Raw genomic sequence first — 62,260 nt, 5'->3', positions numbered from 1 at the left:
CCAACAGCGAGTTGCAGTAATCCAGATGGGAGATGACAAGTGCCTGGATTAGGACCTGCGCCGCTTCCTGTGTGAGGCAGGGTCGTACTCTGCGGATGTTGTAGAGCATGAACCTACAGGAACGGGCCACCGCCTTGATGTTAGTTGAGAACGACAGGGTGTTGTCCAGGATCACGCCAAGGTTCTTAGCGCTCTGGGAGGAGGACACAATGGAGTTGTCAACCGTGATGGCGAGATCATGGAACGGGCAGTCCTTCCCCGGGAGGAAGAGCAGCTCCGTCTTGCCGAAGTTCAGCTTGAGGTGGTGATCCGTCATCCACACTGATATGTCTGCCAGACATGCAGAGATGCGATTCGCCACCTGGTCATCAGAAGGGGGAAAGGAGAAGATTAATTGTGTGTCGTCTGCATAGCAATGATAGGAGAGACCATGTGAGGTTATGACAGAGCCAAGTGACTTGGTGTATAGCGAGAATAGGAGAGGGCCTAGAACAGAGCCCTGGGGGACACCAGTGGTGAGAGCGCGTGGTGAGGAGACAGATTCTCGCCACGCCACCTGGTAGGAGCGACCTGTCAGGTAGGACGCAATCCAAGCGTGGGCCGCGCCGGAGATGCCCAACTCGGAGAGGGTGGAGAGGAGGATCTGATGGTTCACAGTATCGAAGGCAGCCGATAGGTCTAGAAGGATGAGAGCAGAGGAGAGAGAGTTAGCTTTAGCGGTGCGGAGCGCCTCCGTGATACAGAGAAGAGCAGTCTCAGTTGAATGACTAGTCTTGAAACCTGACTGATTTGGATCAAGAAGGTCATTCTGAGAGAGATAGCGGTGATGGAGGAGGAGGTCTTCCCTGTAACGCATGGTGTTGAGATTGCCTGCAATGATGACAAACTCAGTCCGATGATGCTGTGACACACCGCCCCAACCTATGTCGGACCCTCCACCTCCAAATCAATCCCGGTCCAGAGTACAGGCCTCAGTGTAATGATCATTCCTTCGAAGATAAATGCGAATCCGACCGATCAGATTGATTTGTCACATACACATGGTTAGCAGATGTTAATGCGAGTGTAGTGAAATGCTTGTGCTTCTAGTTCTGACAATGCAGTAATAACCAACGAGTAATCTAACCTAACAATTCTAAAACTACTACCTTATACACACAAGTGTAAAGGGATAAAGAATATGTACATACAGATATGTGAAGAAGTGGTCCTTCTGTAGCTCAGTTGGTAGAGCATGGCGCTTGTAACGCCAGGGTAGTGGGTTCGATTCCCGGGACCACCCATACGTAGAATGTATGCACACATGACTGTAAGTCGCTTTGGATAAAAGCGTCTGCTAAATGGCATATATTATTACATTATATTGATATATGAATGAGTGATGGTACAGAACGGCATAGGCAAGATGCAGTAGATGGTATCGAGTACAGTATATACATATGAGATGAGTAATGTAGCGTATGTAAACAAAGTGGCATAGTTTAAAGTGGATAGTGATACATGTATTACATAAAGATGCAGTAGATGATATAGAGTACAGTATATGAGTAATGTAGGGTATGGAAACATTACCCCTGCCTGGTGATACAAAACCGCGACTCGTGTGAGAGCACTTTTTGCCAGTCCTGTCTGGTCTAGCGACAGTGGGGTTGTGCCCATAGGTGACGTTGTTGCAGGTGATGTCTGGTGAGGACCTTCCTTGCAATAGGCCTACAAGTCCTCAGTCCAGCCTCTCAGCCTATTGCGGACAGTCTGAGCACTGATGGAGGGATTGTGCATTCCTGGTGTAACTCGGGCTGTTGTTGTTGCCATCCTGTACCTGTCCCGCAGGTGTAATGTTCGGATGTACCGATCCTGTGCAGGTCTTGTTACACGTGGTCTGCCACTGCGAGGACGATTAGCTGTCCGTCTGGTCTCCCTGTAGCGCTGTCTTAGGCGTCTCACAGTATGGACATTGCAATTTATTGCCCTGGCCACATCTGCAGTCCACAGGCCTCCTTGCAGCAAGCCTAAGGCACGTTCACGCAGATGAGCAGGGACCCTGGGCATCTTTCTTTTGGTGTTTTTCCAGAGTCAGTAGACAAGCCTCTTTAGTGTCCTAAATTTTCATAACTGTGACCTTAATTACCTACCATCTGTGAGCTGTTAGTGTCTTAACAACTTTTCCACAGGTGCATGTTCATTAATTGTTTATGGTTCATTGAACAAGCATGGGAAACAGTGTTTAAACCCTTTACAATGAAGATCTGTAAAGTTATTTGGATTTTTACGAATTATCTTTGAAAGACAGGGTTCTGAAAAAAGGGACGTTTCTTTTCTTTTTTTTGCTGAGTTTATGTATCACTGTGGGATTGGATGGGGCAGGAGATTATTATTATTATTTTTAATGGCTAGTGCTATCTGGGATTCTTTGGACCAGAGTTGGTGTGACGTCAAAGTTGGGGTGAAATCCCAAGGCGCCATTAATCACTTCCTTTGTGAAATCCTACAAAATGTGTTGCTGCTGCCGCCTTCCGTTTGGTCTCTTCCATCAGCCCCTGTATGAAATGGTATCGGCCGTCGTGTCGACATGGAGTTCCTGGTAAAAGACAACTATTGTTATTATTACTTATTTTACAAGTACCACTTTAGCTCAAAATGGACATTTGTGTTCCGCCTCTGTTTATCTTAACATTCGTCTCTCTAAGCCTTTAAAATGAAGCTGATACATAGTTTGTTGAATGCATGCAGTCACATGGCTTTAATATCACCTGTAATCGATGGAAGTGATTAGTTAGCTAGCTAATACACTGTAAAAGTGTTTCCAAAAACAGTTGACAGCTGCTTGTCTAACTAACGCTACTGCACCTAGGCACGAATGGAACCCGATGCTATCAGCACTTTGTACCGTGAATATAGTGGGTATCCCACCCCTATTTCTGCCTTCGTGACGGCGAATGACTACATGGCACTATTAAACGGCACGAGTTTCACTTTAATTGCAGGTGAGACACTGCGCGCACACACACACACACACACACAATAGAGATGTATAGAGATCGCAACGTTGTAACTGTCCCTCTATGGTGTCTGTGAGCCCACCGGTAGCCCCTGAGGCCATCACCATTTTGAAGTCGTCAATTTTCTTCTGCTTCGGAGTTGGTTAACAAACTGAAAGGGCGTATTTAATATTTTTTTTAACCTTTTATTTAACTAGGCAAGTCAGTGAAGAACAAACTCTTATTTACAATGACTAATGTAACCAGAAACAATTAGGGTGTGGGGTTTCTCGCTTCCTCTTCGGTCTCTGCTGCTACCTTAGAGTTACATAGAGGACTCACCTTTGTGTCTGTGCCATAAACCTGTATGTTCTTGTTTTTTGACTGCACATATGCTATTATGTTTGCTTGGTTAGAAAAAATAGTTTGAATTACTTTTTTAAATGTATTGATAAAAAATATTAAAAAAAATAAAAAATCATAGTTATTAACCTCTCCTCCTACCTCTCCTACACCTATCAGAGTGGAGTCAGAGTGAGACCTACCGGGGAGCCAGACTGCATTATGCCCAGCAGTGGACACTGATTCAAAACTACAGTAAAGAGACCGACATAGAAATCCAACCACCAAGCCCCTGCAGCCTTTTACACGGCGAGTAAGTAGACAGACTGCAGATTAACTCTCCCCCACCACTCATTCTCCATCTGTGTCTGGTGTTGATGATGTAATGTGTGAGATTTGTGTAGGTATTTATTTAAAGGTACGATAGGTCCTTCTCTAAGCTGCCATTTTCCATGCTTTCTTCCTTCCTTTCTGCTCAAATAGATTGCTGAGTTCCTATTCCCTGTCTGGAGATCTGAAGGCAGTTGTCAGGGAAACCAGCGGTCAGTTTGCTGGACAACAGTTCCTAGAGGTAAGGATGGAGTGGTCTGGCTGTGTCGGTCATCATTTGGCTAAATTCCTTCACCCACCCGGATACGGTACATACTGGTTTGCTTGAACTTTTAGAGGGTCTTTTCATTTTCAGGTGTGGAGCAACAGCAGCTTAAAAAAGATCATCCATCTCACAGCTCTCAACAAACATGGGAGAGTGTATGAGGATGGTAAAGGCCTTTTCTTGGGTGGTTTTAATGCCTACGGTGCTCTGAGTATTCTGTCCGATACTAGACGTTTTCCACTGTGGACCTAATCAGGGCCATTTGCTTGAATTCTTAAGCCAGTCATTCTCTCCATGACGGCCTGTCTTTGTCTCTTGTTCGCCCTCTGTTTATGTGCAGCTCAGTTTGGCTGCCTGGCCTGGTCTACATGTGAGAGCAGGCTGCTGTATGTAGCTGAGGGGAAAAGGTCTATAGGAGATTCCTACACTTCAGCCTCCAGCCCATCAGCTGGAGAGTCAACAGCAAGACCCTTGGGAAGCCCTTCTGAGAAGGTATCCGAAACACCCTGCTCACTCCTCTATTCATTGTCTTTGTATGTTTAGCTATACATTCAGTTGGATGCAGTCTGTGACATTCGGGTGTTTCTGGAAATGCTCTTAGGATGGCTGCTATGTTGTGTAAACGTGACCCAGTGTTTATTTTATTTTCATGGCTTCAACACCCTTCCTTTCCCCTGTTGTGCATCAGGACAGGAGTATGTACTGGGAGGACTGGGGGGAAGGCTTGACCAGTAAAAGTGTCCCAGTGCTGTGTGTGGCCGACGTGGCCAAGGGCACGGTAACAGTGCTGCAGGGTGTCCCTTCACATGTTTCCCCAGGCCAGGTGAACGCGCACGCACGCACGCACGCACGCACGCACGCACGCACGCACATGAAGGTATTAGCAGAGCATCATATGGTATTTGCAACTTCACTAGAAGGATCACCAGTCACATGTCTTGTAATCATGTAAGTCTATGTAATATCATGTTATGCCATGTAATGTACAGTAATTGTTGTCATGCTGATTGCCTGTCTGGTTAACACAGGCTCTCTGGGCCCATGATGGCGAGTGTGTTTTTTTTGTGGGCTGGTGGCATGAGCCCTTCAGACTGGGCCTGAGGTTCTGCTCCAATAGGAGGTAAGGAGCAGCCTGTGTAGTCTACTATGTTTACGTCATCTCACTAATCAATATTCCAGAGTAATAGACTGATCAAGAGATGCCCTTGTGTGTTATTTTAGAAAGACTCAAATGAAAATATCTAATTTCAGGTCAGCTCTGTTTTGTCTTGACTTGGAAGGAAACTGTGGTGAGCATTTTTTTCTTGATTGGTTCATTGTCATGGCAAACAACTTGTTAATTCGCAGTGAAGTAACAACAAAGCTTATCTTTCCTCTCAAACCTCCAACCCTTTGTCTATCCTTACACAGAGTGTCTGTCTGGGGACACCAGCTCTGTCTCGTCCCCCCGTCTGAGCCCTGATGGACGCTACCTGGTGTACCTGGAGGGACAGGTGTTTGGCCCCCACAGCCAGTGTCTCACCATGCAGCAGGTGAGTCCCCAGCCTCTCAACTCCCAGACTTCAGTCCAGACCCTTCCCCTCCCAGCCTTGCCCCTAGTCCTCAGCATTACCTCCAGACCCCCGCTCCCAGCCTTGCCCCTAGTCCTCAGCATTACCTCCAGACCCCCGCTACCAGCCTTGCCCCTAGTCCTCAGCATTACCTCCAGACCCCCGCTCCCAGCCTTGCCCCTAGTCCTCAGCATTACCTCCAGACCCCCGCTCCCAGCCTTGCCCCTAGTCCTCAGCATTACCTCCAGACCCCCGCTCCCAGCCTTGCCCCTAGTCCTCAGCGTTACCTCCAGACCCCCGCTCCCAGCCTTGCCCCTAGTCCTCAGCATTACCTCCAGACCCCCGCTCCCAGCCTTGCCCCTAGTCCTCATCGTTACCTCCAGACCCCCGCTCCCAGCCCCTTCATGAAGGAACTGTTATCGCCTTATCAGAAAGAAGCAAGGATGGTCTGGAGGTCAGTGGAGTGCTGTTTATGCTTCGCTGGTGGTACTTTGCACTATTATACTGTTATATCCATACCTTCTCTCTGTCCACAGTATGACCTGGAGATGAGGAATATCTCGTTGCTGGTGGACGTAGTCAATAGGCCAAAGAAAGGTACAGAAATTGAATAACTTTAACGCAACATTTTGAGCTTGACATAGAATGGCACCTCATTCCTACTGAACCTTCCATCTCTTGCTTCTCACCCATTTCCTTCCCCGGACCAATCTATCAATCCCTCTCCCTCCCGTTCCTGTGGCCTCCCCCTTGTCCGTCCCTAGATGCGTTTGCTGGGCTGTATGAGGCTCTGCCACCTCGTTGCTGGGCGTCAGACAGCCAGAGAGTGGTCTTCAGTAGCGCCCGGAGGAACTGGAGGGTATAGTGAAACATGCACAAGCGGACGCAAATAATTTTGTACTCCAAGATCTCACTTTCCATTCTCTCCCTCTCTCCCAAGGACCTCTTTGTAGTGGACAGGACCTCTAGGAGAGTAACCCGCATCTCTGACCGTAAGCTCTCCTCTCCTTTTATATGATTATTAGTCTGTTTTCATCTCGAGCCTCTCAAACTGAAACTAGTCCGATCTGTAGCAAACCATTCAATCTTTCTCTCTCCCCTCAGCTGAGAAATTTGGGAGCTGGAAGCTGCTCACCATCCAGAATAACCTGATGGTGGTCCACTGTTCCCATCTGAACGAGGCCCCACGCCTGGTAATACAGTATTGTGGTCATTCATATATCGCTCTGGGCATTCAGGTTACGCCTATACAACGGTCTGGTCATTCTGGTTACCTCTATACAGAGCCCTCTGCATTCAGTTTACAACTATACAACGGTCTGGTCATTCAGGTTACCTCTATACAGAGCTCTGGGCATTCAGGTTACCACTATACAACGGTCTGGTCATTCAGGTTACCTCTATACAGAGCTCTGGGCATTCAGGTTACGCCTATACAACGGTCTGGTCATTCAGGGTACCTCTATACAGAGCTCTGGGCATTCAGGTTACCTCTATACAGAGCTCTGGGCATTCAGGTTACCACTAAACAACGGTCTGGGCATTCAGGTTACACCTATACAATGCTGTGGTCATTTAGGTTACAGTATTTTCCATTAGCACCGGCTGTCGGCTATACAGCCGGTTACACACATTTTCACCCGGGTACTTTTTCCACTTAGATTAACTATGCTACTTTTTACAATTCACAAGTCTGGGTGGAAAGAAAGTCCACCGAGCACTCTCCCACTAAAATGAATGATATGCATCTTATAGCGCGTGTCAGTCAGTGAGCGACGACAGGGAGACGCTGCTGGTTTGACAGTCTCCTGTCTGTCCCGCCTCTCTACCTCCTGGGTGTGTGTGTTGTGTATGCTGTGCTTGCAGTCACATTGTTTTACACGGAGGGATAGAGCACAGAGGAGAATGGTGACAGGAGGATGGGCTTCATTGTAATGGCTGAAATGGAACCGAGTCAAACATGTGGTTTCCATATGTTTTTGATACATTTCCATAAATTCTGTGCCAGCCATCACAATGAACCCATCTTTTTGTAGCTCCTCTGAGAGAGCATGATGCTCTTTCATTGTCTGAGTCAATTTGCATGTCCCATATAATGTGCTAACGATGAGTCGAAATCCACTTCGTACATTATTTTCTGGCACATGAATTTATTTTCTTGTGCTCCATGGCCATTTTGCATGTACATCTTGGTGGGACAAACTCCCCCTCTGAGTTTTTTATTTTTCGGTGCATGTTAGCAATGTCACTACACAACACTAAACGGTACATTTCATTGCACTATAACGGTGACCAACAGTGCCCACAAAACGGCTAAGACCTACATAAAGCTGTCCCAGCTATAGAGCTTTCTTTTCAGCGCCAGAATTAATCCTTATCTCTGCTACACCTGCCTGTCAGCGGAGCCTTGTCTGGCAGCAAAACTGTTCTTTCAGCCACATTTGCTGCCTTTAAAAAATAATAGCTGATATGGCTGACTTGCTTAACCTGTTGAGACTCTAGGGGCAGTATTTTCACTTTTGGAAAAACGTTCCCGTTTTAAACGGGATATTTTGTCAGGACAAGATGCTAGAATATGCATATAATTGACAGCTTTGGATAGAAAACACTAACGTTTCCAAAACTGTAAAGATATTGTCTGAGTATAACAGAACTGATGTTGCAGGCGAAAGCCTGAGAAAAATCCAATCCGGAAGTGCCCCAGGTTTTGAAAGCGCAAGTGCCAATGAGTCCCCATTGAGCTGTGAATGTGCTATGAACCAGCTTACGCTTTCTACGTATTCCCCAAAGTGTCTACAGCATTGTGACTTATGTTGAAGAATACCCGTAGGGGGCTACATTGCGCAAGTGGTCACATGATGCTCCCGGAGAGAAAATCTCACGTAAAGTACAGAGGTAGCCATTATTCCAATCGCTTCTACTGAGAAACCAATTGTCCCTGTGGATATATTATCGAATAGATATTTGAACAACACCTAGAGGATTGATTCTAAACAACGTTTGCCATGTTTCTGTCGATATTATGGAGCTAATTTGGAATATTTTTCGGTGTTGTCGTGACCGCAATTTCCGGTCGATTTCTCAGCCAAATGTGAAGAACAACGGAGCTATTTCGCCTACAAAAATATTGTTTTCCCAAAAGATTAACTTTGGCTATCTACCTGGGAGTCTCGTGAGTGAAAACATCCGAAGTTCATCAAAGGTAAACTATTTAATTTGATTGCTTTTCTTATTTTCGTGACAAGGTTGCCTGCTTCTAGCAGGGCATAATGCTATGCTATTGATAAACTTACACAAATGCTTGTCTAGCTTTGGCTGTAAAGCATATTTTGAGAATCTGAGACAACAGGGTGATTAACAAAAGGCTAAGCTGTGTTCCAATATATTCCATTTGTGATTTTCATGAATAGGAATATTTTCTAGGAAGATTTATGTCCATTGCGTTATGCTAATTAGTGTCAGATGATGACAACGGTCCCGTTCACGGGACGGGGTGTCACTAGAGGTTAAATAAATGTGTCTTGAGATTTCCGAGTTTCCAGTTGTTTTGAATGCTGCAGAAGCTGGATTGACAGCACGGCTAATGTATTCAACCTTTTCTGGTCCATGGTGTTCAATATTTATCCTTTTAAACACCCACTCCACTGAATAGCACGCTTTGCCTTGCAACGTTTGCAGTTAGCCACTGATTCCTTCCAAATCACTCATCGTTGAATTAGTGAGTTAGCGATTTCCAACTTGGTGTGTAATGTTGATGTCCAACGGCCGACGAGCACCGATAAGTTTGTCATCATTTCTCTTCATATGACAACGATTTGCCAGTAGATTGTCGACTTAATTCATGATGACTGCTCGCTAAGATTTTGAATGTATGACGTTGACATGATCAGTCCAATCAAAGCTACTGTAGATATAATGTAATTCGACGTCATTTTATCTGTGGCCAACGACCTTGAGCCTTCTTGGATGGGCACTGTTAATGTAACTCAATGGATGCGTTTCAAACAGACAAGACGCTCTCATCCACTTACCCTCGCCTTATGCCCTTGGGGGAATCCCTGCGGCCATATTTGTCGTCGATCCAAATGATTAGCCAAGCAAGGGAAGTTTCCAACGTAAGCCCTTCAGCCCTTGTTTTTAATGGAATTTACGGTTGTGCAATTTTATGTTCACTTCGGGTCCTGAAACGCCCCATAATTCAGTTCGCGATTATTGTACATCCGTTAAGAAAAGTCAGCCAAAACGTAAAACCTCAAGGTCAATATTGAGTCAACAGTAAGTAAAAACGAATGTAAATAAGTTAGAAATTGTGCTGCTAATACACAAACACGTCTCATAAATGTTTTTGTTTGGTTAGCTTTTGGAAATTGTAGAATTAAAAAATGTTCCTTCAAAGTTCCAGCTAGGCAGGCTAACGCTAGCCATCATACAGTTGGCGTATATTAATAAATATATAGTTAATATATATAGACATGCAATTGACTGTAGGGCATATAAAGCACCCATAAGCCACCGGTGGCTGAAAACACAATCATCGCAGGATAAATGAGTGAATTTCTGGTCAAGGACGGTCCATTTAAAAAAATAATTCCTTCCTCCCTCGCCCATTGCTCTGCAAGTGTGTACTCTTCATGATACGTCATCGGAAGTGTCCACTTAATTTGAGAGCTGAGGGGAAAGGATCTCTAAGTGTTTGGTATGCAGCCTATGACAGCACCCAAGGGGCTTGAGGTTTCGAACTCTACCTGTAGTTTTTGCAGTGACCTAATGTCCCCGTGAGTGACAGAACACAGCCAATCAAGGCGCAATTAGGGAACACATGTTTGTGTGTAACAGAATCGTCATGGAAAGGCATTTCATTTGCTGTATCAAGCAAGAAGGCAGTAACTGCCATCTAGGGTCAAAGATCATGTCAATGTAAATAAAAAATGACCGTAGTAAGACAACCACATCTCCAATGATCTGCCTACAATTAATTTGGCTGGACAATAAAACAAGTCCTTTTTGTTTTTTCAGTTTCACTCTATGAGCATTTACTGCTCTGTTGCTTGGTAGGGCAGAACTGTCATTTGATTGACAAACAAGCTTGACTCAATGTTGTCTAACCTGAAAAAAAGTCAATCTCATATCCTTACCATTTCAGAAATCATACAACTACATTGTCTGTCCATGGTACAAGTAAACTAAAGATCTCGTTTTGTATTTTCGATATGAACTCTATCAGGACTTGCCAGACAGTGACGTTAAAAGTGAGTGACTTGTCAGTAGTCTCCCGAATCGCATCTGTAAGAGTTCATTTGGCTTCATCTTTCGCATACTGGTAGTTTTTTTGTCTTATCTTGTCTTAATAAAATACCATTTGAAGAACAAACATTGTGGCAATTCATGTCTTGCAGTAAAATTCTTTAATCTCAAAAGAAGACTGGATAAATGTTTTATAAAGGTTTGTTTGCTTACTTAAAAAAACTAGTCCTGATCATCTAAGCCTAGACAATATATAATAAACACGAACAATTCACTGGATTCATACATTTCAGTCATTTTAATTTTGAACATAATACCAGAAAAAAATCACATTTTCAAAACTCAAAATCAAAACTCAAAAGTATTCAATAATTTGATTATTTCGGCCAGAATCAAGGCATTAGAATGTATTAGAGGACACAAATGGAGCTTGTTTCCCAGAAAATGACTAACCACCTGGCCTGGGTGATCCCACCTGGTTACTTTTTTAATATTTGGTTAGACTCCATGTGCTTGTGGGAAACACTGAGGTTACCCCTATACCACACGGTGGTCCTTTAGGTTACCCCTATACCACACGGTGGTCCTTTAGGTTACCCCTATACCACACGGTGGTCCTTTAGGTTACCCCTATACCACACGGTGGTCCTTTAGGTTACCCCTATACCACACGGTGGTCCTTTAGGTTACCCCTATACCACACGGTGGTCCTTTAGGTTACCCCTATACCACACGGTGGTCCTTTAGGTTACCCCTATACCACACGGTGGTCCTTTAGGTTACCCCTATACCACACGGTGGTCCGTTTACCCCTATACCACACGGTTCCGTTACCCCTATACCACACGGTGGTCCGTTAGGTTACCCCTATACCACACGGTGGTCCGTTAGGTTACCCCTATACCACACGGTGGTCCGTTAGGTTACCCCTATACCACACGGTGGTCCGTTAGGTTACCCCTATACCACACGGTGGTCCGTTAGGTTACCCCTATACCACACGGTGGTCCGTTAGGTTACCCCTATACCACACGGTGGTCCGTTATTACCCCTATACCACACGGTGGTCCGTTAGGTTACCCCCACACGGTATACCACACGGTGGTCCGTTAGTTACCCCTATACCACACGGTGGTCCGTTAGGTTAGGTTACCCTATACCACGGTGGTCCGTTAGGTTACCCCTATACCACACGGTGGTCCGTTAGGTTACCCCTATACCACACGGTGGTCCGTTAGGTTACCCCTATACCACACGGTGGTCCGTTAGGTTACCCCTATACCACACGGTGGTCCGTTAGGTTACCCCTATACCACACGGTGGTCCGTTAGGTTACCCCTATACCACACGGTGGTCCGTTAGGTGGTCCGTTAGGTTACCCCTATACCACACGGTGGTCCGTTAGGTTACCCCTATACCACACGGTGGTCCGTTAGGTTACCCCTATACCACACGGTGGTCCGTTAGGTTACCCCTATACCACACGGTGGTCCGTTAGGTTACCCCTATACCACACGGTGGTCCGTTAGGTTACCCCGGTGGTCCGTATACCACACGGTGGTCCGTTAGGTTACCCCTATACCACACGGTGGTCCGTTAGGTTACCCCTATACCACACGGTGGTCCGTTAGGTTACCCCTATACCACACGGTGGTCCGTTAGGTTACCCCTATACCACACGGTGGTCCGTTAGGTTACCTGGTCATATCCCATCATGTGTAGTTGCAGTACATTAACATATATGCATTGTGTAATTGTAGGCAGTGGCTTTTCTTCCCTTGGCTGGGGAGGAGGAGGAGGTGTCCTGGGACCCTCTGGGTGAGTCATGTCTACGTGGCGCCATCGTCAATGTTCTGGACATCATCCCTACACCCCAGGAGGAGAACCCAGAGTACTGTGAGTCAGTCAATAGTGGTTTAGAACTTGTCTGGTTGCCATAACTATGTCCTTGAGAAAAAAACAATAATATTAAGTTGTGTGTCTCTTATGCAGCTGGCCTAGACTTCGGGGCCCTGCTGGTTACGTCAAACCACCTTCCGTCACGCACCAAGGTCCCTCTGGTGGTGTTTATCCATGGTGAGAGAAACCTCTGGACAATCTAGATCCTGGGCCCATATTCATAAAGCATCTCGTAGTAGGAGCGCTGGTCTAGGATCAAATCTTCGCTGTATATTTAATTAGTATATTAACTGATCCTAGATCGGCATTCTTATTCTGAGACTTATGTATGTATATGGGAACTGATCTATGAAAGAGCTCACGGCGGACTGAAGCTTATTTGTTCTTTCCCAGGCGGGCCGCACTCCCAGTTCTTTGCAGAGTGGAATGTCACGACAGCAGTCCTGGTCAAACTGGGCTTTGCTGTACTCATGGGTAAGATAGTGGACTTCCTCCTTGGCTCACATCAACACACTGGTATCCACTGATAGAATATTGTTTCTTTCTCTGTGTTGTAGTGAATTACCGTGGTTCTACTGGCTTTGGCCAGGACAGCATCCTCTCTCTGGCCGGGAACATCGGGAGCCAAGACGTCAAGGATGTGCAGGTACCGAGTGAGCTCTCAGCTGAAAATATCTACAGCCAGAGCCTTCAATACAACTGTGTTTCTCAACCCGCGGTGCCAGTCAGGTTGCTAATTTGTATTCTAACTCAATACTACTAACACATCTTGTGCAACTAACCTCAACCTAACTATCATTCCCAGAGGGCTGTACTAACTGCCCTTGCTGACCAAACTGCTGAGAAGCTCTTAACCCTTGACCCTGATAAAGTGGTGGTGATGGGTGGGTCCCACGGGGGCTTCCTGGCCTGCCACCTGATTGGCCAGTACCCAGACTTCTACAAGGCGTGTGCCGTCAGGAACCCAGTCATCAACGCTGCCACCTTACTGGGAACCAGTGACATCGTGGACTGGTGAGAATTGACACTCTCTGTCCCTGTCTATCAGTGTATAGGACTGGAGAGTGGAGACTGTAAAACACTAATTAAAGTGCACTAGTTGGGGGATGGAAATTGTGCACTGCATATTTAAGACTGTATTTGCATAGTACTTGTATTTTTTTTAATGGTTATTTTTACAATGTGATTAATTGGTTGGTTGATGGATAGTTGTCCTTTGTCTCCCTCTACCTTTCCTAGGCGTTACTCTTGTGTGGGGCTGCAGTACTCTTATGACCAGCTGCCCACCCCAGAGGCTCTCACCACCATGCTCCAGAAATCCCCCATATCCTACGCACCTCAGGTTTGATGTTCATGCACACAAATGCAAGCACACTCCCTTATAAGCTGTCAATGAGACAAGCATATCATTTGGTTTCCTCTGTGTCCAGATCAAGTCCCCAGTGCTCCTGATGCTGGGGGGTAAAGACAGGAGAGTGTCCCCTCACCAAGGTTTGGAGCTGTACCGCTCTCTGAAGAGCAGGGGCTCCCCCGTCAGGTGACAACCGCTTGTTATATAATCCATCATCCTGCCCACATGAGAAGATAACTACAGATTACTATAGAATACCACAGTACTTACTATAGAATTTGGCTCAAACTCATTAAGAAGGAAAGAAATTCCCCAAATGAACTTTTAACAAGGCACACCTGTTAATTGAAATGCATTCCGGGTGACAACCTCATGAAGCTGGTTGAGAGAATGCTAAGAGTGTAAAGCTGGCATCTAGGCAAAGGGTGGCTACTCTTAAGAATCTCAAATATAAAATATATTTTATTTAACACTTTTCTGGTTGCTATATGATTTCATAGTTTTGATGTCTTCACTATTCTATAATGTAGTAAAAATAAAGAAACCATTGAATGAGTGTGTCCAAACTTTAGACTGGTACTGTAGAGGAGAACTCTCTTGGTACATAGTATGGTCTTCAGCTTATAAACTTTAGACTGGTACTGTAGAGGAGAACTCTCTTGGTACATAGTATGGTCTTCAGCTTATCAAACTTTAGACTGGTACTGTAGAGGAGAACTCTCTTGGTACATAGTATGGTCTTCAGCTTATAAACTTTAGACTGGTACTGTAGAGGAGAACTCTCTTGGTACATAGTATGGTCTTCAGCTTATCAAACTTTAGACTGGTACTGTAGAGGAGAACTCTCTTGGTACATAGTATGGTCTTCAGCTTATAAACTTTAGACTGGTACTGTAGAGGAGAACTCTCTTGGTACATAGTATGGTCTTCAGCTTATCAAACTTTAGACTGGTACTGTAGAGGAGAACTCTCTTGGTACATAGTATGGTCTTCAGCTTATCAAACTTTAGACTGGTACTGTAGATGAGAACTCTCTTGGTACATAGTATGGTCTTCAGCTTATCATGAGGTATTTGATAGACTGGTACTGTAGAGGAGAACTCTCTTGGTACATAGTATGGTCTTCAGCTTATCATGAGGTATTTGATAGACTGGTACTGTAGAGGAGAACTCTCTTGGTACATAGTATGGTCTTCAGCTTATCATGAGGTATTTGATAGACTGGTACTGTAGAGGAGAACTCTCTTGGTACATAGCATGGTCTTCAGCTTATCATGAGGTATTTGATAGACTGGTACTGTAGAGGAGAACTCTCTTGGTACATAGTATGGTCTTCAGCTTATCATGAGGTATTTGATCTCAGGTGACCCAAAATTAGATTTTGTGCACCAGCTATTGTTGACACTCCTCCTACCCCTCAGCTTACCCGACACTGCCTTCTGATCTTGCCAGTGAGATGTATTGTCCTTGTTCAGCCAAGACTCCTCGACATGTAGGATATTGCACTTCTTCAGGTCCCATTGATAGGATAGTCTCCCACAGAGCTGGTCTAGTTTGTTCTCTAGTGATTGTACGTTCGCCCAACAAAACAGACTGCGATGGCGGTCTAGATGCGCGCTGAAATAGCCTAATCATGACGCCGCTGCTTCCACTTTCGAGTCCCGGGGATCAGGGCCGGGTCCGGGGTCAACAACCAGAGCTGCCGACTCGTTGAAGTAGAATCTATATCCGAATCGAGGTTAGTGATTGCTGTTCTGATGTCCAGAAGCTGTTTTCCGTCACAGGAAATGACAGCGGAAACATTATGTACAAATGAAGTTTCATCTCAGTGGAGGAAAAAATCACCACAAAATAGCAGAATTTGGTCAGGAGCCTGTAAGACGGCAGCTATGTAGCGCCATCCTAGTTTAGCAATGTTATTAGACGGTTCGTTGACCTGTGTGAACTCTGGGCCGTGTTTGTTAGGTACCCGACGGAGGCAAAACAAACTGAAACAGGGCGGGACTACCTGAACTTGTCCAATAAGACATTTGTTGTTTTTGTTTTCCTACATTGTCCGCTCATAAACACAACTGTGCTTCCCCCCTTGCAGGTTGCTTTGGTTTGCGGAGGATGCCCACTCTCTGGCTCGTGTGGACACTCAGGCTGACTGCTTTCTCAACGTGGTGCTTTGGTTCCAGCAGCACCTCCACCTGCACTGAGCCTGGTATGACTGGGGACACGCACAAAGAAGAACTGTGGAATTAAGACAGCCACACGTGTGTGTGTGTGTGTGTACTGCACTCCCTTGTACATTTCAGTTGGTACCCGGTTCTTCTGGTGTTGGTGTTCTATGGTTGCATCATGTTACGCCAGCAATAAATGTTTTGTTGAAAAATGACATCCTTTTGCGTTGATTGTAAATTGTGCACAACCTTCCGTGAGCTCCATGAGCCAATGGATGATTTACTGAACTGCAGATGTGAGATTCCTGTGGTTTTGTCTGGAAAGCATCCAAAACACCAGTGTCGGGGAAGCTTCTCTAAAAATCTATTTTGCCGTGCTACTCATTACACTGGAAGACGTTAAGCTATACTGGAGCGAGACATAGCTGATTTAACTGTTTTTAATTACAAGCACAGATGGGACCCTTGGAACTGAATTTACTTGGGCATTAATCATGCAAAGACATTTCTTTATTGTGACATGGCGTCAGTGAGATTCAAACCTATGGTCTTCTGTTTCCTATCCATGGAATTAGTCTACTGCACAACCAGAATGGCGCTAGCGTGTCAAGGTTTTTAAAAACTCATACGAGGCTGTTCATTTGTCTATTCAGACAAACCCCATTTCAAAGGAAACAAACGCATTAAGATTAGGTGTAGCCAATTAGTCGGCACAGCCAACACACCTGAACGTTTTGTCATTTTATGGGACGGTTTCTTAATGTTCTTGGACTTTACATAGAACCACGAGGAAACCTGTAGGAAACATTATACTGAAATTTACAGTTTCTCAGGATTCTCTGAACTATTCGAGAACATTCCCAATGTCAGATCAGTCGGAGAAGGTTCCTATAACATGACCTAAAATGTGACCTTTGAACTTTTAGGGAACGTTCTATTAAAGTAATTGCATCCTCTTTTGTGAAGTCCCTTAAATGTGCTGAGAATGTTCAAAAGCCAAGCAACTATCCTGCACCATTCCCAGAAAGTTGTGTGCAAATAAACCACGTTCTCACCAAGCGCTAAGAAACATGGTTCTCAGAACGTTATGTGCCAGCTGGGTAGTTCACTGCATCCAAATTACTTTGTGTTCATATGACAATTGGAAATGTCAGACTACAAATTGCAAGACTGATCACTTTCTGGTCGTATGTTAAAATAATGTAATTTATTCTATTAAACACTGTTTCAAGTGAGAATTAGGCAGGTCGGTAACACTTCACTTGACACTCGGTCATATGTCATAACAGCTGATATAACTTGTCATATGACCAATATGTTTACACCTGGTGTGACATTGTATTGTGGCTTTTACTGACACCTAAGTTTCAATCCACATTTATTCAAATTAGTTTTCTCCCTGCCAAGAAGTTCCTTTTCATTTGAAATTTTCTTAAATCCTTTGTCATGAATTTTTTTTTTTCTTCTCATATTTGAATTCAGCTTGTAGGAAACTTTGACACTTTCGTGAAGCATATTGACCATCCCGTGTCACTTGACGTGGACTAAGAAAATACACTATGACACTGTCAAGAAGCCTTGTGACCATCAGAATCATATAAGCCTGATAGAGGGCATGCACCTGATAGGCCTATCAGACGTCGTCAGTGTGATTGTCCTGCTCCTGCATTCATCCTGGTCATCAGCAACTGAGCTTTAGGGTAGGTGCATGTCTGACAACTGAAATTTAATATAGTCCATTTTTTTAAAATGAATGTTTTGCCTTGTGTGGTAGGTTTTGTGAGTTTGACACACAACAGGCCTGACACGCAATATATGGCGTGTCATGACCGTGTTATAACAGCTTATGACAAGTTATGTCTGCAGTTATGACTGTCAAAGTGTTATGACTCTAGGTGTCAAGTAAAGTGTTACCGGCAGGTCTGATGCCGAAAAAGAAACAAAATTATTGCATATTTCATTTTTGTGGGGGAAAAAAATGGTTAGCTTCGGTAGTTAGCTACACCACTACATGGCACAAGTAATTAACTACTGAATTTAGTTCCCTACTCCCCAACACTGCAAAACACTACAGTCAACTGCAGACAAAAACATATACCTGCCATGTTCAGACAACACTCACTCCCACAAGGGAACAGTGACACCTACAGAATAACTTAACTTACACAGGAGACACAACCACACCTTCAAAGATACCATTCACACTCGGTATGAAGGTAGAACTGACTATCTCTCCATGTTAAAGTAGTCTCTTTCAGGCAGATGGTGTAGAATCCAATACTTCAGCCCTCCTTTGGTGAGATTGAAAGAACCCAAAACAATGTGAGAAAGAATCTGAGGATAGGGGAAATAATGCTGTTTCCAAAATGTACTCCTGTTTTAAATTTTCCTCGTGACAAATTTATTTGAATACGAATGTTTCTGTTACTGTAGGGCTAAAACAGCAATACCTCTAGATTACTATAATTTATGATGGGTTGAACCCAAGCCGCCATCGCTTAACCATATTTCATGGTCATCTGTAAACATGTGGTTCTAGTTAATCTGATCTATCTAACCGGATCTCAATTTACCATCCTGTGGAGTGCAGTGCAGTTCTGGTATCCACCACCAGAGAGCAGTAGTGGGTGGTGGTGCTGTTGGCTGAGACGACTCTATCTTTGACCATGGCAGCATGGCTAAGTCATCATCGTGTCCTCACCTCTGCTGTTGATGTTGGCTGGTGTCAATACTGAGCAGAGAGGTAACAGTAGTACCCTGATGGCTAAAACACAAGATCAGAACCCAGTAGAGAGAGAGAGGCAGGCGGAAGGAAACGCAAGCACTGTCGGGGGGGCAAGAGTGGACCCAGTGGCACAGAGCGAGAGAAGTGGGCCGATCTGTAGAAATATGTCTCTGTTATACACTGGCCTTTGTGTTACGGTTCTGTATTTCAATGGTGGCCTGTGTGAGGGCTGTTTCCGTATTGTCTGTTGTGTGTCACGTGTTGATGTCATCGTGTCTGTTTGTATACCTCCCTACCTGTTACTCATTGTTTATCAGAATCTTAGTCTGTACCCAGTTAACACATTTGGTTCCTTGGAAATTGTGGGAACAACATTTTTGGTTTCCCATTGGTTCTGTGAACGAAGCCATACATTTCCTGACGGGGTAAACGTAATTTAAAAAATGTTCTGAGAACGGAAGTGAACATTTCTCCTGTTCTGGGAACGTACATTTTTAGGTTGCAGGGAGGTTCTGAGAACGTTTTACTATGGTTCCCTGAAAGTGTTCATGGGATGTTATCAAATAGACCCCATTTCAAAGGAAACACACACTCATTAAGATCAGGTGTGGCCAATTAGTGGGCGCGGCCAACACACCTGAACACAACTATGAGGACGTAGAAGATTCTTACTAGTGTTTTCTTGTGGTTTTTATGGAACGTTGTCTTAATGTTCTGAGAACATGACTTTGACTAGAACCATGGGGAAACCTGCAGAAAACAGTATGCTGAAGTACTGAAATTCACACAGGAGAACATTGTTTATTAACGTTCTCTGAACGTTCCGAGTACATGACTTTAACTAGAACCTTGATGAATCCTGCAGAAAAACAGTATGCTGAAGTACTGAAATTCACACAGGAGAACATTTCTTATTAACGTTCTCTGAACGTTCCGAGTACATGACTTTAACTAGAACCTTGATGAATCCTGCAGAAAAACAGTATGCCGAAGTACTGAAATTCACACAAAACGTTTTGTTTCTTAATGTTCTCGGGAACAATTTGAGAGCATGACCTGAAATACAATCATGAGGAAGCCTGTAGGAAATGTACTGAAAGTCCCACCTAAGAAACATATGGTTCACAGAATACTATATGCTAACTGGGCAGAAATCTGTGGAAATGACCACAGGGTCTCCCTACACAACTCCACACCACAGTAATCTGTTCCATTATATTCTCTACTTATACACCAACCCTGCTGTCAGAGATACTGTAGAGTCAGACACTCCTGTGTGTGTCTGGGAGAGTGGGCTTCGCCGAAGGGCCTGTGTGACCATAAAGCCTTAAAAGCCAGTGTGATGGGACCTGGGCAGCAGCTACCCAGTTGAATTCAGGTTCACTGCACTGCTCTGTGAAGACTGGACCTTTGACCAGCTCCCTGTAGCTCATCCACACATCTGAGGCCTTACCCACTGTGAGGGCAGAGGTCATACATAAACAGGATGCCTGTGAACCCACGCAGCCTTTGGTCTAGCTGACCAGGGTCACCAGGTGGTCAGCATGACCAGTGACCAGTGAGTGCCAGCCTCACGGTAGTTGTGTTTCCTCTGACCTGAATGCAGCATCTTTCATCTGAGGGACATAGAGCATAGGTACAAGGATCATATAAGGTTTCTAACAGCAAGAGCGAGAGTCGTGTGTTAAGAATTTCCAGACGGAGAATGAGAGATTCTCAGCTTTGTGTTCAGTAGGTCAATAATGGGTCATGTACCTCTCTCTCTCTCTCTCTCTCTCTCTCTCTCTCTCTCTCTCTCTCTCTCTCTCTCTCTCTCTCTCTCTCTCTCTCTCTCTCTCTCTCTCTCTCTCTCTCTCTCTCTCTCTCTCTCTCTCTCTCTCTCTCTCTCTCTCTCTCTCTCTCTCTCTCTCTCTCTCTCTCTCTCTCTCTCTTCAATTCAATTCAATTCAATTTGCTTCATTGGCATGATGTAACAATGTAGATATTGCCAAAGCTTACTTTGGATATTTACAATATGTAAATAATAAGAATCAGAATTGTCAACGGGACAACATTAACAACAATAACCAAGGGTCAAAATAACCATACATTCAACAATAACAATACGCATACAGTAGAGTACATGTGCAGGTTGATTGGTCTGTCAGACACTCCCTACTCAAGAACCGTATTACGATCACAGGCAAACATCCAGTGGCAAAAGCTGAGCTGTCAGTAAAGGTAGTGGTGATGAAGTGCTGTGGAGCGCAATATCGCATGGTGACGTAATGGGTATCTCAGCATGAGTTGTCATATAACTCAATGTAGAGCAACCGCGTGTGAAAACTGTGTTCATTTTGGCGAGGCCCCACTTTCAGACCCCTGATTGGATCCTGGAGGAGCGATGAAGACCTCTGGCTGAAGGAGAGAAAGGGTCTGCTGAGAGACACAGCCTGTCTGCTCCCAGGACCTCCCCAGGCCCAGAGAAGAGGGTCAGAGACACCCACAGGCCTGGTCACAACCAAGTGCTTGAGTTCCACTTGACCCTGGCCTGCCCTCTGCATTGTGTGGGGAGGTTTTCCGTGGCGCCTGGTTGCCTTCCGTAACGCTCTGCTGTCCTGAAGCTCATGTCTCATCCAACTCCCCAGCCCTCAGTGCCCCACTGTGCTCTCGCCTCAAAGAGACCCCTCTGGTTCCTTCTTAATCCTGGGGCCCTCAGCATCCTCAGAGGAGAGGCGCCCCTTCCTTCCTTCCTTCCTTCCTTCCTTCCTTCCTTCCTTCCTTCCTTCCTTCCTTCCTTCCTTCCTTCCTTCCTTCCTTGATTCATTCACTCCATTCATCCCATAAAAACACATATCTCCATTGTGCTTGTCCGTCACACATTCATGCATGTTTTCTGCATATTAAGGGAGAGGCCCTTTTTCAGTTTCATTTACATAACTTTCTCCACACGCAAAGACTGGATGAGGAGAGAGAGAGAAAGGGGAGACGAGAGGAGAGAGAGAGGGAGAGAAAGAGAGAGAGAGAGAAAGAGGAGGAGAAAGTGAGAGAAAGATAGAAAAAGGGGAGGAGAGAGTGAGAGAGAGAGAAAGGGGAGACGAGAGTGAGAGAGAGAGAGAGAGAGAGAGAGAAGAGAGAGAGAGAGAGAGAGAGAGAGAGAGAGTGAGAGAGAGAGAGAGAGAGCGAAAGAGGAGACGAGAGGAGAGAGTGAGAGAGAGAGAGTGAGGGAGAGAGAGAGAGAGAAAAGGGGAGACGAGAGGAGAGAGTGAGAGAGAGAGAGAGTGAGAGAGAAAGAGGAGACGAGAGGAGAGAGTGAGAGAGAGAGAGAAAGAGGAGACGAGAGTGAGAGAGTGAGAGAGCGAAAGAGGAGACGAGAGGAAGGGTGAGAGAGAGAGAGTGAGGGAGAGAGAGAGAGAGTGAGAGAGAGAGCGAAAGAGGAGACGAGAGAGAGAGAGAGAGAGAGCGAGAGAGAGAGAGAGAGAGAGAGAGAGAGAGAGAGAGAGAGAGAGAGAGAGTGAGAGAGTGAGAGAGAGAGAGAGAGAGAGAGAGAGAGAGAGAGAGAGAGAGAGAGAGAGAGAGAGAGAAAGGGGAGACGAGAGGAGAGAGTGAGAGAGAGAGAGAGAGAAAAGGGGAGACGAGAGGAGAGAGTGAGAGAGAGAGAGTGAGAGAGAGAGAGAGAGAAAGAGGAGACGAGAGGAGAGAGTGAGAGAGAGAGAGAGAGAGAGAGAGAGAGAGAGAGAGAGAGAGAAAGAGGAGACGAGAGGAGGAGAGAGTGAGAGAGAGAGAGAGAGAGAGAGAGAGAGAGAGAGAGAGAGAGAGAGAGAGAGAGAGAGAGAGAGAGAGAAGGGAGACGAGAGGAGAGAGTGAGAGAGAGAAAGGGGAGAGAGTGAGAAACAGTCAAAAACATGAATGCAGTAATTCAACAAGTAATTCAACAGAAACATATACCATTACATATACTGTTCCCTGTCACAGGCAACCTCTGGTTGAGAGATCAGTTTGTTACTCAGGTCACAACCAGAGGGAATGCAGTTGAGCTCTCTATTCTTTAATCTTTGCAATATCCTTCTCTGTCTCGCTCTCTCTCTCTCTCCCTTTATCTCGCTCTCTCTCTTTCTCTCCCTCCCTTTATCTCGCTCACTCCCTCCCTCTCTCACTCCCCCCTCTCTCTTTCCCCCTCGCTCTCTCTCTCTCATTCTCTCTCTCTTTTTCTTTCTCTCTCTCTCTCCCTCTCAATTCAATTAAATTCACTTTATTGGCATGACGTAACAATGTACATATTGCCAAAGCTTATTTTGGATATTTACAATATAAAAAATAAATTAAAATGAGAATCAAAATTGTCAGCGGGACAACAGTAACAACAATAACCAGGGGTCAAAATAACCATACATTCAACAATAACAATACGCATACAGTAGAGTACATGTGCAGGTTGATTGGTCTGTCAGACACGGTCCCTCATCTTATGGCAGGCAGCAATGTAGTGCGCTGCCGACCCACAGCTCTCTGCATCCTCCCCCAACAGGACGGGTAGCCTATCCTCATTAGACAGGTCTCTCTGCGTCCTCCCCCAACAGGACGGGTAGCCTATCCTCATTAGAGAGGTCTCTCTGCGTCCTCCCCCAACAGGACGGGTAGCCTATCCTCATTAGAGAGGTCTCTCTGCGTCCTCCCCCAACAGGACGGGTAGCCTATCCTCATTAGACAGGTCTCTCTGCGTCCTCCCCCAACAGGACGGGTAGCCTATCCTCATTAGAGAGGTCTCTCTGCGTCCTCCCCCAACAGGACGGGTAGCCTATCCTCATTAGAGAGGTCTCTCTGCGTCATCCCCCAACAGGACGGGTAGCCTATCCTCATTAGAGAGGTCTCTCTGCGTCCTCCCCCAACAGGACGGGTAGCCTATCCTCATCAGAGAGGTCTTTGAAACCTTGAATAAGGGTTTTCTAATTTGGGGAAATGACACTCTAATTGTTTTATATTTTTGACATTTTGTCAGGAAATGCAGAATGTCTCAGGTTCTGCTGTTGTGCAGTGGTTGCACAACCTTTCCTCTACAGGGAGCCAGGTTTTCCTGTGTCTTACCCTTCTCAATGGCAAGGCTGTGCTCACTGAGCCTGTATTTGGCGTTGTTCTGCGTTTGTGTCAATTTGAACGGTGTTTTGTTTTAAAATGGGTTTTCCATATGTTACCATTTTGTATCGCTAATTCCTCTTGTTTCGATTTTTTACGTTTTTTTTTTTTTTTTGCCACAAGTTGTCTGTGTTTATGGACACCTCAATTAGTGTCAGCTGCCTGCTGGTGTACTGTGCTTTTTTAGTTCTGAGTGTACGTCTATAGTTTTAAAGTCTCACAGGAATGAAGGCGTAATTCACCATTATGTGGGTCTCTATCCTTTTGGTTGGATTGTGTTCTAAGTCTATTCCTTATAATTTTACAATCTGCATCAAACCAGTTATCATCTGTGGTCTTTTCTCTTTAGTTTTTTATCCATTTCAATTGTGCTTCTTTTGCCGTTTGTGTGAATATATGGTTGATGTTTTGTACTGCCAGATTGATGCCTTCTTCACTGTGAGAGAATGTGGAATCCAGAAAGTTATCTAAGAGTGTCTGGATATTTTGGTTACAGGTTGCTTTCTGGTATTCTTCTGTGCTGTTTTAGGCCCATCTGTCTGATGTTGTATCTTACTGGGCTGTGAATGTCTGTTGTACAGCTTACTGGGCTGTGAATGTCTGTTGTACAGCTTACTGGGCTGTGAATGTCTGATGTTGTACAGCTTACTGGGCTGTGAATGTCTGTTGTACAGCTTACTGGGCTGTGAATGTCTGATGTTGTACAGCTTACTGGGCTGTGAATGTCTGTTGTACAGCTTACTGGGCTGTGAATGTCTGATGTTGTACAGCTTACTGGGCTGTGAATGTCTGTTGTACAGCTTACTGGGCTGTGAATGTCTGATGTTGTACAGCTTACTGGGCTGTGAATGTCTGTTGTACAGCTTACTGGGCTGTGAATGTCTGATGTTGTACAGCTTACTGGGCTGTGAATGTCTGTTGTACAGCTTACTGGGCTGTGAATGTCTGATGTTGTACAGCTTACTGGGCTGTGAATGTCTGTTGTACAGCTTACTGGGCTGTGAATGTCTGATGTTGTACAGCTTACTGGGCTGTGAATGTCTGTTGTACAGCTTACTGGGCTGTGAATGTCTGATGTTGTACAGCTTACTGGGCTGTGAATGTCTGTTGTACAGCTTACTGGGCTGTGAATGTCTGATGTTGTACAGCTTACTGGGCTGTGAATGTCTGTTGTACAGCTTACTGGGCTATGAATGTCTGATGTTGTACAGCTTACTGGGCTGTGAATGTCTGATGTTGTACAGCTTACTGGGCTGTGAATGTCTGTTGTACAGCTTACTGGGCTGTGAATGTCTGATGTTGTACAGCTTACTGGGCTGTGAATGTCTGTTGTACAGCTTACTGGGCTGTGAATGTCTGATGTTGTACAGCTTACTGGGCTGTGAATGTCTGATGTTGTACAGCTTACTGGGCTGTGAATGTCTGTTGTACAGCTTACTGGGCTGTGAATGTCTGATGTTGTACAGCTTACTGGGCTGTGAATGTCTGATGTTGTACAGCTTACTGGGCTGTGAATGTCTGTTGTACAGCTTACTGGGCTGTGAATGTCTGATGTTGTACAGCTTACTGGGCTGTGAATGTCTGTTGTACAGCTTACTGGGCTGTGAATGTCTGATGTTGTACAGCTTACTGGGCTGGCTGTGAATGTCTGTTGTACAGCTTACTGGGCTGTGAATGTCTGATGTTGTACAGCTTACTGGGCTGTGAATGTCTGTTGTACAGCTTACTGGGCTGTGAATGTCTGATGTTGTACAGCTTACTGGGCTGTGAATGTCTGTTGTACAGCTTACTGGGCTGTGAATGTCTGATGTTGTACAGCTTACTGGGCTGTGAATGTCTGATGTTGTACAGCTTACTGGGCTGTGAATGTCTGTTGTACAGCTTACTGGGCTGTGAATGTCTGATGTTGTACAGCCTAATGGGCTGTGAATGTCTGTTGTACAGCTTACTGGGCTGTGAATGTCTGATGTTGTACAGCTTACTGGGCTGTGAATGTCTGTTGTACAGCTTACTGGGCTGTGAATGTCTGATGTTGTACAGCTTACTGGGCTGTGAATGTCTGTTGTACAGCTTACTGGGCTGTGAATGTCTGATGTTGTACAGCTTACTGGGCTGTGAATGTCTGTTGTACAGCTTACTGGGCTGTGAATGTCTGATGTTGTACAGCTTACTGGGCTGTGAATGTCTGTTGTACAGCTTACTGGGCTGTGAATGTCTGATGTTGTACAGCTTACTGGGCTGTGAATGTCTGTTGTACAGCTTACTGGGCTGTGAATGTCTGATGTTGTACAGCTTACTGGGCTGTGAATGTCTGTTGTACAGCTTACTGGGCTGTGAATGTCTGATGTTGTACAGCTTACTGGGCTGTGAATGTCTGTTGTACAGCTTACTGGGCTGTGAATGTCTGATGTTGTACAGCTTACTGGGCTGTGAATGTCTGTTGTACAGCTTACTGGGCTGTGAATGTCTGATGTTGTACAGCTTACTGGGCTGTGAATGTCTGTTGTACAGCTTACTGGGCTGTGAATGTCTGATGTTGTACAGCTTACTGGGCTGTGAATGTCTGTTGTACAGCTTACTGGGCTGTGAATGTCTGATGTTGTACAGCTTACTGGGCTGTGAATGTCTGTTGTACAGCTTACTGGGCTGTGAATGTCTGATGTTGTACAGCTTACTGGGCTGTGATTGTCTGTTGTACAGCTTACTGGGCTGTGAATGTCTGATGTTGTACAGCCTAATGGGCTGTGAATGTCTGTTGTACAGCTTACTGGGCTGTGAATGTCTGATGTTGTACAGCTTACTGGGCTGTGAATGTCTGTTGTACAGCTTACTGGGCTGTGAATGTCTGATGTTGTACAGCTTACTGGGCTGTGAATGTCTGTTGTACAGCTTACTGGGCTGTGAATGTCTGATGTTGTACAGCTTACTGGGCTGTGAATGTCTGTTGTACAGCTTACTGGATTGTGAATGTCTGATGTTGTACAGCTTACTGGGCTGTGAATGTCTGTTGTACAGCTTACTGGGCTGTGAATGTCTGATGTTGTACAGCTTACTGGGCTGTGAATGTCTGATGTTGTACAGCTTACTGGGCTGTGAATGTCTGATGTTGTACAGCTTACTGGGCTGTGAATGTCTGTTGTACAGCTTACTGGGCTGTGAATGTCTGATGTTGTACAGCTTACTGGGCTGTGAATGTCTGTTGTACAGCTTACTGGGCTGTGAATGTCTGATGTTGTACAGCTTACTGGGCTGTGAATGTCTGTTGTACAGCTTACTGGGCTGTGAATGTCTGATGTTGTACAGCTTACTGGGCTGTGAATGTCTGTTGTACAGCTTACTGGGCTGTGAATGTCTGATGTTGTACAGCTTACTGGGCTGTGAATGTCTGTTGTACAGCTTACTGGGCTGTGAATGTCTGATGTTGTACAGCTTACTGGGCTGTGAATGTCTGATGTTGTACAGCTTACTGGGCTGTGAATGTCTGTTGTACAGCTTACTGGGCTGTGAATGTCTGATGTTATACAGCTTACTGGGCTGTGAATGTCTGTTGTACAGCTTACTGGGCTGTGAATGTCTGATGTTGTACAGCTTACTGGGCTGTGAATGTCTGTTGTACAGCTTACTGGGCTGTGAATGTCTGATGTTGTACAGCTTACTGGGCTGTGAATGTCTGTTGTACAGCTTACTGGGCTGTGAATGTCTGATGTTGTACAGCTTACTGGGCTGTGAATGTCTGTTGTACAGCTTACTGGGCTGTGAATGTCTGATGTTGTACAGCTTACTGGGCTGTGAATGTCTGTTGTACAGCTTACTGGGCTGTGAATGTCTGATGTTGTACAGCTTACTGGGCTGTGAATGTCTGTTGTACAGCTTACTGGGCTGTGAATGTCTGATGTTGTACAGCTTACTGGGCTGTGAATGTCTGTTGTACAGCTTACTGGGCTGTGAATGTCTGATGTTGTACAGCTTACTGGGCTGTGAATGTCTGTTGTACAGCTTACTGGGCTGTGAATGTCTGATGTTGTACAGCTTACTGGGCTGTGAATGTCTGTTGTACAGCTTACTGGGCTGTAAATGTCTGATGTTGTACAGCTTACTGGGCTGTGAATGTCTGTTGTACAGCTTACTGGGCTGTGAATGTCTGATGTTGTACAGCTTACTGGGCTGTGAATGTCTGTTGTACAGCTTACTGGGCTGTGAATGTCTGATGTTGTACAGCTTACTGGGCTGTGAATGTCTGTTGTACAGCTTACTGGGCTGTGAATGTCTGATGTTGTACAGCTTACTGGGCTGTGAATGTCTGTTGTACAGCTTACTGGGCTGTGAATGTCTGATGTTGTACAGCTTACTGGGCTGTGAATGTCTGTTGTACAGCTTACTGGGCTGTGAATGTCTGATGTTGTACAGCTTACTGGGCTGTGAATGTCTGTTGTACAGCTTACTGGGCTGTGAATGTCTGATGTTGTACAGCTTACTGGGCTGTGAATGTCTGTTGTACAGCTTACTGGGCTGTGAATGTCTGATGTTGTACAGCTTACTGGGCTGTGAATGTCTGATGTTGTACAGCTTACTGGGCTGTGAATGTCTGTTGTACAGCTTACTGGGCTGTGAATGTCTGATGTTATACAGCTTACTGGGCTGTGAATGTCTGTTGTACAGCTTACTGGGCTGTGAATGTCTGATGTTGTACAGCTTACTGGGCTGTGAATGTCTGTTGTACAGCTTACTGGGCTGTGAATGTCTGATGTTGTACAGCTTACTGGGCTGTGAATGTCTGTTGTACAGCTTACTGGGCTGTGAATGTCTGATGTTGTACAGCTTACTGGGCTGTGAATGTCTGTTGTACAGCTTACTGGGCTGTGAATGTCTGATGTTGTACAGCTTACTGGGCTGTGAATGTCTGTTGTACAGCTTACTGGGCTGTGAATGTCTGATGTTGTACAGCTTACTGGGCTGTGAATGTCTGTTGTACAGCTTACTGGGCTGTGAATGTCTGATGTTGTACAGCTTACTGGGCTGTGAATGTCTGTTGTACAGCTTACTGGGCTGTGAATGTCTGATGTTGTACAGCTTACTGGGCTGTGAATGTCTGTTGTACAGCTTACTGGGCTGTGAATGTCTGATGTTGTACAGCTTACTGGGCTGTGAATGTCTGTTGTACAGCTTACTGGGCTGTAAATGTCTGATGTTGTACAGCTTACTGGGCTGTGAATGTCTGTTGTACAGCTTACTGGGCTGTGAATGTCTGATGTTGTACAGCTTACTGGGCTGTGAATGTCTGTTGTACAGCTTACTGGGCTGTGAATGTCTGATGTTGTACAGCTTACTGGGCTGTGAATGTCTGTTGTACAGCTTACTGGGCTGTGAATGTCTGATGTTGTACAGCTTACTGGGCTGTGAATGTCTGTTGTACAGCTTACTGGGCTGTGAATGTCTGATGTTGTACAGCTTACTGGGCTGTGAATGTCTGTTGTACAGCTTACTGGGCTGTGAATGTCTGATGTTGTACAGCTTACTGGGCTGTGAATGTCTGTTGTACAGCTTACTGGGCTGTGAATGTCTGATGTTGTACAGCTTACTGGGCTGTGAATGTCTGTTGTACAGCTTACTGGGCTGTGAATGTCTGATGTTGTACAGCTTACTGGGCTGTGAATGTCTGTTGTACAGCTTACTGGGCTGTGAATGTCTGTTGTACAGCTTACTGGGCTGTGAATGTCTGATGTTGTACAGCTTACTGGGCTGTGAATGTCTGTTGTACAGCTTACTGGGCTGTGAATGTCTGATGTTGTACAGCTTACTGGGCTGTGAATGTCTGTTATACAGCTTACTGGGCTGTGAATGTCTGATGTTGTACAGCTTACTGGGCTGTGAATGTCTGTTGTACAGCTTACTGGGCTGTGAATGTCTGATGTTGTACAGCTTACTGGGCTGTGAATGTCTGTTGTACAGCTTACTGGGCTGTGAATGTCTGATGTTGTACAGCCTAATGGGCTGTGAATGTCTGTTGTACAGCTTACTGGGCTGTGAATGTCTGATGTTGTACAGCTTACTGGGCTGTGAATGTCTGTTGTACAGCTTACTGGGCTGTGAATGTCTGATGTTGTACAGCTTACTGGGCTGTGAATGTCTGTTGTACAGCTTACTGGGCTGTGAATGTCTGATGTTGTACAGCTTACTGGGCTGTGAATGTCTGTTGTACAGCTTACTGGGCTGTGAATGTCTGATGTTGTACAGCTTACTGGGCTGTGAATGTCTGATGTTGTACAGCTTACTGGGCTGTGAATGTCTGTTGTACAGCTTACTGGGCTGTGAATGTCTGATGTTGTACAGCTTACTGGGCTGTGAATGTCTGTTGTACAGCTTACTGGGCTGTGAATGTCTGATGTTGTACAGCTTACTGGGCTGTGAATGTCTGTTGTACAGCTTACTGGGCTGTGAATGTCTGATGTTGTACAGCTTACTGGGCTGTGAATGTCTGTTGTACAGCTTACTGGGCTGTGAATGTCTGATGTTGTACAGCTTACTGGGCTGTGAATGTCTGTTGTACAGCTTACTGGGCTGTGAATGTCTGATGTTGTACAGCTTACTGGGCTGTGAATGTCTGTTGTACAGCTTACTGGGCTGTGAATGTCTGATGTTGTACAGCTTACTGGGCTGTGAATGTCTGTTGTACAGCTTACTGGGCTGTGAATGTCTGATGTTGTACAGCTTACTGGGCTGTGAATGTCTGTTGTACAGCTTACTGGGCTGTGAATGTCTGATGTTGTACAGCCTAATGGGCTGTGAATGTCTGTTGTACAGCTTACTGGGCTGTGAATGTCTGATGTTGTACAGCTTACTGGGCTGTGAATGTCTGTTGTACAGCTTACTGGGCTGTGAATGTCTGATGTTGTACAGCTTACTGGGCTGTGAATGTCTGTTGTACAGCTTACTGGGCTGTGAATGTCTGATGTTGTACAGCTTACTGGGCTGTGAATGTCTGTTGTACAGCTTACTGGGCTGTGAATGTCTGATGTTGTACAGCTTACTGGGCTGTGAATGTCTGATGTTGTACAGCTTACTGGGCTGTGAATGTCTGTTGTACAGCTTACTGGGCTGTGAATGTCTGATGTTGTACAGCTTACTGGGCTGTGAATGTCTGATGTTGTACAGCTTACTGGGCTGTGAATGTCTGTTGTACAGCTTACTGGGCTGTGAATGTCTGATGTTGTACAGCTTACTGGGCTGTGAATGTCTGTTGTACAGCTTACTGGGCTGTGAATGTCTGATGTTGTACAGCTTACTGGGCTGTGAATGTCTGTTGTACAGCTTACTGGGCTGTGAATGTCTGATGTTGTACAGCTTACTGGGCTGTGAATGTCTGTTGTACAGCTTACTGGGCTGTGAATGTCTGATGTTGTACAGCTTACTGGGCTGTGAATGTCTGTTGTACAGCTTACTGGGCTGTGAATGTCTGATGTTGTACAGCTTACTGGGCTGTGAATGTCTGTTGTACAGCTTACTGGGCTGTGAATGTCTGATGTTGTACAGCTTACTGGGCTGTGAATGTCTGTTGTACAGCTTACTGGGCTGTGAATGTCTGATGTTGTACAGCTTACTGGGCTGTGAATGTCTGTTGTACAGCTTACTGGGCTGTGAATGTCTGATGTTGTACAGCTTACTGGGCTGTGAATGTCTGTTGTACAGCTTACTGGGCTGTAAATGTCTGATGTTGTACAGCTTACTGGGCTGTGAATGTCTGTTGTACAGCTTACTGGGCTGTGAATGTCTGATGTTGTACAGCTTACTGGGCTGTGAATGTCTGTTGTACAGCTTACTGGGCTGTGAATGTCTGATGTTGTACAGCTTACTGGGCTGTGAATGTCTGTTGTACAGCTTACTGGGCTGTGAATGTCTGATGTTGTACAGCTTACTGGGCTGTGAATGTCTGATGTTGTACAGCTTACTGGGCTGAGAATGTCTGATGTTGTACAGCTTACTGGGCTGTGAATGTCTGATGTTGTACAGCTTACTGGGCTGTGAATGTCTGTTGTACAGCTTACTGGGCTGTGAATGTCTGATGTTGTACAGCTTACTGGGCTGTGAATGTCTGATGTTGTACAGCTTACTGGGCTGTGAATGTCTGTTGTACAGCTTACTGGGCTGTGAATGTCTGATGTTGTACAGCTTACTGGGCTGTGAATGTCTGATGTTGTACAGCTTACTGGGCTGTGAATGTCTGATGTTGTACAGTTTAATGGGCTGTGAATGTCTGATGTTGTACAGCTTACTGGGCTGTGAATGTCTGTTGTACAGCTTACTGGGCTGTGAATGTCTGATGTTGTACAGCTTACTGGGCTGTGAATGTCTGTTGTACAGCTTACTGGGCTGTGAATGTCTGATGTTGTACAGCTTACTGGGCTGTGAATGTCTGTTGTACAGCTTACTGGGCTGTGAATGTCTGATGTTGTACAGCTTACTGGGCTGTGAATGTCTGATGTTGTACAGCTTACTGGGCTGTGAATGTCTGTTGTACAGCTTACTGGGCTGTGAATGTCTGATGTTGTACAGCTTACTGGGCTGTGAATGTCTGATGTTGTACAGCTTACTGGGCTGTGAATGTCTGTTGTACAGCTTACTGGGCTGTGAATGTCTGATGTTGTACAGCTTACTGGGCTGTGAATGTCTGTTGTACAGCTTACTGGGCTGTGAATGTCTGATGTTGTACAGCTTACTGGGCTGTGAATGTCTGTTGTACAGCTTACTGGGCTGTGAATGTCTGATGTTGTACAGCTTACTGGGCTGTGAATGTCTGTTGTACAGCTTACTGGGCTGTGAATGTCTGATGTTGTACAGCTTACTGGGCTGTGAATGTCTGTTGTACAGCTTACTGGGCTGTGAATGTCTGATGTTGTACAGCTTACTGGGCTGTGAATGTCTGTTGTACAGCTTACTGGGCTGTGAATGTCTGATGTTGTACAGCTTACTGGGCTGTGAATGTCTGTTGTACAGCTTACTGGGCTGTGAATGTCTGATGTTGTACAGCTTACTGGGCTGTGAATGTCTGTTGTACAGCTTACTGGGCTGTGAATGTCTGATGTTGTACAGCTTACTGGGCTGTGAATGTCTGTTGTACAGCTTACTGGGCTGTGAATGTCTGATGTTGTACAGCTTACTGGGCTGTGAATGTCTGTTGTACAGCTTACTGGGCTGTGAATGTCTGATGTTGTACAGCTTACTGGGCTGTGAATGTCTGTTGTACAGCTTACTGGGCTGTGAATGTCTGATGTTGTACAGCTTACTGGGCTGTGAATGTCTGTTGTACAGCTTACTGGGCTGTGAATGTCTGATGTTGTACAGCTTACTGGGCTGTGAATGTCTGTTGTACAGCTTACTGGGCTGTGAATGTCTGATGTTGTACAGCTTACTGGGCTGTGAATGTCTGATGTTGTACAGCTTACTGGGCTGTGAATGTCTGTTGTACAGCTTACTGGGCTGTGAATGTCTGATGTTGTACAGCTTACTGGGCTGTGAATGTCTGTTGTACAGCTTACTGGGCTGTGAATGTCTGATGTTGTACAGCTTACTGGGCTGTGAATGTCTGTTGTACAGCTTACTGGGCTGTGAATGTCTGATGTTGTACAGCTTACTGGGCTGTGAATGTCTGTTGTACAGCTTACTGGGCTGTGAATGTCTGATGTTGTACAGCTTACTGGGCTGTGAATGTCTGTTGTACAGCTTACTGGGCTGTGAATGTCTGATGTTGTACAGCTTACTGGGCTGTGAATGTCTGATGTTGTACAGCTTACTGGGCTGTGAATGTCTGATGTTGTACAGCTTACTGGGCTGTGAATGTCTGTTGTACAGCTTACTGGGCTGTGAATGTCTGATGTTGTACAGCTTACTGGGCTGTGAATGTCTGTTGTACAGCTTACTGGGCTGTGAATGTCTGATGTTGTACAGCCTAATGGGCTGTGAATGTCTGTTGTACAGATTACTGGGCTGTGAATGTCTGATGTTGTACAGCTTACTGGGCTGTGAATGTCTGTTGTACAGCTTACTGGGCTGTGAATGTCTGATGTTGTACAGCTTACTGGGCTGTGAATGTCTGTTGTACAGCTTACTGGGCTGTGAATGTCTGATGTTGTACAGCTTACTGGGCTGTGAATGTCTGTTGTACAGCTTACTGGGCTGTGAATGTCTGATGTTGTACAGCTTACTGGGCTGTGAATGTCTGATGTTGTACAGCTTACTGGGCTGTGAATGTCTGTTGTACAGCTTACTGGGCTGTGAATGTCTGATGTTGTACAGCTTACTGGGCTGTGAATGTCTGTTGTACAGCTTACTGGGCTGTGAATGTCTGATGTTGTACAGCTTACTGGGCTGTGAATGTCTGATGTTGTACAGCTTACTGGGCTGTGAATGTCTGATGTTGTACAGTTTAATGGGCTGTGAATGTCTGATGTTGTACAGCTTACTGGGCTGTGAATGTCTGTTGTACAGCTTACTGGGCTGTGAATGTCTGATGTTGTACAGCTTACTGGGCTGTGAATGTCTGTTGTACAGCTTACTGGGCTGTGAATGTCTGATGTTGTACAGCTTACTGGGCTGTGAATGTCTGTTGTACAGCTTACTGGGCTGTGAATGTCTGATGTTGTACAGCTTACTGGGCTGTGAATGTCTGTTGTACAGCTTACTGGGCTGTGAATGTCTGATGTTGTACAGCTTACTGGGCTGTGAATGTCTGTTGTACAGCTTACTGGGCTGTGAATGTCTGATGTTGTACAGCTTACTGGGCTGTGAATGTCTGTTGTACAGCTTACTGGGCTGTGAATGTCTGATGTTGTACAGCTTACTGGGCTGTGAATGTCTGTTGTACAGCTTACTGGGCTGTGAATGTCTGATGTTGTACAGCTTACTGGGCTGTGAATGTCTGTTGTACAGCTTACTGGGCTGTGAATGTCTGATGTTGTACAGCTTACTGGGCTGTGAATGTCTGTTGTACAGCTTACTGGGCTGTGAATGTCTGATGTTGTACAGCTTACTGGGCTGTGAATGTCTGTTGTACAGCTTACTGGGCTGTGAATGTCTGATGTTGTACAGCTTACTGGGCTGTGAATGTCTGTTGTACAGCTTACTGGGCTGTGAATGTCTGTTGTACAGCTTACTGGGCTGTGAATGTCTGATGTTGTACAGCTTACTGGGCTGTGAATGTCTGATGTTGTACAGCTTACTGGGCTGTGAATGTCTGTTGTACAGCTTACTGGGCTGTGAATGTCTGATGTTGTACAGCTTACTGGGCTGTGAATGTCTGTTGTACAGCTTACTGGGCTGTGAATGTCTGATGTTGTACAGCTTACTGGGCTGTGAATGTCTGTTGTACAGCTTACTGGGCTGTGAATGTCTGATGTTGTACAGCTTACTGGGCTGTGAATGTCTGTTGTACAGCTTACTGGGCTGTGAATGTCTGATGTTGTACAGCTTACTGGGCTGTGAATGTCTGTTGTACAGCTTACTGGGCTGTGAATGTCTGATGTTGTACAGCTTACTGGGCTGTGAATGTCTGTTGTACAGCTTACTGGGCTGTGAATGTCTGATGTTGTACAGCTTACTGGGCTGTGAATGTCTGTTGTACAGCTTACTGGGCTGTGAATGTCTGATGTTGTACAGCTTACTGGGCTGTGAATGTCTGTTGTTGTACAGCTTACTGGGCTGTGAATGTCTGTTGTACAGCTTACTGGGCTGTGAATGTCTGATGTTGTACAGCTTACTGGGCTGTGAATGTCTGTTGTACAGCTTACTGGGCTGTGAATGTCTGATGTTGTACAGCTTACTGGGCTGTGAATGTCTGTTGTACAGCTTACTGGGCTGTGAATGTCTGATGTTGTACAGCTTACTGGGCTGTGAATGTCTGTTGTACAGCTTACTGGGCTGTGAATGTCTGATGTTGTACAGCTTACTGGGCTGTGAATGTCTGTTGTACAGCTTACTGGGCTGTGAATGTCTGATGTTGTACAGCTTACTGGGCTGTGAATGTCTGTTGTACAGCTTACTGGGCTGTGAATGTCTGATGTTGTACAGCTTACTGGGCTGTGAATGTCTGTTGTACAGCTTACTGGGCTGTGAATGTCTGATGTTGTACAGCTTACTGGGCTGTGAATGTCTGTTGTACAGCTTACTGGGCTGTGAATGTCTGATGTTGTACAGCTTACTGGGCTGTGAATGTCTGTTGTACAGCTTACTGGGCTGTGAATGTCTGATGTTGTACAGCTTACTGGGCTGTGAATGTCTGTTGTACAGCTTACTGGGCTGTGAATGTCTGATGTTGTACAGCTTACTGGGCTGTGAATGTCTGTTGTACAGCTTACTGGGCTGTGAATGTCTGATGTTGTACAGCTTACTGGGCTGTGAATGTCTGTTGTACAGCTTACTGGGCTGTGAATGTCTGATGTTGTACAGCTTACTGGGCTGTGAATGTCTGTTGTACAGCTTACTGGGCTGTGAATGTCTGATGTTGTACAGCTTACTGGGCTGTGAATGTCTGTTGTACAGCTTACTGGGCTGTGAATGTCTGATGTTGTACAGCTTACTGGGCTGTGAATGTCTGTTGTACAGCTTACTGGGCTGTGAATGTCTGATGTTGTACAGCTTACTGGGCTGTGAATGTCTGTTGTACAGCTTACTGGGCTGTGAATGTCTGATGTTGTACAGCTTACTGGGCTGTGAATGTCTGTTGTACAGCTTACTGGGCTGTGAATGTCTGATGTTGTACAGCTTACTGGGCTGTGAATGTCTGTTGTACAGCTTACTGGGCTGTGAATGTCTGATGTTGTACAGCTTACTGGGCTGTGAATGTCTGTTGTACAGCTTACTGGGCTGTGAATGTCTGATGTTGTACAGCTTACTGGGCTGTGAATGTCTGTTGTACAGCTTACTGGGCTGTGAATGTCTGATGTTGTACAGCTTACTGGGCTGTGAATGTCTGTTGTACAGCTTACTGGGCTGTGAATGTCTGATGTTGTACAGCTTACTGGGCTGTGAATGTCTGTTGTACAGCTTACTGGGCTGTGAATGTCTGATGTTGTACAGCTTACTGGGCTGTGAATGTCTGTTGTACAGCTTACTGGGCTGTGAATGTCTGATGTTGTACAGATTACTGGGCTGTGAATGTCTGATGTTGTACAGTTTAATGGGCTGTGAATGTCTGATGTTGTACAGCTTACTGGGCTGTGAATGTCTGATGTTGTGCAACTTACTGGGCTGTGAATGTCTGATGTTGTACAGCTTACTGGGCTGTGAATGTCTGATGTTGTACAGTTTACTGGGCTGTGAATGTCTGATGTTGTACAGCTTACTGGGCTGTGAATGTCTGATGTTGTACAGCTTACTGGGCTGTGAATGTCTGATGTTGTACAGCTTACTGGGCTGTGAATGTCTGATGTTGTACAGTTTAATGGGCTGTGAATGTCTGATGTTGTACAGTTTCCATATCTGTCCTTTTGAGGAACTAGGTAATTTGGCTGTGATCAGACAGAGGTGTTAGTGGCTTGAAAGGGTCAATATCTGTAATCATATAGTCTACTGTACTATACTCTCTTTCTCTCTTTCACATTGAATTCACCATAGTTGACAACTCAACCAAAGGTAAATCAAAACTAGATATTGAACCAAAGTCTGTGGCTAGTGTTCCGTAGGGAAGTGTTGAAAACGTTGAGCTGGAATGCACAGATTGTCTGACACTTTCACTTGCACACACACACACACACACACACACACACACACACACACACACACACACACACACACACACACACACACACACACACACACACACACACACACACACACACACACACACACACACACACACACACACACACACACACACACACACACACACACACACACACACACACACACACACAATGTGTCGCCACTTGGACTGTGTCTCAATGTACATAAGTACATTACCAGTGGGGCAGGCAATCTCTCACACCAAACCCTAGGTAAAGAGGGTTCCCAATTTCCCCCTCTCACGCCTCTAAGAGCATCCTCACTTCACATGATGAAATGTGCAGAGGCTCCCCTTCAACCCATCCCTCTCTTTCCCTCTTTCCAGGGAAGTACTGTACTTACCAGAGAAAGAAAATAAGCGTGCATAGTTTGTCAACACACACAATTGACATTTCCTTTCAGCAGCGGGGTGTTTTGTAAAAGTAGGTGCTGAGAGCGACGCGGGACTTGGGGTTGTGGTGCCAAGTGGGAATCCGAAAGGAGACCACCATAACAAACCCGGGTAACGTGATCGCCCATCGATACAGGGCCAGAACCTTAAAAAGAACCCTGGGAGAAGCAGGTCTGGTTTGGTTTGCTGTGTGCGTTCTCTCGTCACGGCCAGGTCTCCAGGTCAGGGAATCAAGTTAGAAAAATATTTAAAAGATCCTGAGGTATCCCTGACAAGTTTAGACTGGGGGCTGGTGTGTGTGTGTGTGTGTATGTGTGTGTGAGAGAGAGGCGCACACACACACTGCACATCATCTCTGACTTTTAGGAAGCTCCCTTCCCCTGTCTGTAATGTTTGTGCTGCTTTCCAGGATCCCGTCATTAGATTTGAGGAGCAGCCTTGTGATTCTGGGTCTGATCAGCACAGCTAACTGTTAGCCATCACTCAGCATTGGGCCTTAATGAGCCACGCGGGGTTAAAACAAACAGAAGATGTTTAATAAGAACACTGATCCACTGTTCTTTATGTTGGAGGCCAGTTCAGCACTATAACAGGAAGGACTCTGTGTAATTATATGCAGTGGTTGATTATTTTTCTTGTCTTGATTTCATTAATGGCCTTTAATTCAGGCCGGCTGCAGGGCTCAGATGTGAGATGAGCTGTGTTTTAACTCTGGCTCCCTCACCACGGCCTGGTGCCCAGAAATCTCTCATTCCTCCTCTCACTCGCCCACTGCCTTTTCATCTCTCTCTCTCTCTCTCTCTCTCTCTCTCTCTCTCTCTCTCTCTCTCTCTCTCTCTCTCTCTCTCTCTCTCTCTCTCTCTCTCTCTCTCTCTCTCTCTCTCTCTCTCTCTCTCTCTCTCTCTCTCTCTCTCTCTCTCTCTCTCCTCTTATTACTTCCTCTCTTTCCATAATTACTGTACATAAGCATTTTTCAGCTGTTAATGGTTATTTGGGATTAGATTTGTTTGGCTTGGGATGACCCCTTCAGACCCCCTACACTTTTTCCACATTTTGTTACGTTACAGCCTTATTCTAAAATCAATCTACACACAATACCCCATAATGACAAAGAGAAAACAGGTTTTTAGATATTTTTCAAATGTATTAAAAATAATAGAAATACCTTATGTAAGTATTCAGAGCCTTTGCTATGAGACTCGTAATTGAGCTCAGGTGCAACCTGTTTTCAATGATCATCCTTGAGATGTTTATACAACTTGATCGGAGTCCACCTGTAGTAAATTCACTTGTTTGGACATGATTTGGAAAAGCACACACCTGTCTATATAAGGTCCCACAGTTGACAGTGCATGTCAGAGCAAAAACCAAGCCGTGAGGAATTGGAATTGTCCGTAGACCCCCCGAGACACAATTGTGTTGAGACACAGATCTGGGAAAGGATACCAAAACATTTCTGAAGTATTAAAGGAGCCCAAAAACACAGTGACCTCCATAATTGTTAGGAAAAGGGCCTTGGTCAGGGAGGTGACCAAGAACCTGATGGTCACTCTGACCGAGCTCCAGAGTTCCTCTGTGGAGATGGGAGAACCTTCCAGAAGGACAACCATCTCTGCAGCACTTCACCAATATAGCCTTTTTGGTAGGCCAGGTGGAAGTCCCTCCTAGGTAAAAGGCAAATGACAGCCCACTTGGAGTTTGCCAAAAGGCACCTAAGGACTCTCAGCCCATGAAAAACAATATTCTTTGGTCTGATTAAACTAAGATTGAACTCTTTGGCCTGAATGCCAACCGTCACGTCTGGAGAAACCTGGAATCATCCCTACGCTGAAGCATGGTGGTGGCAGCATCATGCTCTGGGGATGTTTTTCAGCGACAGGGACTGGGAGACTAGTCAGGATCGAGGGAAAGATGAACGGAGCAAAGACATAGAGATCCTTGATGAAAACCTGCTCCAGAGCGCTCATGACCACAGACTGGGGCCACGGTTGACCTTCCAACAGGACAACAACCCTAAGAACACAGCCAAGAGAATGCAGGAGTGGCTTCGGTACAAGTGTCTGAATGTCATTGAGTGTTCCAGCCAGAGCCCGGAATTGAACACCATCGAACATCTCTGGAGAGACCTGAAAATAGCCGTGCAGCGATGCTCCCCATCTAACCTGACAGAGCTCGAGAGGATCTGCAGAGAAGAATAAGAGAAATTTCCCAAATACAGGTGTGCCAAGCATCATACCCAAGAAGACTTGTAATCACTTCCAAAGGTGCTTCAACAAAGTCCTGAGTAAAGGCTCTGAATACTTACGTAAATTTGATATTTCATTTTTTTTTGCAGATATTTCTAAAAACCTGTTCTTGCTTTGTCATTATGGGGTATTTTGTGTAGATTGATGAGGAAAAAATACTATTTAACCCATTTTAGAATAAGGCTGTAATGTAGCAAAATGTGGAAAAAGTCAAGGGGTCTAAATACTTTCTGAATGCACTCTATAGTGGCAGGTAGACTAGTGGTTAGAGAGTTGGGCCATTAAACGAAAGGTTGCTAAATCAAATCCCTGAGCTGACAAGGTAAAAATCTGTTGTTCTGCCCCTGAACAAGGTAGTTAACCCACGGTTCCTAGGCCATTGTAAATAAGAATTTGCCTAGTTAAATAAAGGTTAAAAAAAAATTGTAAAAATTGTGCCAGGAGTGATTGGGTCTGTATGGAAGGGAGGTTTGTTACTGTACCATGGGGTGAAGAGGTAGAAATTAGGGAAATATTAGGAAGGAGAGAGTAGGAGGAGATGGAAGCGTTGAAAGATGGCAAAGATGAGAGATGAGGAGAGGAATAACTAACCAACTGCAGAGCACATTTGAACACCTCCAATCCAACACATCAGCACAGAGGCCAAATCGTAGTTCAAACACCCTAGACACCCTGTCCCACCTTTCCTCCTGACTGTTTTAGTGTGTGTGTGTGTGTGTGTGTGTGTGTGTGTGTGTGTGTGTGTGTGTGTGTGTGTGTGTGTGTGTGTGTGTGTGTGTGTGTGTGTGTGTGTGTGTGTGTGTGTGTGTGTGTGTGTGTGTGTGTGTGTGTGTGTGTGTGTGTGTGTGTGCGTGGTAAGTATTTGTGATAGCTGCTGTGTGTGTGTACGGTAAGTATTTGTGATAGCTGCTGTGTGTACGGTAAGCATTTGTGAAAGCTGCTGTGTGTGTGTACGGTAAGTATTTGTGATAGCTGCTGTGTGTACGGTAAGCATTTGTGATAGCTGCTGTGTGTGTGTACGGTAAGCATTTGTGATAGCTGCTGTGTGTGTGTGTACGGTAAGCATTTGTGATAGCTGCTGTGTGTGTACGGTAAGTATTTGTGATAGCTGCTGTGTGTACGGTAAGTATTTGTGATAGCTGCTGTGTGTACGGTAAGTATTTGTGATAGCTGCTGTGTGTGTGTACGGTAAGTATTTGTGATAGCTGCTGTGTGTACGGTAAGTATTTGTGATAGCTGCTGTGTGTACGGTAAGCATTTGTGAAAGCTGCTGTGTGTGTGTACGGTAAGTATTTGTGATAGCTGCTGTGTGTACGGTAAGTATTTGTGATAGCTGCTGTGTGTGTGTACGGTAAGTATTTGTGATAGCTGCTGTGTGTACGGTAAGCATTTGTGAAAGCTGCTGTGTGTACGGTAAGTATTTGTGATAGCTGCTGTGTGTACGGTATGTATTTGTGATAGCTGCTGTGTGTGTGTACGGTAAGTATTTGTGATAGCTGCTGTGTGTACGGTAAGCATTTGTGATAGCTGCTGTGTGTGTGTACGGTAAGTATTTGTGATAACTGCTGTGTGTACGGTAAGTATTTGTGATAGCTGCTGTGTGTACGGTAAGTATTTGTGATAGCTGCTGTGTGTACGGTAAGCATTTGTGATAGCTGCTGTGTGTACGGTAAGCATTTGTGAAAGCTGCTGTGTGTGTGTACGGCAACTATTTGTGATAGCTGCTGTGTGTGTACGGTAAGTATTTGTGATAGCTGCCCACTGGTGTGCGTGTATGTATGTGTTGCGTGTGTTTATGGTCTGACAGTATATCAACCCAGCACCTGTCTGGAATGGAATAGGTTAGAGACAGCTAAACAAGTGCTCATCTCACGTTTCTGCCTTTCTCTCCTCTTTCACAGTGATGAGGCACGTTGGTCTGTGAGCTGGATAACAGCAATAATAGTCAATCAGAGTGAAATACACAATAAGTGATTCAATGAGAGAGCGAGAGACAGAGCGAGAGAGAGACCCACTGGTTGCCCTCTAGCTTACAGAGAGCTGGTAGTCCCATCCACCAATATACAGGTGTGAAACAAGGAAGAGACTCAGGGGGTATGCTAATTTGGTATAGAACAAACCTAACCCACTCTATTCAATTAGTCAAAACATGAACATTTTACATCTGGCAAGAAATTAATAAGGAAATTATCAGAGAAAAATATCCTCACTTGTGCCACCTATATCCCCCTAATAGAATCCCCATACTTAAACGATGACAGCTTCTCCATCCATCAACCATTTCCAGGCCCAGGGACATGTACTACAGTAGTCTGTGGCGACCTAAATGTCAGAATTGGACAAGAACCTGACACTCTCAGCACACAGGGGGACAAACACCTACATGGAGGTGGCAGTACCCCCCCCCCCCCCAAATATGCCCCCCTAGACCCAACTATGGCAAAACAACCAACAAAAATGGGTCACAACTCCTGCAGCTCTTTCGTACGCTGGGTCTGTACATAGTCAACGGTAGGCTTTAAGGATACTGGTAGGGACACCTACAGCTCATCCCTTGGCAGTAGTACTGTAGATTACTTTATCACTGACCTCAACCCAGACTCTATCAGAGCGTCCACAGTCCACCCACTAACACCCCTATCAGATCACAGCAAAATCACAGGCTACCTGAACAGAGCAATACTCAGTCATTAGGCATTAAAGCCAAAGCAACTGCACAATATTAAGAAATGCTATAGATGGAAAGAAAGCAGTTTAGAAACCTACCAAAATCTTATTAGGCAACAACAAATTCAAGTCATTTTAGACAACTTCCTGGACAAAACATTTCACTGTAAGATATCAGTTTGTCTCTGTGGTTGTTTTGTCCTCTGACAAATCAACTGTAAATTTCGGTGTTCCTCAAGGCTCCGTTTTAGGACCACTATTGTTTTCACTATATATTTTACCTCTTGGTGATGTCATTTGGAAACATAACGTTAACTTTCACTGCTATGCGGACGACACACAGCTGTACATTTCAATGAAACATGGTGAAGCCGCCCCAAAATTGCCCTCCCTGGAAGCCTGTGTTTCAGACATAAGGAAGTGGATGGCGGCAAATGTTCTACTTTTAAACTCGGACTAAACAGAGAGATCTTCTGTTGAATCTGACAATTAATCTTGATGGTTGTACAGTCGGCGTGTTATGCAGGTGAATGAGGACCCAAAAGCGACTTGGCGAAAACAGAGTTTTTAATCCAGTAAGATACTTAACAAAACAAAAGGCATAATACTACTCGTAAAGACGAGAACAGACTGGAGACTTGATCAAGAACTGCAGGTTGCCTCGGGAAGGCACTTGAACCTAGCAGACTCAGACACCTGCTCACCACACAGCATCTGAGGGAAACACGACACGACAGGGCAAAACATAGACACAGCACGGTGAATATAGACAAGGATCCGACAGGGCAGGAACGGAAAACAAGGAGAGAAATAGGGACTCTAATCAGGGAAAAGGATCGGGAACAGGTGTGGGAAGACTAAATGATTGATTAGGGGAATAGGAACAGCTGGGAGCAGGAACGGAACGATAGAGAGAAGAGAGCGAGAGAGTGAGAGAGGGAGGGGGAGAGAGAGGGATAGAAAGAGGGAAAGAACCTAATAAGACCAGCAGAGGGAAACGAATAGAAGGGGAAGCACAGGGACAAGACATGATAATTAATGACAAAACATGACAGTACCCCCCCACTCACCGAGCGCCTCCTGGCGCACTCGAGGAGGAACCTTGGCGGCAACGGAGGAAATCATCAATAAGCGAACGGTCCAGCACGTCCCGAGACGGAACCCAACTCCTCTCCTCAGGACCGTAACCCTCCCAATCCACTAAGTATTGGTGACCCCGTCCCCGAGAACGCATGTCCATGATCTTACGTACCTTGTAAATAGGTGCGCTCTCGACAAGGACGGGAGGGGGGGAGGGAAGACGAACGGGGGTGCGAAGAAAGAGCTTGACACAGGAGACATGGAAGACAGGATGGACGCGACGAAGATGTCGCGGAAGAAGCAGTCGCACAGCGACAGGATTGACGACCTGGGAGACACGGAACGGACCAATGAACCGCGGAGTCAACTTACGAGAAGCTGTCGTAAGAGGAAGGTTGCGAGTGGAAAGCCACACTCTCTGGCCGCAACAATACCTTGGACTCTTAATCCTGCGTTTATTGGCGGCTCTCACAGTCTGTGCCCTGTAACGGCAAAGTGCAGACCTCACCCTCCTCCAGGTGCGCTCACAACGTTGGACAAACGCTTGAGCGGAGGGAACGCTGGACTCGGCAAGCTGGGATGAGAACAGAGGAGGCTGGTAACCCAGACTACTCTGAAACGGAGATAACCCGGTAGCAGACGAAGGAAGCGAGTTGTGAGCGTATTCTGCCCAGGGGAGCTGTTATGCCCAAGACGCAGGGTTTCTGAAAGAAAGGCTGCGTAGTATGCGACCAATCGTCTGATTGGCCCTCTCTGCTTGACCGTTAGACTGGGGATGAAACCCGGAAGAGAGACTGACGGACGCACCAATCAAACGACAGAACTCCCTCCAAAACTGTGACGTGAATTGCGGACCTCTGTCTGAAACGGCGTCTAACGGGAGGCCATGAATTCTGAACACATTCTCGATGATGATTTGTGCCGTCTCCTTAGCGGAAGGAAGTTTAGCGAGGGGAATGAAATGTGCCGCCTTAGAGAACCTTATTCGACAACCGTAAGAATCACAGTCTTCCCCGCAGACAAAGGCAGACCGGTAATGAAGTCTAGGGCGATGTGAGACCATGGTCGAGAAGGAATGGGGAGCGGTCTGAGACGACCGGCAGGAGGAGAGTTACCCGACTTAGTCTGCGCGCAGTCCGAACAAGCAGCCACGAAACGGCGCGTGTCACGCTCCTGAGTCGGCCACCAAAAGCGCTGGCGAATAGACGCAAGAGTGCCTCGAACACCGGGATGACCAGCTAACTTGGCAGAGTGAGCCCACTGAAGAACAGCCAGACGAGTGGAAACAGGAACGAAAAGGAGGTTACTAGGACAAGCGCGCGCGACGCAGTGTGCGTGAGTGCTTGCTTAACCTGTCTTTCAATTCCCCAGACTGTTAACCCGACAACACGCCCATAAGGAAGAATCCCCTCGGGATCAGTAGAAGCCACAGAAGAACTAAACAGACGGGATAAGGCATCAGGCTTGGTGTTTTTGCTACCCGGACGGTAAGAAATCACAAACTCGAAACGAGCAAAAAACAACGCCCAACGAGCTTGACGGGCATTAAGTCGTTTGGCAGAACGGATGTACTCAAGGTTCTTATGGTCTGTCCAAACGACAAAAGGAACGGTCGCCCCCTCCAACCACTGTCGCCATTCGCCTAGGGCTAAGCGGATGGCGAGCAGTTCACGGTTACCCACATCATAGTTGCGCTCAGATGGCGACAGGCGATGAGAAAAATAAGCGCAAGGATGAACCTTATCGTCAGACTGGAAGCGCTGGGAAAGAATGGCTCCCACGCCTACCTCTGAAGCGTCAACCTCGACAATGAATTGTCTAGTGACGTCAGGAGTAACGAGGATAGGAGCGGACGTAAAACGTTCTTTTAGAAGATCAAAAGCTCCCTGGGCGGAACCGGACCACTTAAAACACGTCTTGACAGAAGTAAGAGCTGTGAGAGGGCAGCAACTTGACCGAAATTACGAATGAAACGCCGATAGAAATTAGCGAAACCTAAAAAGCGCTGCAACTCGACACGTGACCTTGGAACGGGCCAATCACTGACAGCTTGGACCTTAGCGGAATCCATCTGAATGCCTTCAGCGGAAATAACGGAACCGAGAAAAGTAACGGAGGAGACATGAAAAGAGCACTTCTCAGCCTTTACGTAGAGACAATTCTCTAAAAGGCGCTGTAGAACACGTCGAACGTGCTGAACATGAATCTCGAGTGACGGTGAAAAAATCAGGATATCGTCAAGATAGACAAAAACAAAGATGTTCAGCATGTCTCTCAGAACATCATTAACTAATGCCTGAAAAACAGCTGGCGCATTGGCGAGACCAAACGGCAGAACCCGGTACTCAAAATGCCCTAACGGAGTGTTAAACGCCGTTTTCCACTCGTCCCCCTCTCTGATGCGCACGAGATGGTAAGCGTTACGAAGGTCCAACTTAGTAAAGCACCTGGCTCCCTGCAGAATCTCGAAGGCTGATGACATAAGGGGAAGCGGATAACGATTCTTAACCGTTATGTCATTCAGCCCTCGATAATCCACGCAGGGACGCAGAGTACCGTCCTTCTTCTTAACAAAAAAGAACCCCGCCCCGGCCGGAGAGGAAGAAGGCACTATGGTACCGGCGTCAAGAGACACAGATAAATAATCCTCGAGAGCCTTACGTTCGGGAGCCGACAGAGAGTATAGTCTACCCCGAGGAGGAGTGGTCCCCGGAAGGAGATCAATACTACAATCATACGACCGGTGAGGAGGAAGGGAGTTGGCCCGGGACCGACTGAAGACCGTGCGCAGATCATGATATTCCTCCGGCACTCCTGTCAAATCGCCAGGTTCCTCCTGAGAAGTGGGGACAGAAGAAATGGGAGGGATGGCAGACATTAAACACTTCACATGACAAGATACGTTCCAGGATAGGATAGAATTACAAGACCAATTAATAGAAGGATTATGACATACTAGCCAGGGATGACCCAAAACAACAGGTGTAAAAGGTGAACGAAAAATCAAAAAGAAATAGTCTCACTGTGGTTACCAGATACTGTGAGAGTTAAAGGTAGTGTCTCAAATCTGATACTGGGAAGATGACTACCATCTAAGGCAAACATGGGCGTAGGCTTGTCTAACTGTCTGAAAGGAATGTTATGTTTCCGAACCCATGCTTCGTCCATGAAACAACCCTCAGCCCCAGAGTCAATCAAGGCACTGCATGTAGCACCCGAACCGGTCCAGCGTAGATGGACCGACATAGTAGTACAGGATCTAGATGAAGAGACCTGAGTAGTAGCGCTCACCAGTAGCCCTCCGCTTACTGATGAGCTCTGGCCTTTACTGGACATGAATTGACAAAATGTCCATCAAATCCGCAATAGAGGCACAGGCGGTTGGTGATCCTCCGTTCCCTCTCCTTGGTCGAGATGCGAATACCTCCCAGCTGCATGGGCTCAGTCTCTGAGCCAGAGGAGGGAGATGGTTGCGATGCGGAGCAGGGAAACACCGTTGACGCGAGCTCTCTTCCACGAGCTTGGTGACGAAGATCTACCCGTCGTTCTATGCGGATGGCGAGAGCAATCAAAGAGTCCACACTGGAAGGAACCTCCCGAGAGAGAATCTCATCTTTGACCACTGTGTGGAGTCCCTCCAGAAAACGAGCGAGCAGCGCCGGCTCGTTCCAGTCACTAGAGGCAGCAAGAGTACGAAACTCTATAGAGTAATCCGTTATGGATCGATCACCTTGGCATAGGGAAGCCAGGGCCCTAGAAGCCTCCCCACCAAAAACTGAACGGTCAAAAACCCGAATCATCTCCTCTTTAAAGTTCTGGTAATTGTTAGAACAATCAGCCCTTGCCTCCCAGATAGCTGTGCCCCACTCTCGGGCCCGGCCAGTAAGGAGTGAAATGACGTAAGCAACCCGAGCTCTCTCGCTAGAGTATGTGTTGGGTTGGAGAGAGAACACAATATCACACTGGGTGAGAAAGGAGCGGCACTCCGTGGGCTGCCCGGAGTAGCAAGGTGGGTTATTAACCCTAGGTTCCGGAGGCTCGGCAGGCCAGGAAGTAACAGGTGGCACGAGACGAAGACTCTGGAACTGTCCAGAGAGGTCGGAAACCTGAGCGGCCAGGTTCTCCACGGCATGGCGAGCAGCAGACAATTCCTGCTCGTGTCTGCCAAGCATGGCTCCTTGGATCTTGACGGCAGTGTTACGAGCCTCTGTAGTCGCTGGGTCCATTCCTTGGTCGGATCCTTCTGTTATGCAGGTGAATGAGGACCCAAAAGCTACTTGGCGAAAACAGAGTTTTTAATCCAGTAAGATACTTAACAAAACAAAAGGCATAATACTACTCGTAAAGACGAGAACAGACTGGAGACTTGATCAAGAACTGCAGGTTGCCTCGGGAAGGCACTTGAACCTAGCAGACTCAGACACCTGCTCACCACACAGCATCTGAGGGAAACACGACACGACAGGGCAAAACATAGACACAGCACGGTGAATATAGACAAGGATCCGACAGGGCAGGAACGGAAAACAAGGAGAGAAATAGGGACTCTAATCAGGGAAAAGGATCGGGAACAGGTGTGGGAAGACTAAATGATTGATTAGGGGAATAGGAACAGCTGGGAGCAGGAACGGAACGATAGAGAGAAGAGAGAGCGAGAGAGTGAGAGAAGGAGGGGGAGAGAGAGGGATAGAAAGAGGGAAAGAACCTAATAAGACCAGCAGAGGGAAACGAATAGAAGGGGAAGCACAGGGACAAGACATGATAATTAATGACAAAACATGACACGGCGTAACTCTGGACCCTGATCTCTCTTTTGACGAACATATCAAGAATGTTTCAAGGATAGCTTTTTTCCATCTAAGTAACATTGCAAAAATCTTAACCTTTCTGTCCAAAAATGATGCAGAAAAATTAATCCATGCTTTGTCACTTCAAGGTTAGACTACTGCATTGCTCTACTTTCTGGCTACCTGGATAAAACACTAAATAAACTTCAGTTAGTGCTAAATACGGCTGCTAGAACCCGGATAAAGCAATAAATAAACTTCAGTTAGTGCTAAACACGGTTGCTAGAATCTTGACTAGAACCCAAAATTTGATCATATTACTCTAGTGCTAGCCTCGCTACACTGGCTTCCTGTTAAGACTAGGGCTGATTTCGAGGTTTTACTGCTAACCTACAAAGCATCACATGGACTTGCTCGTACCTATCTTTCCGATTTGGTCCTGCCATACATACCTACACATACGCTACGGTCACAAGACGCAGGCCTCCTTATTGTCCCTAGAATTTCTAAGCAAACAGCTGGAGGCAGGGCTTTCTCCTGTAGAGCTCCATTTTTATGGAATGGTCTGCCTATCCATGTGAGAGACGCAGACTCGGTCTCAACCTTTAAGTCTTTATTGAAGACTCATCTCTTCAGTAGGTCCTATGATTGAGTGTAGTCTGGCCCAGGAGTGTGAAGGTGAACGAAAAGGCACTGGAGCAACGAACCGCCCTTGCTGTCTCTGCCTGGCCGGTTCCCCTCTCTCCACTGGGATTCTCTGCCTCAAACCCTATTACAGGGTGCTGAGTCACTGGCAAACTGGTGCTCTCTCATGCCGTCCCTAGGAGGGGTGCGTCACTTGAGTGGGTTGGATCACTGACGTGATCTTCCTGTCCGGGTTGGCGCCGCCCCTGAGTTGTGCCGTGGGGGAGATCTTTGTGGGCTATACTCTGCCTTGTCTCAGGATGGTAGGTTGGTGGTTGAAGATATCTATCTAGTGGTGTGGGGGCTGTGCTTTGACAAAGTGGGTGGGGTTGTATCCTGCCTGTTTGGCCCTGTCTGGGGGTATAGTCGGACGGGGCCACAGTGTCTCCCGACCCCTCAAATCAAATCAAATGTATTTATATAGCCCTTTGAACATCAGCTGATATCTCAAAGTGCTGTACAGAAACCCAGCCTAAGACCCCAAACAGCAAGCAATGCAGGTGTAGAAGCACGGTGGCTAGGAAAAACTCCCTAGAAAGGCCAAAACCTAGGAAGAAACCTAGAGAGGAACCAGGCTATGTGGGGTGGCCAGTTCTCTTCTGGCTGTGCCGGGTGGAGATTATAACAGAACATGGCCAAGATGTTCAAATGTTCATAAATGACCAGCTTGGTCGAATAATAATAAGGCAGAACAGTTGAAACTGGAGCAGCTGCACGGTCAAGTGGACTGGGGACAGCAAGGAATCATCATGTCAGGTAGTCCTGGGGCATGGTCCTAGGGCTTAGGTCCTCCGAGAGAGAGAAAGAAAGAGAGAATTAGAGAGAGCATATGTGGGGTGGCCATTCCTCTTCTGGCTGTGCCGGGTGGAGTTTATAACAGAACATGGCCAAGATGTTCAAATGTTCATAAATGACCAGCATGGTCGAATAATAATAAGGCAGAACAGTTGAAACTGGAGCAGCAGCACGGCCAGGTGGACTGGGGACAGCAAGGAGTCATCATGTCAGGTAGTCCTGGGGCATGGTCCTAGGGCTCAGGTCTTCCGAGAGAGAGAAAGAAAGAGAGAAGGAGAGAATTAGAGAACGCACACTTAGATTCACACAGGACACCGAATAGGACAGGAGAAGTACTCCAGATATAACAAACTGACCCTAGCCCCCCGACACATAAACTACTGCAGCATAAATACTGGAGGCTGACTTGATTATTATTATTTGACCCTGCTGGTCATCTGATATCATGAACATTTGAACAGCTTGGCCATGTTCTGTTATAATCTCCACCTGGCACAGCCAGAGGAGGACTGGCCACCCCTCCTAGCCTGATTCCTATCTAGGTTTCTTCCTAGGTTCTGGCCTTTCTAGGGAGTTTTTCCTAGCCACCGTGCTTCTACACCTGCATTGCATGCTGTTTGGGGTTTTAGGCTGGGTTTCTGTACAGCACTTTGTGACATCAGCTGATGTATGAAGGGCTTTATAAATACATATAGTATTGATTGACTGTAATAGTGAAGGTGCAAACTTGGCAGTAGAAAGCCTAAGCAATATATTTGACGTTTGAGCTTCCCTATCAAATCTAAAAATGTAACGCAGACAACCTAAGAAAATGAAAAACAATGACATATGGTTTGATGAAGAATGCAAAAACCTAACAAAGAAATTGAGAAACCTGTCCAACCAAAAACAGAGACCCAGAAAACCTGAGTCTACGCCTTCACTATGGTGAATCACCAAAACAATGCAGAAATACTCTACGGAAAAAGGACCAGCACATCAGAAATCAGCTCAATGTAATTGAAGAGTCAATAGAATCTAACCACTTCTAGGAAAATTGGAACACACTAACAAAGAGTTATCTATCCAAAATGGAGATGTATGGATAAACCACTTCTCCATCTTTGTGGCCCTGTAACAGAGAACAAACAGCAAAAACATATATGGGATGAAATACAAATCTTAAAATGAACTATTAACTACCAGAACCCACTAGATTCTCCAGTTACATTGAAGGAAGTACAGGACAAAATACAAACCCTGTTGATTGTATCCTAAATGAATTGATCAAATATACAGACAACAAATTCCAATTGGCTATACTTCAACTTTTTAACACCATTCTTAGCTCTTGCATCTTCCCCAATATTTAGAACAAAGGACTGATCACCCCAATCCACAATAGTGGAGACAAATTGAATCCCAATAACTACCGTTGGATATGCGTCAACAGCAACCGTGGGAAAATCCTCTGCATTATCATTAACTATCAAGACACAAGGCGAGACTCAGATGCAGACACAGGAGGCAGATGGTTGGAGTCTTACAATGATTATTAATCCAAAGGGGAAGGCAAGAGAATAGTCATGGACAGGTCAAAGGTTAAAACCAGATCAGAGTCCAGGAGGGACAGAGTGGCACACAGGTTCGTGGTCAAGGCAGGCATTAACACCAGAATCGGGGTGAGACAGGGATGCAGCTTAACTCCCAACACATATATCAACGAATTGGCACTAGAACAGTCTGAAGCACCCGGCCTCACCATCCTAGAATCTGAAGTCAAATGTCAACTTTATTGCTAATGATCTGGTGCTTCTGTCCCCAACCAAGGAAGGCCTGCAGCAGCACCTAGATCTTCTGCACAGATAAAAATAATGGTGTTCCAAAAAAGGTCCAGTTTCCAGGACCACAAATATAAATTCCATCTAGACACTGTTGCCCTAGAGCACACAAAAAACTATACATACTTCGGCCTAAACATCAGCGCCACAGGTAACTTCCACAAAGCTGTGAACGATCTGAGAGACAAGCCATCAAAAGGAACATAACATTCGACATACCATTTAGGATTTGGCAAAAAGTACTTGAATCAGTTATAGAACCCATTTTCCTTTATGGTTGTGAGGTCTGGGGTCCGCTCACCAACCACTAATTCTCCAAATGGGACAACACCAAATTGAGATTGCATGCAGAATTCTGCAAAAACATCTTCTGTGTAACAACGTAAAACACCAAATAATGCATGCAGAGCAGAATTAGGCCGATACACACTAATTATCAAAATCCAGAAAAGAGATGTTAAATTCTACAACCAACTTAAAGGAAGCAATTCTCAAACCTTCCATGACAAAGCCATCACCTACAGAGAGATGAATCTGGAGAAGAGTCTAGGGGACTCTGCAAGCTGGTCCTGGGGCTCTGTTCACAAACACAAATAGACCCAACAGAGCCCCAGGACAGTAACACAATTAGACCCAACCAAATCATGAGAAAACTAAAAGATAATTACTTGACACATTGGAAAGAATTAACAAAAAAACAGAGCAAACTAGAATGCTATTTGGACCTAAACAGAGAGTACACAGTGGCAGAATACCTGACCACCGTGACTGACCCAAACTTAAGGAAAGCTTTGGCTATGTACAGACTCAGTGAGCATAGCCTTGCCATTGAGAAAGGTTGCCGTAGGCAGACCTGGCTCTCAAGAGAAGACAGGCTATGTACACACTGCCCACAAAATGAGGTGGAAACTGAGCTGCACTTCCTAACCTCCTGCCAGACGTATGACCATATTAGCCACATATATCTATCGGGTGAAATAGCACAGTGTGCAATCACAGAAGCAAGATTTGTGACTTGTTGTCTCAAGAAAAGGGCAACCAGTGAAGAACAAACCCCGTTGTAAATACAACCCATATTTATTTTGATTCATTTTCCCTTTTTTACTTTAACTATTTGCTCATCGTTACAACACTGCATAATATAGACATAATATGGCATTTGAAATGTCTTTATTATTTTGGAATAGATAGTTTATTATCTATTTCACTTGCTTTGGCAATGTAAACATATATTTCCCATGCCAATAAAGCCCTTTAGAAGAGAGAGAGACACTACGTGGCTGACCACCCATGTTGAAGGTTTAATCTTCACACTGTCAGTCTGCCCGGTAACGTTGCCGTATCCAACCTGTAATTGCTAGATTATGCCTCGGTGGTTCTTAACTCCCAATATGAAGAATTAGAGTCAGATTCTTAATAAACACGTCTGTCCAGCCACACCACATCAGAAGAACCTAGATCGATGAATAATCATTCCCCGAGACAGACTCACTGAGTCAATGGAAACAGACACAGTTTGACAGCTGAGTACCATGAGCTTTGTTTTGGTTGGAGAGTAGAAGACGGTTAGGATTGAGATAATTAGTAGCTGAGATGAGGTTTCGTTCACCAGGCCAGCGTTCCTCCATGACACGTTCAGACACACTCTGCACCCCAAAGCCTTTTATGTGGTATTTCATTCAACCGGCTGACGTTGTGTTGGAATCATTTGTCAACCTGAGCTTTTCTTGGACGTTGCAGCGCTGAATTGGAACAGAAGCGTCTTGGTTTCAAGGCCTGTAGCTGCAGTCGATATACTTGTGGATGTCATATCTGGAAGTGTTTTGGAGATGTACAGATCTTTAGATGTAGCGCTTGATTGGGATATTAGAGAGAGTAAATTCATTCATTGCTCTTTGTTGGCTTATATTTTTCCTCATTTCTGGCCCCACTACGTTGTTTACACATGTACAGCACTGTATGGCAGTTGTTAGAGCCATTTTGTATGTTCAAATCAAATGTTTTTGGTTCATTTGTTATTTTATAGAAACTGTTTATTGTACTGTGTATGGAAATGTGTATTATTGCTATAATGACGCCTACGTGGCTAATTATGGGTTTGCTATTGGAATGACATATACTGCACATGGGTTGAAGTTCAGACTTCAGTCATCAGACTTCAGTTGAGCTTGATTAGAACAGGTGTTAGGAGCTTTCTATTGGAAAATACCTAATGATACTATTGTTTTTATTGATCCTTTATTTAAATAGGCAAGTCAGTTAATTAGGGATAGGCGTCCCGTCAACGGGACAGTTGTAAATCACGCAGCGCCTTGTGCCGCGATCGCAGTTTTTAGAGAAACAACAAATGTCGGTACATATAAGTGTCTTATATCGGCTGAAAGCTTAAATTCTTGTTGATACATCTGAACTGTCCAATTTACAGTAGCTATTACTGTGGAAAAATGCCATGCTATTGTTTGAGGAGAGCTCTTAACAACAAAACACTTTTTCACAGCGATAGGTTTGATAAATTCGCATCTGAAGGTGAAATGTGTACTTACATTCTGAAATCTTGCTAATTTATCATCCAACGGGTCCCAGAGATAACATGAAGTGTCGTTTTGTTAGATAAAATCCTTTTTGTATCCTGAAAAGGTCCATATAGCATGCACGATCGATTTTGTATTTGCACTCATTCAATTTGCAAAGAAAGGAATCTGTGAAAATCTAACCCTAAACATTGTTTCAACCAGTCAAATCACATTTGCATTTATTCCTCAGAGATCCTAGAACGTAACCAGACTTCACTATGTCATTAGGGGTGTAGTATATCCTATAGGACACCAAATTTGGTCAGAGAGCGACGCCCTCATGGCTCGCCGATGACGAGGTCAGTCTTCACTTGATTGACTGTATATTTGTCAAATAAGCACCAATTGGGGTCAAACAAAGCTATCTAGATAGCCAATGAGCTGGGCTTTACGGGGAGTATCCGGAAACCCTGTATCTGTCGTGAAATGTAGCTGCTAACCTTGGACAAAAATGAGAAGAATATGGAGAGTTATGAAAACTGGGTGTTTTGCAAATGTTGAACTTATAATATGGCTACTAATACTGGAAAAGCTCAATCAAAGTCCAAGTATACAGATTTGACGATATTCTTGCAGAAAAAAATGTATTATGAATGTGAAGGTCTCCTTTACGATTTGCCCAAATGTACCTGGGTGACTTCACACTAAAAGTCATGTAGTTTGCTCATACTTCAAGTTATCCGTCTGAAACTTTACCCATACACTGCTGCCATCTTGTGGACACCATCAGAATTCAACCAGAGTGATGGCTTGATTTGGGGCCTTTCTGTTCCATCTCAAAGATGGTGGTAGAATTTATTCTACCAGATCTATTGTGTTAAATTCTCCTACATTCAATTTGCATTGCCACAAACTTCGAAGTGTTTCCTTTCAAATGGTACCAATAATATGCATATCCTTGCTTCAGGGACCGAGTTACAGGCAGTTAGATTTGGGTATGTCATTTTCGGAGAAAATTGAAAAAAAGGGGGCTATCCCTATTAAGAACACATTTTTTATTTACGATGACTGCCTAACCCGGCAAAACCCGGACAACGCTGGATTCAAACCAGGGACTGTAGTGACGCCTCTTGCACTGAGATGCAATGCCTTAGACCGCTGCACCTTCTTTTCACTCCTCGTTTCAATGCCATTTCATATTCGACTATTTGATTGAAAGCCATTCTGTCAGGATTTGGCCAGGGTTGTTCCGGTTTTTGGTCAATAGATGCCCCCATTGTGCTTTTTGACCTTTTGTTTTCCCTTGATCCCCATTATTATTTGCACATGTGCCTCATTTCCCCTGATTGTATTTAAACCCTTAGTTTTCCTCAGTTCTTTGCTCTGTGTTTGTATGTTAGCACCCAGCCCTAGTATTCTGTGAACTCTTGTTGATCCCGGTGGACTCTCGTGTGGAATTCTGTTTTTTGTTCTTGTTTATTTATTTTTGAGTATCTTTTGAGGTTTTTTATGCTATACCTACCACCTTGTGGATTTACCTTTTTGTCTTGGAGGATTACCTTTGTTCTTGTGGAATTCCTTTTGAGGTTGTGGAGTTACATGTTTTTCCTGAAGGACTTCACTTTTTTACATCATTAAATACACCGTCTCAAGTACTGCTGTGTCTGCCTCATCTTCTGGGTTCTGCCGACTATTCGTGGCTCAGTTGGTTAAGTGACTGTTTCTCACTCCGGAGACCCGGGTTCGTAACCGGGCCCTGACACATTCATCTACTTTTCCCTTATAAGTTGTGTATCTTTTTGAGTCTGCTTGCCATCAATACCATTGGGCCCTTTCAATGTTTACCTAGATTCCATGTTTGCTTTTAAAATCCACCAACAATGGCATTGTGTTACAACCCTGGACGTTGTTGTGAGTAAATAGCTCATGTTATTTTAGTTGCAACCAAGAACCACACTCTCAACACTATCCGTGTAAAGGTGTGTCTGTAAAGGTGTCTAAATGAAGTGGCTATTGGAATGTTGGACCGTTGATTGAAGCCGCTACATTAGTTGAAAACGTTCTGCCTTATGCTGCACCTTCTGTGTTCTGCCTTCAATCTGTGCTTATATCATCCATGTGGGCCTCTTCTCATTAACCGCTCAATATCAGTCCTATCACATCATGCATCATTCACCCCCTAATATGAGAACCAACCACTATTCACCAACCTCCAAATCATAGTCCCCCCCTATCAGACACCTCACCCCCACTCCATACATCCCTATGTCAGTATGTGTTTGTATCACCCCACACATTCCGGAATGAGCTCTCGTGAGCTTAACCAATGAGGCTCCTGAGGCTGTGTAGCGTCATGTTTCCGACTGAAGGCGATGATTAGACTTCGTGGTTTCGCTTATCATTGCAAAACCAGGAAATCACAACCCGCCCTCCCCTGTCTCCATCGCTAAGTATGACGAGCCGAGCAGCCAGCAGCTATCCGCTCCTCCTATCCTGTGTGGGCTGCACGGGTCCCTGAAATGGGGGCTCGTTTAACTGGTCTGGATTTACTGGTGTCCAGGGCGCTCTTTAGCGTGCGGTGCTCTCCTCTGCTGCTCTGTTTCTCTGCACTCGGCAGGGGAAGGGAAATGTTAGTGATGACTTGACGAGTGTATGTGTCTCTGGGGAGGGCCTGCATAAGGCCTGAGGGGGCTTTAACTCCTGTCTGTGTCAGAGGAGGAATTGGACATGATTAAACGCTCGATTAGACTGCTGAGCACTCCACTTTTAGCTCGGGGTGTGCTGTTCTCCTCCTTGCCACTCACTCACCCGCTGGACCTGGCCAGGAAGTTGTGTGTGTGTGTGTGTGTGTGTGAGTCTCGACCCCCTCTTTTACGTCCCAGACTATGTCCCCTCTGGGTACACACACTCCAACCTCTCTGTGACGCTGGGACACGTTCGGGTTCAGGTAACCTGGTTAAACCTGCACCACACAGGATGTCTGGGCCTCACCAGAGAGAGGGGGAGAGGGGAAGACTGCTGCCCAGGGGAGAGTGCAGAATGGGGGGGTTCAGTGGAGAAACGACTCTGAGGCCATCTAAGCATTCCCCTCTATTACAAAACAGTAATCATTGTTACCCTCCATCCACAAAATCCATACAAACACCCGGCGTTTCACGTAGTGCCCCGACAAGGACTTCATCATCAAAAAAATCTGTGGAGAGGTGAAAATAAGACAGCAAGAAGCTGGGAATGTGTTCTCAATTAGCAGATTCCGTCAGAAACAGAGCTCTGGAAAACAGACAGCGGGGCTAGACCTACTGAATCAAGTCAGATGTATTTTTATAAAGCCCCTTTAACGTCAGCACAATGTGCTTCACAGAAACTGACATGAAAAAGGAAGGGTTATGAAAGGAGAGCAGAGAAGAAGGGAAGAGAGGAAAAAGAAAAGGGCTGGTTTCCATGTTGTGATGAGCTCGGGCCACAGGCATGCTTTTTTAAAGCTGGTAATGATTTCATTTACAAAGTTGGGGACTGTCAAAAGACCTGGCTGAGTTAAAAAAAAAAGAGCATCCACTTTCTAAAGAGAGGCCTGTCGGGCTTTCTCTTGAACGCTCAAACAGACACGAGTGTGTGTGTGTGTGTGTGTGTGTGTGTGTGTGTGTGTGTGTGTGTGTGTGTGTGTGTGTGTGTGTGTGTGTGTGTGTGTGTGTGTGTGTGTGTGTGTGTGAGAGTCTGTGTGTGTGAGTCTGTGTGTGTGATACACTGAGCCATCAGTTCAACAACTGAAACTCTGGCGGTTGCTATGTTGTCTCTGTCAACTCCTTTCAATACCATTTTCCCTTCACCCTCCAACCTTCTCTCCGTCTTTCATTCAGTGTTATTTTTCAAAGGCGCAATTCTTCATCACCCATCCGGCCCCATGCACAGACACTTGCATGCCTTTCCTAGACCTAGGCTTTGACAGTGAAAGAGAAGCGGGGGTTGGGGGGGTTGAGAGTTACCATTCAGTGGCTGTGTTTGGTGAGTAGTTCAAAGGCAGCATGTGACATTCCATCTTGTGTTCTGTGAGTTGTCTGACTGTCAGAGCTTCACAGCCAAGACAAGGGCAGCTTAGGAGAAAGGCATCTTCCCTTTTATCCCTCGCTTTGACTCTTGTGCTCGTTTCTCGCTGTGATGTTTCCTGTCTCTGACAAAAACCGAGGTGCAAGTTCTCGGTCCCAAGGAACGAAGAGATCTGCTGTTTGGTAGGCCCGATCACCGCCAACGATGAGACAGCCAATAGGGAGGAGGTCAGAGACCTGGCAGTGTGGTGCCAGGACAACAACCTCCCCCTTAACATTAGCAAGACAAAGGAGATGATTGTGGACTACAGAAAAGGAGGGGCGAGCACGCCCCCATTCTCATCGACAGGGCTGTAGCGGAGTGGGTCGAGAGCTTCAAGTTCCTTGGTGTCCACATCACCAACAAACTATCATGGTCCAAACACACCAAGACAGTCGTGAAGCGGACACAACAATGCCTTTTCCGCCTTAGGAGACTTGATTTGGCACGGGCCCTCAGATTTTCAAAAAGTTCTACAGCTGCACCATCGAGAGCATCCTGACTGGTTTTTATCACCACCTGGCATGACAACTGCTCGGCATCAGACTGCAAAGCGCTACAGAGGGTAGTTTGCACGGCCCAGTACATCACTGGGGCCAAGCTTCCAGCCATTCAGTACCTCTAAACCAGGCTGTTATGAAGGTGAGTGAGGACCCAAAAGCGACTTAACAGAAACAGAGTTTATTCAAGTCCAAACAGAAAACGACAAATCCTGAATCCTTAACAGGAAATGTCCAAACGGGGAATAACAGAAATCCTCTAGTCTGTAGAGGGGAATAACAGGAGAAGCTGCCACAGACTGCAGGTCGCTTCGGGTAGGCGCAGGCCGTAGCTGACAGAGACACCTGCTCACTCGCAGCATCTGATGAAGGCAAAAACACGACAGGACGGAACAAGAACACAGCACAGCAAACAAGGATCCGACAAGGACAGAAGCGGAAACAGAGAGAGAAATAGGGACTTAATCAGAGGGCAAAATAGGGGACAGGTGTGAAAGAGTAAACGAGGTAGTAAGGAGAATGAGGAACAGCTGGGAGCAGGAACGGAACGATAGAGAGAGAGAGAGGGATAGAGAGAGGGAAAGAACCTAATAAGACCAGCAGGGGGAAACGAATAGAAGAGAAAGCACAGGGACAAGACATGACAATCTATGACAAAACATGACAGTACCCCCCCCACTCACCGAGCGCCACCTGGCGCACTCGAGGAGGAACCCTGGCGGCAACGGAGGAAATCATCGATCAACGAACGGTCCAGCACGTCCCGAGATGGAACCCAACTCCTCTCCTCAGGACCGTACCCCTCCCAATCCACTAAGTACTGGTGACCACGTCCCCGAGAACGCATGTCCATGATCTTCCGTACCCTGTAGATAGGTGCGCCCTCGACAAGGACGGGGGGGGGGGGGGACGGGGACGAACGGGGGGCGCGAAGAAAAGGCTCGACACAGGAGACATGGAAGACTGGGTGGACGCGATGAAGATGTCGCGGAAGAAGAAGTCGCACTGCGACAGGATTAACGACCTGAGAAATACGGAACGGACCAATGAACCGCGGAGTCAACTTGCGAGAAGCTGTCGTAAGGGGAAGGTTACGAGTGGAATGCCATACTCTCTGACCGCGACAATACCTAGGACTCTTAATCCTACGTTTATTGGCGGCTCTCACAGTCTGCGCCCTATAACGGCAAAGTGCAGACCTGACCCTCCTCCAGGTGCGCTCACAACGTTGGAGAAAAGCCTGAGCGGAGGGAACGCTGGACTCGGCGAGCTGGGACGAGAACAGAGGGGCTGGTACCCAAGGCTACTCTGAAAAGGAGATAGCCCGGTTGCAGACGAAGGAAGCAAGTTGTGAGCGTATTCTGCCCAGGGGAGCTGTTCTGCCCAAGACGCAGGGTTTCGAAAAGAAAGACTGCGTAAGATGCGACCAATCGTCTGATTGGCCCGTTCTGCTTGACCGTTAGACTGGGGATGAAAACCGGAAGAGAGACTGACGGAAGCACCAATCAAACAACAAAACTCCCTCCAAAACTGAGACGTGAATTGCGGACCTCTGTCCGAAACGGCGTCTAACGGAAGGCCATGAATTCTGAACACATTCTCAATGATGATTTGTGCCGTCTCCTTAGCGGAAGGAAGCTTAGCGAGGGGAATAAAATGAGCCGCCTTAGAGAACCTATCGACAACCGTTAGAATAACAGTCTTCCCCGCTGACGAAGGCAGACCGGTAATAAAGTCTAAGGCGATGTGAGACCATGGTCGAGAAGGAATGGGAAGCGGTCTGAGACGACCGGCAGGAGAGTTACCTGACTTAGTCTGCGCGCAATCCGAACAAGCAGCCACGAAACGGCGCGTGTCACGCTCCTGAGTAGGCCACCAAAACCGCTGGTGAATAGAAGCAAGCGTACCCCGAACGCCGGGGTGGCCAGCTAACTTGGCAGAGTGAGCCCACTGAAGAACGGCCAGACGAGTAGAAACAGGAACGAAAAGAAGGTTACTAGGACAAGCGCGCGGCGACGGAGTGTGAGTGAGTGCTTGCTTTACCTGTCTCTCAATTCCCCAGACAGTCAACCCGACAACACGCCCTTCAGGGAGAATCCCCTCGGGGTCGGTAGAGGCTACAGAAGAACTGAAGAGACGGGATAAAGCATCAGGCTTGGTGTTCTTAGTGCCCGGGCGATAAGAAATCACAAACTCGAAACGAGCGAAAAACAACGCCCAACGAGCCTGACGCGCATTGAGTCGTTTGGCAGAACGGATGTACTCAAGGTTCTTATGGTCAGTCCAAACGACAAAAGGAACGGTCGCCCCCTCCAACCACTGTCGCCATTCGCCTAGGGCTAAGCGGATGGCGAGCAGTTCGCGGTTTCCCACATCATAGTTACGTTCCGACGGCGACAGGCGATGAGAAAAATACGCGCAAGGATGGACCTTATCGTCAGAATGGGAGCGCTGGGACAGAATGGCTCCCACGCCCACCTCTGACACGTCAACCTCGACAATGAATTGTTTAGTGACGTCAGGAGTAACAAGGATAGGAGCGGATGTAAAACGCTTCTTGAGGAGATCAAAAGCTCCCTGGGCGGAACCGGACCACTTAAAGCACGTCTTGACAGAAGTAAGGGCTGTGAGAGGAGCTGCCACTTGACCGAAATTACGAATGAAACGCCGATAGAAATTCGCGAAACCGAGAAAGCGCTGCAACTCGACACGTGACTTAGGGACGGGCCAATCGCTGACAGCATGGACCTTAGCGGGATCCATCTGAATGCCTTCAGCGGAAATAACAGAACCGAGAAATGTGACGGAGGAGACATGAAAAGCGCACTTCTCAGCCTTCACATAAAGACAATTCTCTAAAAGGCGCTGGAGAACACGTCGAACGTGCTGAACATGAATCTGGAGTGACGGTGAAAAAATCAGGATATCGTCAAGGTAAACGAAAACAAAGATGTTCAGCA

The 62,260-nt window shown here is 45.9% G+C and overlaps 1 protein-coding gene across 1 annotated transcript; it reads left to right on the top strand.

Moving 5' to 3' along the window:
* The first annotated feature begins 2,455 nt into the window (after positions 1–2,455).
* zgc:136971 (S9 family peptidase) lies at positions 2,456–16,341 on the top strand. Its single transcript, XM_046343420.1, has 22 exons — positions 2,456–2,581; positions 2,852–2,984; positions 3,501–3,633; positions 3,804–3,891; positions 4,006–4,081; positions 4,256–4,407; positions 4,604–4,738; positions 4,944–5,035; positions 5,167–5,204; positions 5,326–5,447; positions 6,002–6,062; positions 6,230–6,324; positions 6,406–6,457; positions 6,570–6,658; positions 12,470–12,605; positions 12,702–12,785; positions 13,002–13,082; positions 13,166–13,254; positions 13,414–13,622; positions 13,848–13,950; positions 14,039–14,145; positions 16,052–16,341. The coding sequence occupies exons 1-22, from the start codon at positions 2,570–2,572 to the stop codon at positions 16,158–16,160; spliced, it is 2,196 nt and encodes a 731-aa protein (XP_046199376.1). The 5' UTR covers positions 2,456–2,569; the 3' UTR covers positions 16,161–16,341.
* The last annotated feature ends 45,919 nt before the right edge of the window (positions 16,342–62,260 follow it).

This window comes from Oncorhynchus gorbuscha, linkage group LG03, assembly GCF_021184085.1.
Source record: "Oncorhynchus gorbuscha isolate QuinsamMale2020 ecotype Even-year linkage group LG03, OgorEven_v1.0, whole genome shotgun sequence".
Taxonomy (NCBI): Eukaryota; Metazoa; Chordata; class Actinopteri; order Salmoniformes; family Salmonidae; genus Oncorhynchus; species Oncorhynchus gorbuscha.
Note: the sequence above shows the minus strand (reverse complement) of the source record. Positions and strands in the feature narration are given on the sequence as shown.

What these genes read in the sequence shown, in the direction of transcription:
- zgc:136971 (XM_046343420.1), top strand. An exon ending in TGACTTGGAAGGAAACTGTG is followed by an intron (nt 5,205 to 5,325) that starts GTGAGCATTTTT and finishes ATCCTTACACAG; the next exon opens with AGTGTCTGTCTGGGGACACC. An exon ending in AGCAGGGGCTCCCCCGTCAG is followed by an intron (nt 14,146 to 16,051) that starts GTGACAACCGCT and finishes CCCCCCTTGCAG; the next exon opens with GTTGCTTTGGTTTGCGGAGG.